This window comes from Miscanthus floridulus, chromosome 9, assembly GCF_019320115.1.
Source record: "Miscanthus floridulus cultivar M001 chromosome 9, ASM1932011v1, whole genome shotgun sequence".
Lineage (NCBI taxonomy): Eukaryota > Viridiplantae > Streptophyta > Magnoliopsida > Poales > Poaceae > Miscanthus > Miscanthus floridulus.
Genome location: NC_089588.1, coordinates 6,801,128 through 6,873,216, shown reverse-complemented (window position 1 = coordinate 6,873,216; position 72,089 = coordinate 6,801,128). Strand labels below are relative to the sequence as shown.

Sequence of the window (72,089 nt, the reverse complement as noted above, 5' to 3'; positions counted from 1 at the left end):
TCGACGCTCCTCATCACGCCCGCGCTCACCTCGGCTTCGACCCTGCCTCATTCGTTCCACCCGCGCGTGTCTGAGCCGCTGAGACGCCACCGCCATCGCCTGTTGCTCCGCTGAGGTCGCAAGCGCTCACCGCCGCGCCTCGCCCAGCACCCTCTCGCTCTGTGCTCTGCTAGCCTCCCACGGATCTCGTCTACATCCTCTCTAAGTCTTACGAACCCTTGGTAAGCAGCCTTGCCGGCTCCATGCACCGCCACGCCATGGCCGTCGTGGCCGCGCCGGTGACCTCATCGTGGCCGGCACGGCACCATTCCCCTCCTCCTCTCTTAGTTCGCGTTTAGTCGTCTCCATCACGTGTAGATGCTTGAGTGTAACGGCCACCACCAGTGCCGGTCCAACCGCGCCGGGACACGGCCGAGCGCCGCCGTGCGCCATGGCCGAGTCGCCGTGCGCCGTGGCCGGAGCACTTAAGGACCGCTAGAGCTTCGGATGTGTAGGACAATCGGCGCGTGGGGACTTGGGGAGAACTTACGGGCTTATCTCCAATGTAGATACACTTAATAACATAATGGTTCGGAAATGATGATATGATGATGACAGCCTTATTATACCTGCTATGGTTAATATTGTTTGCTCCTAATATGTGAGTGCTCTAGTACAGGTGCTAATCTAGTGGACAAGTAAATAATGATAAGCTCGATGCTAAGTTTAAATTAGTTACTATAATCATAAGCTCTTTTATGCAGATGTGTCAAGCTAGCCCACCTGAAAAGCCTTGTATGATCCTTGGTGTCTTTTATTTCTGGTTTTGACGGGTAAGTCTAGCTGAGTACCTTCTCGTACTCAGGGTTTATCTCCCACCTGTTGCAGATGACCAGTTCTACTTTGGTTGCTGCAAGTACTGCCTTCTCCTAGCTGGGGATGAAGACTAAACCGTTGGGCGCGGTCTCTACTAGTTCTCGTACCTGATAATGCTTTTGTGGGACATGACTCAGACTTGGCAATGTAATCGAAAACTATGATGTTTTGTATCAAACTATGTTGCTTCCGCACACTCAAACTTGGTTTGTAATATTCTATTTAAACTCTGATGGATGTAATCCGAATGCTACTTATGAAATGTTGTAACGAATGATGTGTTGTGTTGAATCACTACGATCTTGGTTTGTATGTCGAGAGTTGGTTGAAATCCTTCGTGATTTCCGGACTACCGGGATTATGGGAGCTTAAGTACAGGAATTTGATCGCTTCGGTGATTGTTTTTGTACTTACGTTCTTATGATTTGGTCGGTTCTGTTACACAAAGAGTGATGAAGTAGTTTGGTTGGAATCAAAATTTCCCTCTACAGCACAAGTCGACAACCCGTTAGTTGCATGAGTAAGATGGACTTTGCATTTATCATGACTCACCATTGCATGCATCGTACAAGGCCTCAAAATGTAACATGTGTCATCCTTGCAGGATTTCGAGGAGGAAAAGGTTCAGCGGCAACGACTGGCTTCTGAAGCATCAAAAGTACGTGCAAGAGTGGGAAGCTAGAGAGAGGGTGGAACCGTATAATGGGGCTCACTATGTGACCAACGACTACCGTGCATACCTAGCATGGCTTCATAGGTCCATAAGAATCAGTGTGCATCCATAGCTGTCCAGCATTCCAATAGATGAAGAAGGTAGCGATGACGACGACCCCTATGATGTCATGACAAGGATGAGCGTGCAGCTGGAGAGAGCGCCACTTGAGAACTACATGGTAAGCATTTCATTTGAACTATGCCTTGACGCAGCTTCACTTGAAAAGTACGTGGTAATGATGATTATGAATGTACTCTAGGCAAATCAGCTAGCTCACCTTTGCAATGAGGCCGGAGTTCACCTTGGACGTGCAGGAGGGATCGAGAATTCATACCTTGAAGAATTTGCCAAGGTAATACCCCTATGCCTTCAACTATAACCGGAACGATATGTAACCACTTCTCATTTCACATGACCGTGGTTGTAGAAGGTGTTGATATCCTGTCGACGGATGGCTCGCAAGTTGAGTTGCATGCGAGCCGAAGATGTACAAGTGCCAGCTCCCGCATCCCAAGGACGACAAACCCGTACAAGGCAAAGGGCAGCGATTAACAGAGCGGAGAGCTCCCGTGCAAGATGTAGGGATGACGAAGACGAAGATGATGGAGATGATGACATCAATGATCCAACGTATGACCAAGACGAGCTGACGGGTTCTCAACTTGCTGATGCTCCTCAGGGTACACAAACTCAGGTGCGTGTGTCATTACCAAGTAGTACATGAGGCTGCTATAAGGGTGTGGATTCAATAGTTCAACTATGCCCTTGAAATAAAGTTGGTCATGTGTTTGTTTATCTGCTAGTAGTATGTTAAGTTGCTAGAAGTATGTTAAGCAGTACAAATGGTAATCCACTTGGTCATAAAGTGCTTATTGTGTAATCTTACACTAACCCATGAGTGTTCATGATAGTGGATGGCCAACATCATTTATATTTTATGAAAATGACCGCCACTTTACTATTTCCACATGTTACTTGTTTGACATGTATGTTGTATATGTTTTGTGTAGAGTTTGTCCCAACGCCCACGACGAGGTCAAGGACGAAACGTGCGAGGACGTGCCCGTGACCGCTCTGATGTCGGCACTCCTAATCTCTAATTAACACATCTAGGCCACCTACATCGTCCTCGAGAGCCCTTCACACCTAACTAATTCATCTCAAGCATGCTTTGTGAACTATGTCAACTATGTGCTCATTTGGACTTTGTCGATGACTTGTGAACTGGACTTTGTCAATGGCTTGTGAACAATGTGGACTTTGTGAACTATCGTCGTGTATGAACTATGTGGACTTGATGTTATATGCTATGTTGGTCATTTGTGAACTTATCACCCATGTTGGGCATCTATGAACTGTTATATGCTATGTATATGTCTCAATTGTACTTATGTGTTAAGAAGTGTGGAAGAAATGGAAAAACAAATCTGTTTCCAGGCCTGTCGCGCCAGCAAGGGTGGCACAACAGCCATCACGGAATACTGTGCAAACGACTATCGCACCAGCCAAAGAGGCGGGACATGGCTATCGTGTCGGAGTCGCTGGCGCGACAAGCCTGTCGCGCCACCCATGCCGGCGCGACAACGACTGACAGGCCAAGCCAGACCTCTCTAGTCTCGATGGCTGGCTGGCGCGACAGTGTCACGCCAGCGTAGGTGGCGTGACAGAGCGACGCCAGTCGGGCTGGCATGACACTGTCACGCCACCATCATTAGCGCGATACTGTCGCGCCAGCCAGCCATCGAAACTAGATGCATTGACTGCTTCACAAATGCCGGTAATCCACAGTAACACAACGGTGTTGGCTCTGCTGGTAGAAAAAAACCGATAGCACCATGATCCTTCGGATGGTGCACGAATTGGTTGTCATTTGGAACGGCCATTGAACCTATTACAAAGTAGTTCAACAATGTAAAGATATGAACCAATACTAATACACAGTTCAACAACAATTTTCATCTCAGTCATCTCTATAATCATGTAAACCCATGAAGCCAAACCCTAAAACAAACTTATTGAATGTAAATAATGTCTATACATACATAGTCCAACTCATCTATACATCTAATCAACACAAAAATACTTGAAATCACACACTTCTAAAAAGGTTTACCAACAACACTCCAACCCATACTGCTGTCGAAACCAGTGCAGTCAAACCCTAATGCAGTGCCAACCAAAACCAATCAGAAAAATCATACAAGTTCAACAAGTACATCATGAACCATAATATATTAAACGTGATTAGCCAAAGGAACTTTAATTAAACCAAACGAAAGCCAGTATTGCATAAAGCAGTGTAAACCAGAGCAGTATAAAAACATCAACTAAACAAAAAAATAACAACGGAGGTGAGGGAGTCAAACCTCATGCACGGGATCGATCAAACCTGAAATACAAATGCAAACTTCATCAAAGACAAATAGAGGATGGGAGGAAGCGAAGAGAGAGAACACTGCTACATCATGTCACCTTGAGCTCGCCCAGCAGGAAGGGAGATAGAAGAGGAGGAAAAACGAGTTGGGCCGCGGCCTTTATATGGGCCTGTCGTGCCAGCCTGCCTGACGCGGCAGCTCTGTCGCGCCTGAGTCGCTGGCGCGACAGAGCGGGGCCCACGGTACGCCACGCCAGCATCGGTCAAACGTGATTGCCACGGTGGCTCGGCTTGTCGCGCCATCGCATGTGACGCGACAACGTGGTACAGACGCGTTGCCACGACTAAAAGGGTCATATTTGCAAATATTTTTTTAGCATTAGTATCAAAATATTATTTAAAAAATGATTAAAAATTTTAAAAAAAATCCCCCTTCCGGTTGGAGTCGCTGCTGCACAGCATTAGGAGAGGACCTGCTTTTTTTTTTTTTTGACAACAAGAGAGGACCTGCGTTGGGTTGGGTGGTCGTATACAGGGAGTTCATTCGCTGCATCAGGAGCCGTCGCTGTTGGGTTCGATTCGACGACCACCTGCACGGTTGGCTAGCTGCAGCAGCAAAAGTCGTCGCGTTGCGTTGCGCGTCCACGTCCACCACCGCTTCACTGTGTGCCTGCCTGCCTCTGCGCGTGTGACCATCCATCCATCCGTAAACTGTCCCGGAACGCAGTTGTTGTTGCAGCAGCTGCAATGCAAACATTGAAGCTGCCGGATGGATAATTGTAGCAGCAGTTGGAAACTTGGGACATCATACAGCAGCTGGCTGCAGCACATCCCAAAGTAGCAGAAGCGATCGCAACCAATTTGCAATGAAAACTTATATTACTCTTACATCACCAAAAAAAAAAAAGAGTCACGAACGAACAAGAGCACGCATGTTACGCGCGCGCGCGCATATATATATATATATATATATATATGGAGAGTATATTCATTAGCCAGCTATAAAATAAGTTATTCTGTAGTCACCTCTATTTACGATAATTTTATATACCAATTTACGATAATGTTAATACATATTTACGATAGTTGGGTTACTATAACACATGAGAATATTTACCATAACGTTATAGTAAACCACTTAGTAAGGAGTTATTATAATCTCGTAAATTAACATAGTGATTATCGCAACTCAAAGTAGTTACAGAATAAGTTATTTTGTAGCCAGCTATAGAGTAGTAGTTATATATATATATATATATATATATATATATATATATATATATATATATATATATATATATATATATATATATATATATATATATAGACGTACCGTTCTATAGCCGGCCGCAGAATAAGTTATTCTACGGCCACTTTGAGTTACGATAATTACTATACTAATTTACGAGATTATGATAACTCCCTCATAAGTGATTTATTATAGCATTATGGTAAGTATCATCTTGAATTATAGTAACCCGTATATCGTAAATGTGTATTGTCATTATCGTAAATTGGTACAAACATTATCGTAAATCAAGGTGGCCACATAATAAGTTATTCTGTGGCCAGCAGTAGAATAGTCTTACCGTATAAATATAGACGTATTGTTCTATAGCCCGCCGCGGAATAAGTTATTCTGTGGCCACTTTGAGTTACGATAATTACTATACTAATTTGCGAGATTATGGTAACTCACTCATAAGTGATTTACTATAGCATTATGGTACGTATCATCTTGAATTATAGTAACCCATATATCGTAAATGTGTATTGTTATTATCGTAAATTGGTACAAACATTATCGTAAATTAAGGTGGTCATAGAATAAGTTATTCTGTGGCCAGCTGTAGAATAGCCTTACCGTATATATATATATATATATATATATATATATATATATATATATATATATATATATATATATATATATATATATATATATATGGAAATTATTTCCTACTCACAGGGAGTAGTTATTTCCATGTGTATATCTCTAGATTTAGGGAATATATGGCCCGACGAAGTGTATATAAATGGAGTATATGATCATACTAGACCATTTAGGATACCATGCATGACAAGTATGTTTGTATACTTAGAGCATATGGTTATACTTATTTTATATGGTACTATCATATTATTATATAATATATTAAAAAATATATGCTCTTTTGAGAGAAAAAATCACATAGTAAAGATCTGGAATATCTTAATATTAGTATATCAACATACTCAAACTGATAAATGAGTATGTACACATATGCAACGTGATTTATTGATTATGAGAGTAACTACTTCCGGGAGTATATAAAATGCACCATATATATATATATATATATATATATATATATATATGGAAATTATTTCCTACTCACAGGAAGTAGTTATTTCCATGTGTATATCTCTAAATTTAGGGAATATATGGCCCGACGAAGTGTATATAAATGAAGTATATGATCATACTAGACCATTTAGGATACCATGCATGACAAGTATGTTTGTATACTTAGAGCATATGGTTATACTTATTTTATATGGTACTATCATAGTATTATATAATATATTAAAAAATATATGCGCTTTTGAGAGAAAAAATCACATAGTAAAGATCTGGAATATCTTAATATTAGTATATCAACATACTCAAACTGATAAATGAGTATGTACATATATGCAACGTGATTTATTGATTATGAGAATAACTACTTCTGGAAGTATATAAAATGCACCATATATATATATATATATATATATATATATATATATATATATATATATATATATATATATATATATATATATATATCCGGTACGCGTTTGATATGTCGTGGATGTGTATCTGAGAATGTATCGCCTCTGATGTATACGCGTATCGGACGCGGCTGCCAGCATCGAATACAATACAACCTCAAGGCGTCTGGACTCCCGGCATGCGCTGGCCGCATTTGCCTCTCTAGGGCTATCAATAAGGTAGGTAATTTATTTTTAAAAAAAACTATATTAAATCTTTCATCATATACTATACTATAGTACTTAACGAACAAGTATTTGGCATATTATTTGCAAAACATCGCATTCATCTCCTATAACTAAAAAGAACAAAGCGTGGATATTTTTTGGTGTGACATTTGTTTTGGTTCGTCCGTCTGCCCACGTCTACGATCCCATGACATTTCCCGCATGTTACAGGTTAATCTTAATTACTGATTGATCGTGTCATTCTCCTTGATTGAATATTGTCTGTCATGTGATAGAGGAATCACGGTAAAATAGAAAGTAAAAAATTATTGTGCTATCCATATACACATTGCATGTTTGCATGCACCAGCATACATGGCAACGAGCAAAAGAAAAGAGAATACAACTAAAAAGAACAAAGTGTGGATATTTTTTTGTACGACATTTATTTTGGTTCGTCCGTCTGCCCACGCCTGCGATCCCACGACACCTCCCACATGTTACATGTTAATCTTAATTACTGATTAATCGTGCCATTCTACTTGATTGAATATTGTCTGTCATGTGATACAGGAATCACGGTAAAATAGGAAGTAGAAAATTATTGTGTTATCCATATACACATTGCATGTTTGCATGCACCAGCATACATGGCAACGAGCAAAAGGAAAGAGAATACAACTAAAAAGAACAAAGTGTGGATATTTTTTTGTACGACATTTATTTTGGTTCGTCCGTCTGCCTACGTCTGCGATCCCACGACATCCCCACATGTTACAGGTTAATTTTAATTACTGATTAATCGTGCCATTCTCCTTGATTGAATATTTCCTGTCATGTGATAGAGGAATCACGGCAAAATAGAAAGTAGAAAATTATTGTGTTATCCATATACACATTGCATGTTTGCATGCACCAGCATATATGGCACCGAGCAAAAAGAAAGAGAATTAACACAGAAGGAAAGAGAATCTTCTACAATAAAAAAGAACAAAGTGCAGATATTTTTTTGTGCGACATTTATTTTGGTTCGTCCGTCTGCCCACGTCTGCGATCCCACGACATCTCCCGCATGTTACAGGTTAATCTTAATTACTGATTGATCATGCCATTCTCCTTGATTGAATATTGCCTATCATGTGATAGAGGAATCATGGCAAAATAGAAAGTAGAAAATTATTATGCTATCCATATACACATTGCATGTTTGCATGCACCAGCATACATGGCAATAAACAAAAGAAAAGAGAATTAACACAGAAGGAAAGAGAATTAAGACAAAAGAAACCTCTTTGCACCTCTTGACTATCTGAGTAAGGACAAGTTAGCACTGCAAATGCTCAGAAAAGTTGTTGGGAAGGCCAAGGTTGAGTTTTTCTTCACTAGGCATACTAAAACCTATGTCCCCGTTTATCATTGTCGATGCTTTTGATGCAAAGCAATTCAACATTAACATGATCAGATATAAGTTTAAGTCTCTTGTGAGCAATCTCATAGAGGGACTCTCATCCTTTATGTGATCTGCCTCAAGGATATTGGTAGGACAATAGACCCATATTGGAATGTCGCACCAAAAAGTATCCATAATTTATTTTCCATGAATACATACGGGTACTATGATAACACTAACTACACCAAATGAAAGATTAGAGAGAATTTGCATTGCCTCCAGAAGAATTTATTTATTAAGTTCTTTGGACTCTACAGGTAGTTTTGAAATATCTGTTTGCATGTCTTACCTCGTATCCTAATTCAAAATTTTGTAGTTTAATTAGAATATTTAGGTGATTGTATATATATAATATTCAATACAAGAATAATCTATGCATGATCTTTTTGAAAGATTTCTGCAGTGTAAAGACATCTTCGTTTTTCATGCATGCCCGTGCTAACGCTACGGTAAAAATAAAACTCATGCTCAAAGTCAAAGAGATAAATTATGGATGCTTGAATTTTGTCATCCATTATCTATCGGCGTGCCTATAAAATAGACTGAATAAACAATTAAACATAGATAGAAAACTAAATTAATGAAAGGATCATTGCAAGACATCAATCATCTCATAGCTTCGAACAATATCGCAAAGCTACTAAAACCTGTAACCGTGCCCTCACCTCAAACATTGTCCAGATAAATGGATTACAATGAAAGAAATGGATATCGGAGATTTCTTTCTGCCAATATAAAGTATTATCTTAGCCGCATCACGGAAAGGTCTATAAAGTAGAGTTTGTGAGCCTGCGACGCCGCGCACTCCGTGACTGTGTTAAATTCATAAACTTTGCTTTTTGGATTAAATGTCACTTTAACGCTGGTATTTAATTTTTACAGTATTGTTATCTTATCGTGTGATCCATATGTTTTTAGTATAAATTGTTAGTTATCTCGTAGCAACGCACGAGCATGCTACCTAGTAAATAATAAATTATGTTATAGGTTGAAGGACACCATGCAGTACAAATGGCAATTCTAATTTCAGACTTCCACCAAATCATTTGACAAGAACGTCTCCATTTTTATCTCCAGCACGAGCGGGAATGTTGTGCATTAATAGGTTATTAAGTAAACTTAGTTATACGTAGAATGGAATCGTATCAATCTGACATATATAAATGGAATCGTATCAATCTGCTCCTTGCCTCGTATACTCCTCTCATACCCTACGGTGACACGTTTTTCTTTTTTCTATAGTTAGTGCTACTCTTTTTTTCATTGATCGTTAAATATTTTCTCTCTCCGAAATCATTTTTTTCTTTTCATTTACATCTTTTTTTTAATTACATCTTTTTTAACGATATAGTGCCGGTGACTGTTTGTTTGTGTAGCACAAATTACAAGCAGTTTATTTATTATTATTATGTGAGCATGTGAGGCTACATATGTAGGAAACAGAAAAGAAAAAATGACACCAACAACGGCATTCGGTGCTGGCGGTGCTGGTTCACGTCACTTGGACGCGGTGCCAGTGCCACCTGTGTTTTTTTTACAACAACATCATTTAATATTTAATATATATAGCGATAAAGTACTTTACAAGAGCGTGGGAAAACAATTCCCGGATTACAGAGGACAAACAAGGAAAAGCAACTACAGTTCTTCTTCTGTAGCCACAGGTGATGTTTCCGTCTGGGGCGCAAAACCCAACATCAAGGGTCTTTTTTCTCGCACTCTGATAGCACAACCGACGCTCCCCTCGACTATCTGATCGGCCTGTTTCTTTGAGGAAAAAAAAAGTCTTTGAGCCGTACAGGATAAGAAGTCTTGAGACGGAGGCTTCACCGAACAAAGAAAATGACTCCACCGTCATCAGTCGTCAGTGTCGAATACCTGCGTCAACAGCTGTTGACAGTCAACCCGAACGGACTTGTTCGGCAGCACTGAAAAATACTGTTTCGGCTGATTGTTGTGAGAAAAAAATACTATTCTGACAGAACGTGAATAGTGATTTTGTGAGATGGCCGGCCAGCCGGCAGTCAGCCAGCCAGCCAGCCGAACACGGCCAAAATAGCCACTGCTTTGCCACTTCTACGGCTCCCAAAATGAAAGGTGTAGAGAGGGAACGTGTCTGTCCTGGATGCCGCATGCCACCGAGAGGGAGAGGACACCGCATGCGCCTGCATGCGAGCCACGTTGTAGAGGCGGGCCCCATTGCGCAGGACATGGGCCCCATGGTGCAGCGCAGGAACACCGACGGGGACGGGAATCTCGGGCGAGGGCGAAGCATCGCACCTTGCTCGGAGAACCGCCTGCCGTCGTCCAGATCTCAGGCCTGGCGTTGTCCTTCCTTCCTCTTCCTCTAGATTCGACTCCAGCTCGGAGAGCACGACCACGCGGGGCCGCTCCGCGACCATAGAAGTTGGGCGAGTGGCCGCCGCCACCGCCCGGAACTCCCGCGCTGGCCGCGTCGGAGGTCCTCCCGCGCCGCTCCGGCTGCGCCGTGCGAGCCGGAACCGCACTGCGAGCGTGCGGTATTCCCCAGATGGACTGAGGACGCGGAAGAGGGAACTCGTCGGCACCAACACCTTGACGACCCGGGCGCTCGTCGCTCGGTGATCGGCCGCCGAAGTCGACATAGGTGACCTTGGCGCCACTGTTGTTGTCGCTGTTGACCGTGCTGGTCCCTCGGCTTTATTGAGATACTCACATCATCGATTTGGAGGAGACCTCCGGTGGCCACCATGACCGCGAGAAGCTTGCCCACCACCAAAACAACGAAGGTGAGGAGGACTGAGGTCCTCGAAACACCCATCCGGGCGCCTTATTCCACTAAGAGAACTATTAGAGGAGAGGGGGACCGGCCCACCTACCCTCGTCGCCGGCGAGCTCGCCGGGGAGAAGAAGGGTAGGGGGCCGGAGGAAGGCCACTAGGGGCACTCGCTCCCCAGTGCCACCCGTGTTGGTTGGTTCCCGGATCAGTGCGTCTTCTGTGTGCCTGCCTGCCTGCCTGCAACTCGAGCGCGTGGCCCTCTCTGGGGTGCCTGGTGGTGCGGCTGGCTGGGCGTGCTGCCATCTCCCTTGCGTTCCACGCTCGCTCGTCCACGTACGTACACAGGGACGGCTCCAGTACCAAGGTCTTGTTTAGTTGGCAAAAAAAATTTGAAAAATGGTACGGTAGCACTTTAGTTATTATTGGGTAATTAGTGTCCAATCATAGTCTAATTAGACTTAAAAGATTCGTCTCGTGAATTTCGTCTAAACTGTGTAATTAGTTTTATTTTTTATTTATATTTAATGCTTCATGCATGCGTCAAAGATTCGATGTGACGGAGAATCTAGAAAAATTTTGCAAAATGAAGTGGAACTAAACGGTACCCAATTACATTTCGAAAATGATTCTCTATGGGCGTCTGTCCCGTGATTTTCGCCTGGACGCGGCCTGACCTGCGTAGAATCGGCTCCCATCTTAAAAAAAACACTCCCACTCATCCTCCAGCTCTTTTCTCTCACTGTGGCTTCCATTCCTCGGACACGACGCGCCTCTACCCAAGCAGCGTCTCTACCCAAGCAGCGCCCCTACCCCCGCACACGCTGCGCCTTTGCCCAAGCCGCGCGCTCCATCCCTCGCCGTGCCTGCATTCACTATCGCGCCCACTCCGACATCCGTAGCTACGAGATCCGGAGCAGCGAGATCCGAGCACCTCCATCCTTCTCCGGCGCCAGCTCGTGCAAGGCCGGCGGCCTTCCATCCACTGTCGCCCCCACCTCGAGATCTGGAGCGCACGAGACCTAGAGCGGCGAGATCCAAGCACCTGTATCCTTTCTCTGGCGCCAGCTCGTGCAAGACTGTTGTCCTTCCATCCAATGTCGCGTCGCACTCCGAGATCTGGAGCGGCGAGACTCGGAGTGGCGAGATCCGAGCGTGTCCATCCTTCTCTGACTCCAGCTCGTGCAAGACCGGTGGCCTTCCCCCCCTCTCTTCATTTCGACGAGCCTCCATTCTCCTAAGTAGGAAGAAGATGTTGCGCTGATTTAGCATGTTGCAATGGTATGTTTCAAGTGTTTCATACGCATGTCGCAAGTGTCATCTGGACGTTGCAAATGTTTCATACGCATGTTGTAAGTGTTTCATGTGTTTCATATGCATGCTGCAGGTGTTTCATATGGATGTTGCAAGTGTTTTATTTGAATATTGCAAAAGTATATCGAAGGATGTTGCATGTGTTGCAATGGATACACGTATGTTGTAAGTGTTTGTTCGAAGTGTTTCAGCTATTCCAAACGGATATTGCAACTGTTTTATTTGGATGTTGCAAAGTAGATCTGGATGTTCCATGTGTTACAATGACTCCACATGTATGTTGCAAATTTATGTTCCAAATATTTTATTTCTTTCCAAACGTATTCTCACTAAACGTTGCAAAAGTTAATTCTAGAGGTTGCATAAGTACACCTGCTTTTCCCGCGTGCGCGTGTAAAACAAAGCTAGCGGAGCCGGAGCCGGTGCGTGCTTGCAAACGAGCGGGCAGGACGGTCCCACAGGGCCCGCGCACGTGCAATGAAGCGGTCGGGGCGGGGTGGATCTGCCGTGAGTCCGTGCAGGGGCCGTTCCGTCCGCACGGACGCTAGGCGAGCCGATTACATATGGCTTCCATGGAAGCATGGACCATGGGCAACGACCACCCGCAGTCCCCGCCGAGTCCGCAGGCTGCAGCAGCAGCAAAAGTCGCCGAGTTTCCGTTGCGCGTCCACGTCCAACACTTGGATTCTCCTGCTTTCTGTTCTGCCGCCTGACTCTGACTCTGAGCGCGTGGCCCCTCCGTCCGTAACCATCCATCCTGGACTGCAGTGGAGTTGCTGCTGCAGCTGCACACGTTCAAGCTAGTAGGCAGTAGCAGCAGTTTTTCTGAATCATGCAAAATGATTTGGCGTCTATTTATCAAGGTAGAATTTTTTTTAATACAATACGTCTTAACGACATCCTATGGGATCAAAAGAGTTTGAGGGGTATTTAGATTCACCTCCTAAACTTTAGTCGCTGTCTCATCGGATGTTTAACACATGAATAAAGTATTAAATATAGACTAATTATGTAACTAAATGCACAGATTGAAACTGTTTTGCTAGACGAAATTTTTAAACCTAATTAGTCTATAATTTGACAATATGACGCTACAGTAAACATGTACTAATGACGGATTAATTAGGCTTGATAAATTCGTCTCGCGGATTACTGACGGATTCTGTAATTTATTTTTTTATTAATATCCGAACACCCATGCGACATCCCTATGTAACACCTTCTAAACGTTAGTCCCTGAATCCAAACACCCTCTTATATAGACGCTCAGACCAAAACTAGTGTACTGAAATTTGCAGTAGCAGCAGTTGGAAACTTATACAGCCCAGCCCAAAATAGCAGAAGCGCAAATTTTGTTTTACTGTATCCACGCGCTGGCAGATTATTACGTTGGTGGGCTGAATATACCAATGGGTCACTTCATAACTGATGATTACAAACCATTCCTTTATTTCTCGTGCATGCAGGCATGCAAGAATCCAAAATTTACTGACTTCTTTCGAAGTTTTAGAAAAATGATATATTTGTCGAACCCAGATTCTAAATTAATTTCCAATTGCACTATTATATTTCTTATAATAAAATCGTCACAACAAGATCTCATTTAGGACTTATTTAGATGCATGTGTATCCACCTCAATCCATATGTATTGGAGTACAATGGAATGGAATTTAGTTCAATTTCACTCCAATCCACTTCAACACATGTTGATTGAGATGAATACATGCGCACCCAAACAAGCTCTTAGGTATGTTTAGATCCGTCGGCGCTGCAGATGCCATAAGATGACGACAGATTGGGGGGGAAGGAAGTTGTGTTGGGGAAGTTGTGCAGTTAAAACAATGGCAACTATGGACCGTGCAGACACATCAGGGTTTGTCAGTGGTGCTTTGGTACTACACTTCTGCTGATATTCTTCCATTTCGTCTACTCTACAATCCGTGTGTGAAAGATCACCAGGAACCCTTGAGCTACTTGGGCAGAATGAAAGATCATCAAGCCCCCTGTTCTTTGAGCTAGCTCTCTAGTGTTTGATCTCTCATTTTCTCTCCCACCATCATGTCTTAACTCGGATGGATAACAGCTTCATGAACCCATGAATGACCCCTTTGTGTTGGGATGCTCAGCACCAAGCTGAGAACATGGGCCAAACCACATTCTGTATGGACGATCTGAGCCCCCAACAATGGCTAATTGTAGCCATTTCAATGGAAATGTGCAGATAATGAATGACATATATAGCAGTGAGAGATGATGTGCTTAACTAATTGCAGACCCTCCTTGTCCTTAACTAATCACCGACGAAATCCATCAGTTGTGCTCTTGTGCACCGTCCACCTGATTCCTGATTCCTGATTCCTGAAGCCTGAATTGGTCTGCAGCAAAGTTCCTGCTCTGTAATAAAAAAAAGGGGTCCCTCTTCTGAATGGCGACTACACTCACGTATAGTACGTATAGTCCTCGCTACCAGTAGTGTCATGTCACTGTTACCGTGTTCATGCAGCAAATGCAGTAAAAACTAAGCCCGGAGCAGTAAAAATGTTGAGCAGGGCAGGTCAGGGCGCGGCCGCCCTTTACTCTTTGGGAAGCCTGAAGCACCAACCAGTGCCCCGCCACATCGATCACACACGCACACCCAGACCCAGCGCGCGCGTGCAGCCACAGGCAGAGGCCGCAGTTACCACTTACCACCGGCGGCGAAGATCGCAGAGCCCGGAGAGGAAAGTAGTACACCAGCCAGCAGCCACTGCCCGCCTGTCCGTGTCCGTCCTGGACTCCTGGTTGTTCAATGTTCAGAGTTCGATCAGAGACTTCAGATAAGTTCAGTTCAGTTCGGACTTCGTTCAGAGCTCAGAGGCAGAAAAGCAAAATGATCCTATATATATATATATATATATATATATATATATATATATATATATATATATATATATATATATATATAACTACTACCTTGTAACTAGCCACTTTGAGTTACGATAATTATTATGTTAATTTACGAGTTTATAGTAACTCCTTACTAAGTGATTTACTATAACGTTATGGTAAATATCCCCATGTGTTATAGTAACACAACTATCGTAAATATGTATTGACATTATCGTAAATTAGTATATAAAATTATCGTAAATAGAGGTGGCTACAGAATAACTTATTTTGTAGCTGGCTACTGAATATACTCTCCATATATATATATATATATATATATATATATATATATATACATGTTTCATTTTGATTGAATTTGGTAATCACCAAGGATTGATTGAACAAAACCAAACTCGTACCATTTGGCGAATTTGGCCAAGAGGTACGGTGTCGGAATCACATGATTAGCATCATCTCGGAATCACACGATGAGATTGAACGAAAAGTAAGCCCTTGTTTAGTTCACGAAAAGTTTTCCTAAAAAGTGCTACAGTACACAGCACATCGAATCTTGCGATACGTGCATGGAGCATTAAATGTAGACGAAAAAAAAACTAATTGCACAGTTTGGTTGGAAATTGCGAGACGAACGTTCTGAGCCTAATTAGTCCATGATTGAACACTAATTGTCAAATAAAAACGAAAGTGCTACAGTAGCCAAATTTTCAACTTTTCACTAACTAAACACGGGCTAAGGCCTCGTTTAGATTGCGAAAAAATTTCAACCCGATGAATAGTACCACTTTCGTCTTATTTGACAAATATTGTTCAATCGTGGACCAACTAGGCTCAAAAGATTCATCTCGTGATTTCCAACTAAACTGTGTAATTAATTATTTTTTTTACCTACATTTAATACTCCATACAAACAGCTAAAAATTGATGTGATGGAGAGAGAGTGAAAAAACTTGGAATTTGGATGGCATCTAAACAAGGCCTAAGGCGAAAAGCGAATAACTCGAGCCATAAACCATTAGGCGACCCGACCTCTCGAAGAGAATGTGTGCAGCGCAGACTTGTAGGGTTCTTTGTTAGTTGAGCTTTAGCTGCAGGTCCCAACAGTTTTTGAGATATATGTAGCTCCAGTGGGAAAAAAATATCTAGCTTGCTGCCCTAGAACAATTGCTGGTTTATTATAGAGTTCTGTTGAACAAAATATTTTCACAATTAACCAAAGTCAGTGAACTAGAGGCAGATCCGAACCGAAGAGATGTACCATTCATCTGCATATGCAGGTTAGCTGCATCTCAGATCTCTGAGCCAAAAGATGGAACGTGGTAACACGTGCCATGAATAATGTGACAAAGTAAACGATGATCGTGCAAATAAGCTGAGACTAGCCGCCAAAAACTACGAGGAGATCTCAGAACGTGGTATCCTTTTGTTTGTTTAAGACCATTTAATTTGGAGCAGAAACCAGAGAATATGAGCTCATCATCAGGTTAATTTGGGAAGAGATAATAATACATGCTATGGAGATGATACCGTATGCCTATCCTTGATTTGATGTTTGCAACATCAATCATTCGGACGTGGAAGACCATACCAAAGAATATCCAGAAGGATACTATCTGTGTGCGATGGAGGACAGCGCACAAGGAATATACAGTCACTCTACTGTAGCCAGGACAATTATTCTCCGTCCAGCTGTCCAGGCAACAGTAAAGGATGATAATTGAAGACGTCGGCCGCTTCCTTAAGCACGAAGGCTCCTCAATTAAATAATTGAAGACTTCGCCTCGAAGGAACTCCAGAAGATAAGCGCGAAGTACGCTCCCTCCATGCTATAAAGCGGGACGCCGGGCGCATTCATTCATCATCGAAGAAACGAGCCGAAGAAGCATCACACCAAAGCCTCAGACACCCACTCTCATCCACCACCCACTCCACCAACTCTCCACCCACACACATACACATGAAGACATGATCTCAGAAGCTCTCTGAGAATCATCCACCACGAATAGTAATACTCCACTACCGTTGTATTATTCCACCATTAGCTGTAAATTAGAATAAAGGAGGTCCCCGTGATCATCCTGAGCTTGTAAGGTAATCCCTAAGGTTTGTGCTAAGTGCTTGGGGTTTCCCGAAAGGGAAAGCCGTATGTAAGCTTGCTCTGTGGAAATGAATTAAGCTTTCCTGTTTAAATCCCTGCCTTCCTTTAAGCTCGTTCATATGGGGCGATGTCTCTATGCTAGGGACCCTAGAGGAGAAACCTCTGCGTGTGTTGTTCTCGTGTTAGCCCTGGTAGCGGCGTTTGTAGAGAACCCTGTGTGCGCAGAGAAGTGTTCCCCTTGGGTGGAACTGCCTGGGGAGACGATAGAGCTTGAGTCCTGTGTGTTCGTGGCTGGGGATAGCAAGGGAGTAGACCGGGTTAGTCTAGTTCTGAAGCAAGTTAGTGATGCATACGGTGAGTACCGAGTAGGACTGTCACAAGCATAGTACGCACGACCGGTTGAATTTTTGGTCTCGCCAGCCTGCAGAAGATCCTTAGAAATAATCCGCATAAGCATATTCACTAAGCACCAGATTAGCTAATCGCGAAAGTGACATATCAATATTTATATTCACTAATCACGCGCTCGCTCATCCAGCGTGCATAAAATATTTGAGATTGAAAGCGACACTTACCTTGAATAGTGAAGTGGTTGAGCCACTCCCGGTGAGTGCTCGGGCACTGTTCATATCCCGAATTTGAATAGTAGCCGCGAATTTGAATAGTAAATCTGAATTTGAATAGTGTTGTGAATAGTAACTCAAGAATTTTAAAATTCGAATTTTGAGTTCCGAGTTCGATTTCTCGTTAGAAGGTACCCCTTTTCGCTTTGGTATCAGAGCCTGGTTATTATATTTTGAATTTAAGGGATTTACTTATATTGTCAAGTTTATCAGTACAACCTTAGTTAAATACTTGACTAATAATGGAATATTTAGACAGTCAGATTCAATATTATGAGAAAAAATTAAGTATGATTCATGATGAATATAAAACCTCTATGACATGCAAATGGTCTGCCATAAGAGAAAAAGAATTATTCTTTAGACGAGAAATATGTAGACTTGATAATATCAAGAAAGATATAGAACTAAAGAATAAATATTTTACAACACCTGTTGTGATAAAGAAACAGGAAGATGAGTTAAAAACTAAAGACAAAGAGACTCATGAAGTTAAAGAAGTGGTGCAGACAAATAATATTGAATACATTATCAGTGAAGATGAGCAATGGGAGATTAATAATAAGTTTTTATTAGAAAGTTATGAAGAAGAAGAAAATAATACTGAGAGTTACCAAGATTTTATAAACTCTTTAGATGATGAAGAGTTACTCAATCTTGATAATGCTATGGAAGGGTTAGATATAATATCTGAAGATATTTCAAAAGAAACAAAAATAGAATTAATGAATCAAGAAGACTGTGAACATGATTGGATAAAAGGAAGAGGTGATTATAATATAAAATGTACTTTTTGTATATTCTACCCTAGTCAAGAAAATAGACTTACATGTATTAAATGTTTAAAGCAAGCATGTGCTTCATGTCTACGAACCAATAACCAAAAATGGAGACAAGAAGTAGAACTAGAATCAGAGGATAAATTATTAGCAAGTAGAGTCAGAAATTTAGAGAATAGAATAAATAGCTTAGAAGCAGAATTAGAAGAGCTAAAGAGTAAAATAGAACTCAACGAAGCTAATAAGATAGAAGATAATTATAAAGGTCTTACCGAGTCAAAGGATCAAGCAATGGTAAATAAAAATAATAATAAAGCGTTACAACTAAAAGAAGCCATAATAAACTATGGTAGCAAATATATAGTAAGATTACCATTTAAAGAAATTATAGGAATAAGAATACCTGTAAAAGTAAAATTAACGCCTAATATCTCTTATAAAATATTAGCGCTAGTAGACACCGATTGTACAAAAAATATTATACATGATAAATATTTTGTAAAGTGTCCAGAAATAGTTCATACAATAGATCAAGATAAAGCAGAAATATCTACTGATATGTCTGGGATAAAAAAAGTTCATAATCAACTAGCTTATAATGTTGAAGTACAAATAAATAACACAAAATATATAATGGATGAAATTACAATAAGAGATCTATCTATGATACATGATGATATGATATTAGGATTAAGATTTCTACAGTTCTCTTTACAAACAACAATCATACATGAGCAAGGAATAACATTTGTCCCTTATCAAGACAATGTTCCATATATAACAGAAGTAAGAAAGACTATAAATTCTAATCCAGGAAAGACCAATTTAGAACTCCAAGGATCTGATAAAAATGTTCCTGATAATTATATAGATGAAGAGCTAGGTGAATTTATAGAAGAATTTCATATAGCAAACTCATGCATAGAATGTATCAGTTTGCAATCATTAGCACCAAATTGGTATAGAGATATAAAATTTAAAAAGAATATAGATAAAATTGTAACAAGATTAGAAGATATTCAGATAATAGGAGAAATACCAATAAAGCATTGGGACAAGAATGGTATATTATGTAAAATTAACATAATAAATCCTGACCATATAATTAAGACAAGTCCTATAGAAGCAACACCTAAAGATATAGAAGAATTTAAGATGCATATTGAAGAATTACTAAAATTAGGAGCTATAAGAGATAGCCGAAGTCCTCATAGATCAGCTTCGTTTATAGTTAGAAATCATGCTGAAATAGCCAGAGGAAAGTCAAGAATGGTTATCAATTATAAAAGACTAAATGATAATACCATAGATGATGCTTATAATATTCCAAATAAGCAAGAATGGATAAATAGAATACAAGGTAGTAAATATTTCTCAAAATTTGATTTAAAAGCTGGGTTTTGGCAAGTAAAAATGGCAGAAGAATCAATAGAATGGACTGCTTTCACATGTCCTCAAGGTCATTTCGAATGGCTAGTAATGCCCTTAGGATTAAAAAATGCCCCTGCTTTATTTCAAAGAAAAATGCAAAATATTTTTAATGAAAATCAAGAATTCATATTGGTTTATATTGATGACTTATTAGTATTCTCAAAATCCTATAAAGAACATATAGCTCATCTGGAAACCTTCTTTAGAAAGGTAGAACAGCATGGGTTAATATTGTCTAAAAGGAAAATGGAGATATGTAAGGAAAAGATAAACTTTTTAGGTCATGAAATAGGAGAGGGAAAAATCTATTTACAAGATCATATTGCAAAGAAAATTTTAGAATTTCCAGATGTCATGAATGATAAGAAAACCCTACAGCAATTCTTAGGAATAGTCAATTATGCTAGAAATTATATTGAAAATTTAGCTAAGTTAGCTGGTCCATTGTATGCAAAATTAAGAAAAAATGGGCAAAAACATTTTAATTCTGAAGATATAAAGTTAGTAAGAACTATTAAAGAAAGAGTCAAAGGTTTAAAACCCCTAGAGTTACCTTTAGATGATAACTATTTCATTATAGAGACAGATGCATCCAAGTTAGGATGGGGTGCAATATTAAAGCAAAAACCACACAAATATTCTCCAAAGTTAGAAGAACAAATATATAGGTATGCTTCAGGAAAATATAAGTTAAAAGCAATAAACAATACGGATAGAGAAATTTTGGATGTTATAAATACAATAAATGCTTTTAGACTATATCTAGGATTTAAAGAGGTCACAGTTAGGACAGACTGTGAAGCTATATGTAGATACTATAATAAAGTAAATAGTAAGAAAAGTTCAACTAGGAGATGGGTTTTATTTGAAGATATTATTACTGGAAATGGATATAAAGTAATATTTAAGCATATAAAAGGCAAAGATAATACATTGCCTGATATATTTTCACGATCTTCTATTTTGTAGGAATGAAGAGAGGAACAAGCCCTATTGGGGGTGAATATTTCAATTTCGGAACTAAAAATAAGTTAAGAATATTTCCGCCTAATACTTATAAATTCAAACCTAGAGACCATATTGTTCTAGATGATATACAAAAATGCATTCTAGACAATTTTTGGTTCCAATATAATAATAAAAGAGAAGATAAAGGATATATGCTAGCAATATTAAATAGTTTGGCTGAATATTTTCATATGATCAATGGAAAGATACAACCGAAAGAATCATCTATCAATATAGAGAAAAGACCCATATATGTTATATATAGGGGAAAGACCAGGAATATATGTAACATTTGAATCAATTATAGCTCAACAGGTAGAAAGAGAAAATGATGGAGGTATATCATGGAAAAAATATTCAGATATTGATCAAGCTCTCTCATATGCAAGAAGCATTTTGGGAGTAAATTATTTCATAGAACCAGCAGCAAAAGATTATATTCAAAAATATAAAAGGGCAAAAGATGTGAAGATAAATTTGCCAGGTGTTAATATAAGAGAAGAAGGATCTTCAAGGGTATCCACATATAAAGATGTTGTGAAAAGAGACACAGAATCATTGAATGAAGTTCTTGAGAAAAAAATAAAAGAAAGACTTGAAGCAAGAATTTCTTTATTGAAGAAAGATATAAAAGAAGAAGTCTTACAAGAAGTAAGACATGAAATAAATGAAAAATTTGAAAATATAAGGAAAGACTATGAAGAAAATATTAAGAAAGATTATGACTCAAAAATGAATATACAGATATCTGATGATGATGATAATGATGATGAGATGTTGGATATCCGTGGTCATGGACAAAGACCAGAATATTAGATTTTAATATGATGAAAAGAATATCGTGAATTGTTGTCCTGGTATGAAATATGGCAACCTGAAGAAGTGAACAACGAAGAAAATATTGAAGAGTCAATATAGACTCAGTTCAATATCAATATATTCATACAAGAAATATACTTTTATGTTGATAAGGTTTATCAACAATTTGTCCGGGGAAGAGATAAATGCCATGGAGATAATACCGCATGCCTATTCTTGATTTGATGTTTGCAACATCAATCATTCGGGCGTGGAAGACCATACCAAAGAATATCCAGAAGGATACTATCTGTGTGCAACGAAAGACAGCGCAAAAGCAATATACAGTCACTCTACTGTAGCCAGAACAATTATTCTCTGTCCAGCTGTCCAGGCAACAGTAAAGTATGATAATTGAAGACGTCAGCCGCTTCCTTAAGCACGAAGGCTCCTCAATTAAATAATTGAAGACTTCGCCTCGAAGACTTCTTCAGAAGATAAGACTCGCTCCTTCAGACGATAAGAAGGAAGGACACTCTCTCCATGCTATAAAGGAGGACGCCAGGCTCATTCATTCATCATCGAATGCTGAAGCAGAAGACAAACACCGAAGCCTCAGACACGCACTCTCATCCACCACCCACTCCACCAACTCCACACCCACACACATACACATGAAGACATGATCTCAGAAGCTCTCTGAGAATCATCCACCATTAGTAGTAATCACCCACTACCATTGTATCACTCCACCTTTGTAAATTAGAGAATAAAGGAGGTTCCCGTGATCATCCTAAGTTTGTAAGGTAATCCCTAAGGTTTGTGCTAAGTGCTTGGGGTTTCCCGAAAGGGAAAGCCGTATGTAAGCTTGCTCTATGGAAATGAATTAAGCTTTCCTGTTTGAATCCCTGCCTTCCTTTAAGCTCGTTCATATGGGGCGATGTCTCTATGCTAGGGACCCTAGAGGAGAAACCTCTGCGTGTGTTGTTCTCGTGTTAGCCCTGATAGTGACGTTTGTAGAGAACCCTGTGTGCGCAGAGAAGTGTTCCCCTTAGGTGGAACTGCCTGGGGAGACGATAGAGCCTGAGTCCTGTGTGTTCGTGGCTGGGGATAGCAAGGGAGTAGACCGGGTTAGTTTAGTTCTGAAGCAAGTTAGTGATGCATACGGTGAGTACCGAGTAGGACTGTCACAAGCATAGTATGCACGACCGGCTGAACTTTTGGTCTCGCCAGCCTGCAGAAGATCCTTAGAAATAATCCGCATAAAAATATTCACTAAGCACAAGATTAGCTAATCGCGAAAGCGACATATCAATATTTATATTCGCTAATCACTCGCTCGCTCAGCCAGAGTCAATAAAATATTCACGCGCGAAAGCGACATATCAATATTTATATTCACTAATTGAGCGCTCGCTCATCCAGCGTGCATAAAATATTTAAGATTGAAAGCGACACTTGCCTTGAATAGTGAAGTGGTTGAGCCACTCCCGGTGAGTGCTCGAGCACTGTTCATATCCCGAATTTAAATAGTAGCCGCGAATTTGAATAGTAAACATTGAATTTGAATAGTGCTGTAAATAGTAACTCGAGAATTTTAAATTCGAATTTTGAGTTTCGAGTTCGCTTCTCGTTAGAAAGTACCCCCGATCACTTTGGTATATATATATATATATATATATATATATATATATATATATATATATATATATATATATATATATATATAGACACACACACACACATCCATCCATCCGCGAGCGAGTAGTCGTCCCAGCTGCGCGCGCCACATCTCCTCTCCTCTCTGTAACGTGCACCCTTCCTAAGCTAGTGTGTGCGATCGCGAGCAGCTTTGGCAGCAATGGCGAGAGCTGAGTTGGTCCTCCCTGCTGCTCTACTGCTGTGCCTGTGCCTTGCATTGGCCGACCGTGCCGATGCTGCGAGGAAGACGGTTGGGGTCTACGAGCTCAAGAACAAGAAGGGGGGTTTCTCCTTCAAGGTCACCAACTGGGGAGCCACCCTAATGTCTGTCATCGTTCCTGACTCCAAAGGTATGGTTTCCGACCTTAGCTTCCAAGAGTCCTTTTTGCGTAATCCTTTGTGACTGCATGCATACCGCTGAATTTCTTGCTGCCCGCAGGGAACTTGGCTGATGTCGTCCTTGGGTATGACACTATTGCTGAGTATGTGGTAAGATCACAGATCTCTCTGTTCTCACACTCGATCTAGAGCTTGCAGTGTGCATCATTCCTCTTCCTCCGGTGTTCAAACAGAACGGCTCTTCTTACTTCGGGGCGCTGGTCGGCCGCGTGGCCAACAGAGTCGCCAAGGGCCGCTTCGTGCTCGACGGCAAAGCCTACCGCCTCTACATCAACAACGGCAAGAACGCACTCCACGGTACGCTCTCCATCGTTCTCAGGCCGATCACTCTCGTGCATGCATGGATCACGTAGCTTAGTCTCGCCATCCGTCGTTGTTCATCGATCAGGTGGCCACAGGGGCACTACTACTAGAGAACAGACTTTAGAACGATGTCTCAATTTAGCATTAGCCTCGGTATTTTTTGCCCCCGAGACTAAAGGACCATTAGTCCCGGTTAATAATACCAACCGGGACTAAATGTTCCTTTATTCCCGGTTGGAGTCACCAACCGGGACTAAAAAGTCCTCCAACCTTTAGTCCCGGTTGGTAATACCAACTCAGACTAAAGATAGACCCTTTAGTCCCGGTTGGTAACACCAACCGGGACTAAAGGTCATCCGATGGGTTAGTTCAAAAGGAAAACATTCCATCCATTGTAAGATGTGTTGTGTAGGTGGGGTGGTAAGCTTCGCGCGAGGCAGTGCATGAGGGTCTTAGGTTCGAATCTCAGGGGGCGCAGCGGTGGGAGGCATTATTTTTTTTAAAGCCGGGAGGATCTTTAGTCTCGGTTGTGGCAAACCGGGACTAAAGAACAACACTTTAGTCTCGGATCGCTAGTCCCGGCAACCGGGACTAAAACCAATTCCCAACCGGGACAAGATATCAAATCTGTAGTAGTGGGGTTTCAGCAAGGTCATCTGGAAGGTGAAGGAGTACGTGCCTGACTGCGACTCCCCTTACATCACCTTCTACTACCACAGCTTCGACGGAGAGCAAGGATTCCCCGGCGACCTGGACGTGTACGACGTGACGTACCAGCTGTCCAGCCCCTACGACCTGAGCCTGCAGTCCTGCACATGAACGCGACGGCGCTCAACAAGGCGACGCCGGTGAACCACGCGTACTGGAACCTGCGCCGGCTCACCCCCGTGGGCGCCCGCGTCAGCCTCGTCTCCGGCGGCGGCGCGGTGGGTTACGACCTCAACTACGTGGTGGCGGTGCACGGGGGGCAGGGGTTCAAGCAGGTGGCGTTCGTCCGGGACCCGGTGTCCGGGCGGGCGTTCGAGCTGTGGGCGAACCAGCCCAGGGTGCAGCTCTCTACACCAGCAACTGGCTCAAGGACGAGAAGGGCAAGGGCGGCAAGGTGTACCAGAAGTACGGCGCGCTGTGCCTGGAGACGCAGGCGTTCCCCGACGCCGTGAACCACCCCAACTTCCCGTCGAAAATCGTCAGGCCCGGCGGCACGACATGCTCTTCAAGTTCTCCTCCTAAATTGTTACTAGTCCGTGCCTTCGTGGCACCTGTAATTTCGCGATCGAGTAGGTGTGTGTCGTAGGAATATAAGGTCGTCAGCGTGCCAAAATGCAGTGATGTACGTACAACAAGAGGTGGCTCCTGCTATCTAGCAGTACGTGATTGTGCAATGAAGAAACTTGTGTGGCGCGTGGACAATCTTGTGCTGAATTTCTTTTAGCTGTGTCCCGTCCAATCCGTCGTCGTTGCTGGTCTGGTCTGAACCAGCCAGCCAGCTGATCCCTCTCTCATTTTACTGTTCACCAAATCAGCCAACAGTGTTTTTCTCTCACAATAATTCAGCCGGAACAGTGTTTTTCAGCCAAGTTTCAGACCAACGAACGGGGCCAAAGGCTGTTGATCTCGATTTTTTTTTTCTGTGTCTGCCTTTGTGGCAGGCGCTACGATGAAATAGTGGGAGGCACAGTGTGCCGTACGTATATACCTGCAGGGAGGTTTTGCGTCGCTTACCATGTTAGATTGTCCATATAAAGAGGACAAGTTGAATTAATACGTGCAAAGAGTAAAGTGTATTTCTTCCACGGCAGACACTGTAACTATGTTTGTTTCACTGGCTATCCCCTAACTAGTCTTTCTAAAGCCAACTTAGCCTGTTTGGTTGGCTGAACAAGCCTCTTAGTTAGGCCCATCATGCCACCTAGGGGGTCTTAGCTTGGCTCCAAAAAAAACACAGAGCCAAGCTCTGGGTAGCCTCGCACTAAGTCGCCTCACCTCTATTCGGTGAGATCCGTCGGTGCTCCTCCTCCGCCGGTGCTCCTGCCCACCGGTGCTCCTCCCCTCATGGAGCTCGCGCGCATGACGCCTCCCCAAGAATCACACGTGGCTATGGCTCGGCACCTTCGACACCGCTGAGGACGCGGCGCTCGCCTACGACAAGGCCGCCTTCCGCCTTCGCGGCGACATGGCGCGCCTGAACTTCCCGTCCCTTCGCCGCGACGGTCCCCCGCCGGACTCCCCCAAGTGGTCAACGTCGACGGAGGTGGAGGAGGAGTCATGGAGCTCGCGCGCGCATCTTGGGAGCATGCGGTGTCAGTCGGAGACGGGCGGTGTGCAGTGAGAGGTGTCGCTAACCACGTGTTGGATGAATTTCCTCAAAGGCGGTGAAATTATCTACACAGCCAACCAAACAAACTAGTTGCTAGTCAGGCTTAGATAGTGTAGGTAACCAAACAAGTTCATCTTGGTTTGCTAGAGGCAGGCTTGGACTGTCAAGCTTAGATTCTAGGTACGCTATAAGTAAGCCAGGGACCAAACACACCCTATTAGGCCTCCTCTAAATGATGTATAGGAGCTAGCTCATGCTTGAATTAATGGGCTCGGCCCATATATCAATTTTGGAAATTTTAAGTAAATCTCAAAGGTCCATTTGCGTTGGAGGTGGTACACAATCTATTACTCCTGTATTGCTAATGTACCCAATAAATAGGAACTACCCCTCTCACTACAGCCTATTATTATACGGGAAGGCACCTAGTTTGGGAATTCATAAGAGAGTCTACACGAGTAAGGTTTCGCCTCTTCTTCGTTGTTGCGCCGCCATTGTAGTCTTCTCCATTTCCGCTGCGTTGGCGAACGGGGGAGTAGGTCTTCGAAACCTTCATCCCTGTGATCCTGCATCGGGAGAGGGTGAATAAGATTTTTGCGAAGCGCTCCGCGCGATTGCTCAAGGTCTTTGCCACGACTCGTCCTCCGTCCAAGTTGGGCGCCGTCGCGGCATAACATCATCTTCAACGCCGTATGCTGCACTCCGTCTGCGACATCGTTGTTGTCCTGTCTACACCGCTCATCACGTATGGCTTCCTCGTCTGCACCCCCTTTAGCACGTACATCGTGATCTGATCTGCTATTTCATCATGTTTACTGAGATCATAATACTGTGCTTGATGCTTACTAGCATGCTAGAGAATTGCATACTAGTTTCTGATTTTTGTCATGCTCTATCTATTTCGGAATTTAATCGGTGATTGTCTAATTATGGATCGGTTCAAATAATATTTTCTCATATTTTAATAGGAGAGAAGATATATCTCTCTTGGTCATGGGATAGTCTTATACACATACACACACTTCAAGATTAATCCCTCCGCCCCAAAAAAACACCATCATTTTAGTAATTTTTTAGATAGATAAATATGAAGGTAAAATGACGATGGTTACCCCTGTTTATTAGCCATATTCAGTGCTAATTGACTAATGCAGGTCTGCATGCGCTTATGCACATACCAAATGGGGTAAAATGACCTGTTTTTAGGTAAATTTTGAACCCTAGAATGATAGTTTTTTTTGGGACGGAGAGAGAGTATGGGGGGATGAATGTGGTCTATGGGGTCATTCATACTAGGAGTTAGTTATGTGCTAAAAGTTAGATCATTACTAGAAGAGTTGCCTCTAGAGTACTTAGAGCTAGGTACTAGCTCTTGGAGGAGGCCTTAGATATGTTAAGGTCATGTTTGGATCCACCCTGGATAAATTTTAGCCAGCTAATTTGACTAGCTAAAGTTTAGCTAGGGTTGTTTGGATCCTCTAGCTAATGGGTGAATATTGACTTTATTGTCCCTTTCTTTCTTCCTCCCTCCATCCCCATTGCCCCCACTATGCCAAGCCATCCTCGCACCCCATCCACACCACCAGTAGCTTCCTCCGCGTGCGTGGCCAAAGGCTAGCGGACCACGTTGGAGCAAGCCACGAGCATCAGCGGGCCCGTGCGAGCCCCGTTGTGCCCTAGCTCCACCATTCGCCGCGGGCGGCCATCGTGTCATCGGCGAGCCGAGGCAGCAGCCCTCGCTTTCCCCATCTGGATCTCACAGAGGAGGCGACAGGCTCCCCACCAGCGGCGACGACCCTCCCTTCCTCCCACCAGCACGACGACCCTACTCCACTCTGACGGCGGCTGTGGTGACCGTCCCTGACCCCGACAGCGGCACTTCCTCCTCCCCTATGGATTCTACCGTGATTCCCTCCCTTTCTCCTCAGTGGTGGAGATGGCAACAAGCCACCCCTCTCCCACCGATGGTTGCCCCGGTGCCCTCCCTTCCTCCCACCGATGGCACAAAGATTGTGGTGGGGAAAAGAGTCACGCTCGGATGCGGATGTGCGGAAGGGAAGAAGTGGGCGGTGGGACGTTGATGCGGAAATAATTGATGAGAAATTTGGTCATTAGCCAGTTTTAGCTACCATTAGCTGGGTTGGAACAGCTAATGTGATTAGTTGGGTTTAGCGGTGGCCTGTAGCCAACTAAAATTTAGCTGGTGGATCCAAAAAAGAGTCAAAATCAAACGTATACGAAGAGTGGTAAATACCCCTAGCCCCTAGAAAGAACACAATGACCACAAAGGTGAAACGTAAGAAATCTGTTAAAAAGAACCGGTGTCAACCAAGACTTTGGAGGGTATGCCTCTCTCACCTTATGATCTTTTTTTTCTCCCCCCCTGTTCTCCCTACGTCTCTCACAAGCCAAACAAATATTATAAGATAAGACCAAATAAATATAGTTCGTTCAGCACATGTAACAATTATCCAAATAAATATTACACCATCTTAATGGACCTCTTTGTGTTTCATGTACCCTATGGGTAACCATAGGTAAGATTTGATACCAGTATCCTATCCGCCTTAGTTTGAGTACCCGGCCCGATCTTGCCCGCGGACAATATCTTGCCCCACCCCCCTTTTGGACCGTCTAAAGTGCTAGTGCTAAAGTTTAGCACTTATTAGCACCAATCCCTCAATTAATGTATTTGAGTCTTAGCTAAAGTTTAGTACCACTCATTGGCACTCCTATTTGGATGTGTAGCTAAAGCTTAGCACTTAGATTCAAACATACTCTTTATACCCATACGTTTACTCATCCATAAGGGTCCGTGGGACCCCATCCCCACGTGTAGGATTGCCATCCCTTGCGGCTTAGGTGCATGCGTAGCTAGAGAGGAGGGGGAGGAAAAAAAAAGGAAGGGGTCCTATTCTAAAGATGAGATTTGATGTTTCTAGAAGGGCTTGGATATAATGTCGCAAAGAGTAAGGGCCTGTTTGGTTCACCTAGTAGCTCCTAAATTTAGTAGCTTTTAGTTCCTTTATTAACGTTTTTGCCAAACACTATGACTGAATGTGATTAAAATGGCTTTAATCATCTCTAGTAACTCTGGAGTTACTAAAAGTGACTAAACCATTTAGTAGCTCCTAAAGTTGAGTAGCCCAAACAAACATGCCCTAAATCCAGCCAGCTTTTTTTCATCCCTCGGGAGATTCGACGACCGAGACTAGCCACATTGTGCTAATGCTCCAAAATATCATGTCACAACCGATGCTTCACTCTCATCTAAGCCACAGTGTGAAGTGTGCCAATGCCTCAAAATAGCAAGACAAACATCATTTTATTTCTCTCCCCTCGTAACTTTTGTCAGATCGCCATGTCACTTACAGATGGGACCACATATTCCCTTTCAAAGCAAACATCGATGCATCTACTTTCCTCGATGCCAAAGTTTTCGATGACTGAATTCTCTCCTGCAGTGGGCAAGCATGGAGGCTTAGATGGGAAAAAAAACAAGTTTCAAGCATAGGTATTTCACCACGTGTATTTAGATAATATAGGGGAGTGAGGGGATAATAATAAATAAACCGATTAAAAAAGGAATTAGGCAATACGCAGGCAGCCATCCAGGAGCCTGTTGGGGTTTCACCGGTTCACCTCTCTGGCCCATTCCCCTTCCCGTTCACCTCACTCTCTTCTCCGTCTCTCATGTTCTTTTTTTCCCTTTTTTTTTTCCTAACCTTGCTCGACCCTTGGCCCGCCGTCTGGACTCGTCTCGCCCGCCGCCGTTCTCCTCCATCCGCTCGCCGCGCCGCAACCCCGGAGAGGAGACTGCGCTCGGTCGAGCACCACCTGGGGCCCAGCGTCCTCGCGACCATCTCCGTCACGGCGTCCGCCCTCTGCAGCCCCGGTGTCCCTGCGACCGTCGCTGCTGTCCTACTTCGCCACTCGCCACTTTGGCCGGCGACGAGCACCACCAGGACACTAGGTATTCCCTCCCCTTGGTCCTCTCCCTTCCTGCTGTGCGAAGCCGTGTGCCCAAACCTTAACGTAATTCATAGGTAAAACCGTGCGCCCAAACCCTAACATACCGTTCGTAATCGGATCTGAATCTAATTACAGGTGTATATGCATGTATTATGCCTACTAACTTCGATTGCTTTGCAAAAATTATTGGGTGTACATGTGTACACCCATGTCCTTTACTGGGTCCGCCCCTGCTGGTTGTAACTTGTAAGCTTCGCAATTTAGGTAATATTTGTTTCCTTTTGGGCAGGGTTCTGAAACTTCTTGCACTCCGAGGACCGAAATTCTGTGAATCAATTGCAAAAAGTGTGGTTATTTGTGCTTTCCGAGGTGTGAAGAAATGGAATGCAACAGGGATGAGGCCCAACGGGCAAAGGATATTGCAAAGAAGAAGTTTGAAGCGAGGGACCTGCAGGGTGCCAAGAAATTCGCTCTCAAAGCTCAAACACTCTTTCCTGATCTTGACGGCATTGCTCAGATGGTTGCCACCTTTGATATCTATCTTGCTTCGGAGGTGAAGGTTGCTGGGGACAAGGACTGGTACTCTATCCTTTGTGTTGCCACGACAGCAGATGACGAAACCATCAAGAAACGGTACAGGAAGCTGGTTCTTCAGCTCCACCCTGACAAGAACAAGCAAGTCGGTGCTGAGGGTGCTTTCCAGATGGTCCAAGAGGCGTATACGGTGCTAAGCGACAAAACTAAGAGAGCAGTATATGACCAAAAGAGGAATGTAAGGGTATTCCAACAGAGGACAGCTCAATCAAGTAAGGCAAGTGCTCCTCCTGGTGCGTCTGATGGCTTCTATAATTTCGCAGCTAATGCTGCTGCTGCCTCCAAACCGACAGTAAACAAGCGAACAGCAGGACCGGCAGCACCTGCCGTGCGCCCGCGCCCACCTCAACCTCCACCACCATCTGGACCCACTCCTGCAGCTTCCTCTGCTACCCCTGCACCTGGGGCAAAACCTCCTACATTTTGGACCTCTTGTAACAAATGCAAGATGAACTATGAGTACCTTAGGGTGTATCTGGGTCAGCATCTTCGTTGCCCTAGCTGCCGTGAGCCGTTCCTAGCAAAAGAGGCACCAATACCACCTACTGGGACTGTGATACAGGATTCAAAGATCAGTGGTGTAAATCAAAATGCAAGCACTAACAGAAATAAGCAGTGGGGTCCATTTTCAAGGGCTGCTGGTGCAGCTAGTGCCACTGCATCATCTGCTGCTGCTGCTCAAGCTGCTAATGTGGTTCATCAGACGTATGAAAAAGTTAGGAGGGAGAGGGAGGAGGCACAAGCAGCAGCAAGAAAGGAAGAGGCTCTTTGGCGGAAGTACAATCCTCTAAAAAGGCATGCAAGCATGTCAGATGTCTTTAATCCTGGAACAGGTGATCTTGCATCTGGAAAGAAGTTGAAGACTATGGTTAAAGATGCTGGAGTTGGTTCTTCATCTTTCATACCAGGTCCTGGAGCAAATTGTTTTAGAGTGCCCGGTGTGAATATATCTTTTTCAACCAACATTGGGGCCTATGAGTTTCAAGGCGTCAATGGTGGACCCAATTGGAAACCCAGGCCTCCAATCCACATAAGCTTAGCCAAGACCACCTCTCAGTTGGATGTTAGGGGTCTTCTGCTGGAAAAAGCGAAAAGTGGGCTGAGAAACAAGCTAACAGAAATTAAAAGTAAAACATCTCAAGTTGCTGCTAGTGGAAAAGCGACCAAGAAACATGTGGTTAATGAAAATGGAAGGGATAATGAAGCTCTCGCACCAGATGATCCTACTACCAATAAAGATGTTCATGTTGATCCAAAAGAAATTGGTTCTAATACTAGCTCAGATGCTGAAAATGAAGATGATGACCCCTTGTCTTATAATGTTCCTGATCCTGATTTCCATGATTTTGACAAGGATCGCACTGAGGAATGTTTTCAAATTGATCAAATTTGGGCTACATATGATGACGAAGATGGTATGCCTCGTTATTATGCGTTTATTCAGAAAATTTTCTCCTTGAAACCATTCAAGCTCAGAATAAGCTATCTTGAGTCAAGGACAAATAGTGAATTTGGGCCTTTGAATTGGGTTTCTTCTGGCTTCACAAAGTCATGTGGGCATTTCAGGACTGGTAAATATGAAACATGTGATATAGTCAACATGTTTTCACACCAAATGAAATGGGAGAAAGGGCTGCGTGGGGTAATCAAAATTTATCCACAGAAAGGTGACATCTGGGCTATTTATCGGAATTGGTCCCCTGACTGGGATGAAGATACTCCAGATAATGTGCTCCATGCTTACGATGTGGTTGAGGTACTAGATAATTATGATGAAGATCATGGCATCTCTGTTATTCCCTTAGCTAAAGTTGCCGGGTTTCGAACAATATTTGAACGCCATCAGGATCTGAATGGTACCATGAAGATTCCCAAAGAAGAGATGTTTCGGTTTTCACATCAAGTGCCTTTCTACAGGATGTCAGGCGAAGAAGCTCCAAATGTCCCCAAAGATAGCTATGAGCTTGACCCAGCTGCTATTTCTAAGGAACTTCTTCAAGGGACCACAGAAACAGTGGAGGCAAATGTAACTTCCTAATGTTGATTTAAGACAGTTGATGATGGTCTGCCTTAGTTGACCTGCCATTTTGAAGCAATCAAGCAAAAGTTGTTGACGCTAAGTTTTATAGTTTTCCTTCTACAGCTTTTGACAATTACCTTTGCATAGAAGGGTTAGAATGGGGCCAGTCATTGCTTCTGGTGTAATTAGGGTGCTCTGACATGAATTTTGTCGTGATACTATACTTAGTAACTCTAAATGTGGGTGGAGTACTAACATGAAGCTCATGTAGCAGTTTTTAATGCTGGTGTTCTTGAATGGATCTAATGTTTACTTTTTGGGAAATCAAAACGCCAATCAAACTATTATGTCATTTCCATTTGTTGGCTCTACTATATTAAAAGCACCCACATATTGTACATGATAACTAGCACGGCTTCGTTCCATAGTTGGTAAGTCCCTGCCTGCCGTGCTGGTCTGTGCGGCCACCGGCCAACGCATCAGTGTGTGGGTCTTTTGTGATAGCTTATGCTCTTTTTCGAAAGGAAAGGTCAAGTTGAGGTTCCAAAGTACACCTGTTATCCTTTTCTCTTCTTTCCTTAATTCAGAACTGTTCCTTAAAATATCAGGCTAAGTTAACCTGTGTTATTTTGCAGCAGAAGGCCATCAACATCATCCTCATACTGCATATCACCATCTCAAGGCCATCAAGGTACAAGAAATCAGTGCATTTCTGTCATGTTTTTGCTTCAGTTATGCATTTCATACCTACTCACCCTGCAAATTTCACGGATGTTTTTAGGCATTGAACCAGCTATTGTCATGTGGTCTGAAAACGAGCCCAGCAGGTTAGACTTTCTTTATTTCTTTCCTTTTTTACAGTATTTTTAGAGCTATTTTTTGTGTAAAAAGTGTGATAGATTGAGGGATTAAAAAGGGAAACCTGCCTTTGCTATGAATGCCTGCTGCATGTTTAGGCAGTAATAGATGGGTTAAAGCCCCTAAAAGTCTCACTGTGATTACTAGGGATGAAATTGGTCGGAAACGATCGAAAATGTTCATTATCATTTCCTACCATATTTTTTTCTCTCGGAAACAATTTTAACAACCAACACTCTACTACTCAATCGTACGAACATAGAAAGAATTTATGATTCCTGATTTACCATTGAAAAAGTTATAATGCCTCTTTGCCATCCCTAATGTAATTTTGTATTTCATTTTATGTCCTTCTCAGAAGCCTAAAGGGCCTCCACGTGCTTTCTATCTCTATTAGGGGCAATACCGTAAAATAGCAAGATATTTGCGTCTTGTGTACTCTCTCTCACGTTGACTCAGTTTTTCCTCTCTCTATCCCATGAGCATGCCTCTCCGATGCAGCATTCCAGCAGCACGCGCGCGCAGTTGATAGCAGGCTGGTAGCATGTGGCGGGGTAAGCGGTGCAGGTCGCCTATAATATTCATCCCTAGTGATTACAGTGCTTCAGTAAATATTCATCCTCTGCCTGTAGTCCTGTACCCGCCTTTTTGTGTCAACACCGACATTTATATATGGCTCAACGTTTTCATCTTACAGTCCAATTAGAATGCAACTGTCAGTCTACCAGATGGCTTGATGATGGAATACTTGAAATTCGGTTGGTTCTTGTGTGGTGTTGCCTTCAGTGGATATCATTCAGGACCCGGGAGTTTCTTTGCTGTTGGTTTGTTCAAAAATGTTACATCAGTTGCATACTCAGAGTAAACTCAGCAGCATTCACGTACGCACATTGAGCATTCGAGCAGAACAAGGAGAAGAGTGAATTTCTCAGAAATTGAAGAACCCAAGAAATGGGCGTGCTGTTTTCCTGGCGCTGTATCACTAGTTTAGGCTCCGTTCGCTTCGCTGAAAAAAATAAGCCAAAATAATGTTCCGGTTGATTTGTTGTGAGAGAAAAATATTGTTCCGGCTGAAAAAACTAGCTGAAAAAAAACGGATTATAAGAGAAGCGAACAGGGGCTTACAAAAAAAAGACATCTCTGTTTTTTGTGTTGTACTGCACACCCATCCTATGGACTGAGTACCAAAGGAAACCACTGCCTAGTGAAAACTGAAAAACATGACTTGGAGATACTACTCCAGACACATTTGACAAGATGACTTCTGCTTTACCGTTGCATAAAGAGAAAAAGTTATAGGCAGCAGCATGATTGTCTTTACCGTTGCATATGCCTTTTGCTATGAAAGGGCATAATCATCTCAATCGGCGCATAGTCACAGCTCTCAGTACGACGGCTGACATGGACATATTGGTCACAAACTCACAACAAAATGCAAACTGAACCAAGAAATGGTGATAGCCTCGCTCTCTTCATAATCATACCTGACAAACCACACATAAGGCAGTCCATAATGATAATACGATAATTTATTCACATGACGAAACAAGTCATAAATTAGGCACCCCAAAAGAAAACAAAGAACTGCACCAACAGGCTACATGATTGTGTAACCTTTAAATCTTAACAATTTGAAGAACCAATGTGAACAGAAACTGTGAGCAGCAAGCTTCAGAGCATGAAGCATCCCCTCAACTCCTGGAAGAAACCGAGACAGAGCTCTCGAATGCAGACCCCATGTGGCTAATGACAAACCCATAGATCTTGCGCTTCAAGCACTCGATCTTCTCCTTGGTCCTCTCCTCCTCTGCAATCTTCCCTACTTGGTCCAACCAGTCGCTGATCATCTTGAACTGTGAGAGGACCATCGTTATGTGGCTGCTGTGCTTTCCCTTGCTAGCGACATTCTGATCTTCGAACAGGTGGAAGCCCACATCCAGTGCCTCGTCCACAAAAGTCAGGAACCACGTATGCATCTCACACCACAAGGACTTGGCAAGCTCAGCTGTCTCACTCATGCTCTCGGTGTTACTCCATGTGCACCTCAGTGGAGAGCTTGGTGCAACCTTAGACTGCACTTTTGCTGAAGCTCCATGTGTTGGCTTCTTCGACAGGCTTGTTCTTGGTGGTTCCACTGAAGATGCATTTGGCTTGTTGGTGCTCCTCGTCCGAGAGAAGGATCCAGTAGCACCGTTCAGCAGCTTGAGGACCTCAAGATCAGTGGCTAATGCAGCGCCAACCCAATGCTTAGTTGATTTCTCGAAGAATTCCTCTTCAGCCCCATTGGTCACCATAGACTCAGAGATGGTCTTCCATTTGAGAGTATCCTCGTAGACAACCAGGAAAAGATCGACTGTTGGAAATGGATTGGAGACCTTTGACGAAGCGCAGATTTCAGAGAACTTGCTGTAGGCAGAAATAAACAAGTTATTATCACACCACTTTTCTGCTGAACAATAGGCAGAAATAAACAAGATATTATCGCACCACTTTTCTGCTGAACAAATGCACTGGTTTTGTTTTTAGACAGGGAAAATATATGTGTCCAAATACCTTATATTCCTGATTACAGATTCAGAGACCAATGCCTCTTGCAGGGCGCTAGCTGCAGCAGTTGCTGCTAAATCTCTCCGTTCAAAAGCTTCCTGAAATTCAGTAGAGATTATATTAGAAACTCAAGTCAAGTCAGGAACACTAAATGGAGACTGAGCCAATAAAATAGAGTTGCTTACCTTTCCAATTTTTGAGAGTTTATCAGGAATTGCATCCAATGGAATGCTGCCGTCAGTCCATTTAGGATCGTGAAGTATAATTTTTGGAGCTGTGGTTTTTGCCTTTACTGAGGTAGATTCTATCTTCTTACGAGGCTTTGGCCTCTCATCAACAGATGAATCGTCATTACTGGATTGTTCCGTTGTAGCATCACTTTGTCGCCTCGACATTGCTTCCTGATGATAGAGACAAAGAAGAAATGTTTAATGCACAGGCACAAAACATTCTACTATACACTACAAGGACACGGCTTTCTGTTGTACACAGGCAAAACGGGTTTATCCAACCATGCTACCTAATGATATGCAGAAAAAAAAAATCAGACTCTGAACCTGAAAATGACCAATACACCATTCTCTCTCTCTCTCTCTTTCTCTCTCTCTCTCTCTCTCTCTCTCTCTCTCTCTCTCTCTCTCTATATATATATATATATATATATATATATATATATTTATTTGAAATTCCAAACTAACTGTAACAGTTATGATCGTCGCACCATGTGCTTGGAATTTTCTTTCAACTAATTTGTAGTCATAGCACCAATTTTGCAAATTAAGCAAACATGCGACAGAACTGTTCACAGTACATATCTATTTGAAAATGGTTATTACTGAAAGGATCATAGTTAACCACGGTTATGATTTTCTGAGCCAACGATTAAGGTTATACAGTCACTTCATACTTCAGTTTTTTTCCCAACAATGTTTCTTTGTCTACTATCCTATCCATATCCAACACCATCTAGCTATGTCAGATCTTAATTTGCATAACCAAATCTGACCAAGGCTATGATCCTATGAATCAAGTATGCCGTTCAATGTTCATGGTTAAGTCATACTTTGGGTTTTCCCTAGCATGAATTTGGCAGTCATCCGTTTATAATCCCATCTGAGTGTACCTTGGAAGATCTTTCGTTTGAACGACAATACAACACACCCAAATGGTATACCTTCAAGTTCAAGATCATTTTCAATTAATACGGTTATAACGCTTCAGAAAGAGTTATTTACTACTACTATTCCAGTCACAATGCAGGCAGTGATAGAATTATATTCCTCAAATTATCAGATGGTTATCTTGACAGTCTCGACAAGTACGATGTCCCAAATGTAACACAATAATGTAGTAACAGAGGATCCAGACCTGAGTCCTGAGGATGGAATCCTTGTCCACCTTGGCCTTAGACTTCATCACGGATCCTGGCGCCGCCGTCCCAAGCGAAACCGTGGGGTCGTCCCAGCTCTTCCTCCCGGGCTTCGCAGCCGACCCACTCCCCAAATCCGACATCTTGGAGATCCCAGCCACCAGCACCCCAACCTTCTTCTTGCCGGTGCCTTCCCCAGACAGCCGGCGCGAGCAAGGCGACAGGGAGGTCCGCCTCCCGCCGCCGACGGCCGGAGACGCGGCGCCCCTCCTCCCTCCCGCGGGCGACGGCTGGCGGTACCTCGACGGCACAAGGATCGCCGGCTCCCTCACCACCCTCCGGTTCTCCTCCCTGGCGGCGACCAGGCTCGGCACCACGCACTTGGACGGCGCCGGCGACGTGGCCCGCGGCGTGCCCCTGACCGCGGGCGAGGACGCCCGCGAGGCGCTTTTGCCGACGGAGGGAGACGACGCCCGCGAGACCGCGGGCTTGGCGGCGGGCGACGGATCTCGCTGCTTGGACGGCGGCGCCGGGGACGAGAACCTGCGCTTGACGGGCTGCTGCGGCGCGGGGTCGGCGACGGCGTTCTTCGGACCCAGGACGGTCCGCTTGACGGCGGCGGTCTCGCTGGCGTCGGGAGCGGCGGAGGGGTTGGAGGAGGAAGGCATGAGGGGAGGCGCGGCGTCGGCGGCGGACGCGGCGGGCTGGATGACGTAGCCGCGGGCGCAGGATGCGGGGCGCGCGACGAGCGGCTCGGGCTTGCCGACGCAGGGGAGGGGGCGGGAGGACGGGACGGTGCGGAGTCCAACCGCGCGCGGCACGGGGCGCGCGAAGCGGAGGCGGTCGAGGTGGACGAGGTGGCCCACGAGCTGCGGGCGGGCCGCGGCCAGCAGCGCGTCGGCGTCGGCGGGCGGGACCTGGACGTAGGTGCAGTGGAGGCCGTCGGAGAGGTTGAGGAGGACGCCGTTGGAGGGCGGCGCGGCGAGGAGCGGGGAGTCGGAGGTGGAGGCTGTCAGCGCCGGCACGACGGCCGTCACCTGCAGCACCGGCGAGCGGTGCTCCCCCGCCACGCGCTCCTCCGTGTGCATCGCCTGCAGCAGCCGCAGCAGCACCCCCTGCGTGACCGTCGCCATGGCGGGTGGAGATGGGATCGAGGGATTTGGGGGGAGGAGCCGAGGAGGTGGAGAGAGAGAGAGAGAGATTCGGGGGCCGTAACTGCCGTGCTGTGCCTCAAATTTCAAACGCCCCCTGAGCGGCGGGACGGACAGGACAGGGGGGGGGCCGAGGAGGTCTTGATAAGGTCAAGGTGGCAGTGTGTGACATTCTCGTTGGGCCATGATGTATAAAAATGGGCTTAAAGTGGCCCCTTGCTGCGTTTACTTCTGAAGAAACGATTTCGGGGCCCACAACGGAATCGATGGACTCCGCCAAACTGGATCAAGGCGAGGCATAAGATCAACAGTTGTATAAGTAACTTAACCCGAGTGTCCGGACTGGCCAAATGGGCGAATGGCCATGGTGAGTTGGTGGCAGGGACGAAAACGGTATGGATATTTTCCGACCGTATTCGAAACTGAATTCGTTTAGAGGGGTCGAGATCTGTCCGTATCCGAGTCCGGATATTCAACATCCGATACCGTATCCGTATCCGAATACTCAAATCGCATATTTATGACGTCGATATCCAATCGTATCCTATCCGACATAGTTGATACTATCCGTATTCGAATCCGAATCCGGACAGAAATATAAAAACAAATATAACATCGGTGAAGACGAGAGGGACGGCGAGGAAGGCAGGGTGGTGATGCTGACGTGGTGACTGACTGACCCGCGTAGTCATGCATGCTGCCCAAGTGCCCGCAGGAGAATTGAAGTGAATGGAGAAAGCACTGTACTGCAGTAATGCAGAAATTTCCACGACCTGTCAGCCTGACCGTGACAAAGGAAGGAGATTTTTTAGGAAGTACTCGGAGATAATCAACGTTTGATATGAAAGGATGCCTTGAACAGCAAAGGATGTTCATTTTTTTAATACATCCTAGAGATAAAATATCTACGTAGATATAGTACCGAATTAAACTTAAACTTAATTACTCCAGCGAAATAAATTGCACAAACATACTATCAAGCTCATATATACTATAAAAAAATAATAAAATTTGGTTATCGATGGTGCTCATACAGTTAGCCATGTGTAACGAACATCTTGTAATGGCGCTTTGTTCTCTCTGTGGTATTTAAGGAAACAAATAATCTGTATGTATGGCAACCAAGGAAATAAGGCTTGTTCATATAACGGTAATGGCAACAAAAAGATAAAAAAAAATTCTAAATAAGTGACTTCCAATGCTCACACAGTCAGTCTGACTCTGCATAGTCTAGGGTGTGTTTAGTTACCCCAAAATCTAAACTTTGGCACTATGCAAAAAGAAGATTCTCCGTCACATCAAACTTACGGTACATGCATGGAGTACTAAATGTTGACGAAATCAAAAATTAATTGCACAATTTGGTTGTACTTTGTGAGACAAACGTTTTGAGTCTAATTAGTTAATGGTTAGACAATTATTATCAAATACAAACGAAATGCTACGGTAATACGAAAAATTCGGCGGCGTCAAATCCGGCCGAACTAAACAAGGGCCTAGTCTAGAAACGGTCGGCTGGCCTGGCTGTGGTTGCCTCGAGAGCATGCAGCAAAGGTCCGTGAGGTCAACAAAGAGCATCGCACGTGTCCTGCTTCTACAGTCCATGTAAAGCCTTTGCTACCGTCACGCACCCAAAATGTTATCTGTATGTAGTAGTATGAAATGAAAAAGGTCAAGTATGTAGTAGCTATAGGGAAGCTCAAATCCAAATAGGCCCTTGTTTAGTTCGCGAAAAGTTTTCCAAAAAGTGCTACAGTACCCGTCACATCGAATCTTGTGGTACGTGCATGGAGCATTAAATGTAGACGAAAATAAAAACTAATTGCACAGTTTAGTTAGAAATTGCGAGACGAACGTTTTGAGCCTAATTAGTCCATGATTGAACACTAATTGCCAAATAAAAACGAAATTGCTATAGTAGCCAAATTTCGCACTTTTCGCGAACTAAACGCACGCTAAGAAAGGAAAATCGTGTTCGAGGTGCCACGCAACCAACTGCTTTTTGTTTGCCGCCATACATTCCCCTGTGGCTTTTAATTCAGTCAAGAAAACATTAAACATGGATGGCTGCTTTCACCTTTCTCTCGAGTCTCGGATCTCTGCTGACGCGTGTATGGAGCCATGGAAATGCCGGAACGCACTTGGATTCTCTGACTGATGAGCAGCCGTCCTTCCTTTCCCTAATTGCTTACCATCATCGTAGGAGCTATAGCTAGCTAGGGTTGGAATCCCCTTCAATAATCCGGCCACTCCACTTTTTTTTACTTTCTTTTTGGCCGTGTTTTCGTATTACCTGTTGATCAACAAGGAACCGTGCATGGAGAAAGGCCTATCTGGCTATCTGGATATATCTGCTGCACTATTATATAGCCTATCATAAACAAAAAATATCATCAATCCATTCGTGTTTGAACCGTTTCCACTTTCCACTCCATTATCGGTCCGTACCGTACCAATGTTGCGTTTTTAATAGATGTTCTAGTATATGTCTAATTTGCTGCTAAAATGAGTATTTTATATATGATGTACAGGGCATGCTATATGCATCTCAAGTGAAATAAGTACTAACCGAGAGTCGGGTTTCTTGCGTTAGATAGGTTTGAGTTCTCTCGACTTGACATGAGTGTATTTTTTATAGTTATTTTGGGATTAACAGTGTTGTTCTTTTGGTAGTAGATGATATGTCCGACACGTATCACCTATGAGATCTGTAGCGAGGTGATCAAGTGTAGGGAGTACTAGGTGGGCAGGCGCGCTTCGCTGCGCCCGTAGTGACTCCGAAGTCTGGGCTTCAGAAACAGTAATGCATTCAGTGGAACGAAGTACGTACTCCGTAGATGGCAAGCGTTCACACATTTATTAATTTGCATAGGTATAATGAAATGAAGCGGCGCTCACTCAGCTGTACATTAGTTAGATAACACAAATGTATTCTTGTAAAGGAATAGAGCATAGTTGTAAAGATCATGGTAAGAGAGAGGTCTTATGTCGATGACATTATGTTCATTTCACTTTGACATAGAAAAAATCAATATTATTGGTAGAGAAAATTACAACTGCGACACATTGTGTGGATTAAAGGAAAACATAAGCCGAATGACGCTGGCACTGACATCTTGACTCGTAAGTAGTGCAGCAAGAATCGAACAGCAGGTACTGCATCATTTGTATTGAGTGTTCTCCATCATCTGTAATCTTCGTTTTTCCAGCTGCATAGTAATTAATCCACAATTCATATCAGGACATTATTACAGCTAATCAATCATTTCTTGGACAACAAAAGTTTGGTATGTGCTGCTTAAGCTTGTTACTTTGTTAGCAATAATTGCAACATCCGTCGATAGGGAGAAAGTAAAAATCATCTTTATATTGGAGACATAAAGTTCAGGTGTCACATGAAAAGCTGATCTATCATCTATGGAACATATGGGCCTGTAACCTGATTTCAATGAACTTAAGTGAAGCTACACCAATACGGCAAATTTGTTAACCAAAACAAATTTACAGACCTTTACTGTCACATGGAAAAAAAGGCGCAAATACCATAGACAGATTGTACATACCAACTGACTATGTTTGTCAAAATCCTAGAGTTGATAAATGGCATATTTGTGACTATTGCTGTTCTAAACAATTTGATGGTACATTAGCTATGTTTGTCAAAATCCTAGAAGGTTTTCCTTCAAATAACCAAAAGATCACAATTTGTAGGATTAGTTTTATTTGGAAACAATAGGATTCGCTAGTCAATAACATGAATACTCACTCGTCTCGTGGCAAGGAAACTAATTTGTTTTCTGCCTGAGAATCAGAGACTATGCATATGGCTATCTGGTACGGTCAACTGCAGTGAGATGTAAAATGCAAAAAAGAAGAAATGAAACGGAAAAATAAGATGTAAAATAATGAAAAGCACTAAGCAGCCTCCCGTTTACCCAAGAAACCAAGGACAAGAAGCAAGTATACCTAGATGATTCATATGTTTACTTCTTAGTTGTACGATTCATTCTTAACTTGGTTTCACAAAATGTTATAGAAGAATTAGCACCACAAACAGATAACAAAAAAACAGTTAGCCTCCGTTGGAGTACCTTGGAACATGCAAACTGCATTCTTCTGTAGACAAAGGAAATTTGACACATCGTTGCAACTTATAAGGACAGCTAGAGAGGAAGCAACGACATATGGACCAGATCTTTGTTAATATATCGATCAGTGCATGAAGCAGGTGAAGGCAACACCGAGGGGAATGACAAGACATCAATTTGAACCCCTCCTGCAAGCCCCAGATTTCCATAATTCTCAGTGGGCTTCGAGTTTAGAAATCCCAATGTATTGTTACGTGTAACATGCGATTGACAATTTGGAGCTCCTATTACATATATGAGATATCCATTAAGAAACATAGCTCGAAGAAGACATGGATTTTCTCTGTTCATGGATAATGTAAAAAAAGCTCGTGGAACATTTTTGAAATGTGGAAATAAATATGTAGAGAGGGGACATGATGTACATGTACCTGGTTTGGGGATGTTCGATTGAGCGCATAGTCAGGAATGACATGGCCACATGAAAAAAAATCCAAATAGCCTTTCTAATTTCAGTAAGTTCAGTATAATTTTATAAATCTACAACAGGTACAAAGGGGATATGCTGGCAATTTTCACAGCTTCCTCATGTCATGAACCCTTTAATTTGAAGTCACTATTCAGATTCAAAGGGGATATGCTGGCAATTTTCACAGATTCCTCAATCTTGGTGCAGGATATATGGGTAGCCTGTTTGAAAATAGAGATCTTTAGTTTCATATTAAACCTGCACTTCCAGATTTTGAAGCCACAACACAAGCGGCATGGGGGAAATTGGCTAAAGGGAGAGTGTGGCGACGAACCTGTCACTGCACCAGGCTGTGGATTCCTATTTGTCAAGCACATTAAATGAAACCCCTTAGATTAGCACAAAGCGATGACAACGCCTCATTCCAAATACACGCTGAGACCAACCTTTTGCATACTTGCATGTTAGTAGTGTGTATTCATGAGGAAGTCAATGGAGGAGCTGACAGTGCCAGATCAGCCGATACATAGAGAAAAAAAAAACTGAAGCAGATGTACACGTGCTTTCTTTTGAGATCACACATGCTGCCGACCATGTTCACAACAAAATAATGACGGGGGAGGAGAAGATTCTGTGATGAACTCACCAGATCTGGGCAGCGTGGATGGAGATGAAGATCAGTAGCATCTCAGGTCCACCACCATGTCGTCGTCGCACCGGTCGCTAGCAGGGGGCAACTGCGGCTGTGGATCGCTATGGAGCAGGTTGGGGAGGCTGATGGAGTGGAGCCTGAGGTCGACCAAGACGACGGCTACGGCTCTATGGTGGCCGCGGGGGCAGGAAGTAAGGACGCGATGACGGCGCAGATGGCGGAGGGAGGAGGCAGCGGCTGTGCGGAAGGCAATCGCGAGGTGCCGCGGCAACCGCATTTCACGCCGCCGCCACCGCCGTCGATGTCATCCTGGCGGCGGGGATTGATTGGAGGCGAGGAAGCGGAGGAAGGGATCTGGCCCAGGAGGCCAGGACGAAACCTCCGAGGTCGAAACTCAGGCCCGGACACGCACGCGCATTGCAGCTGAGCACAGGAAGGGCGACCTCGTCAGATCCGTAAACCGTCCGCGCCGGTAGCACGGTACCGGGAGATCGGGAACAGAAACGCGGCATGGCCACGCGACAGACGACGGCTGGGCGGCCCGTGTGTGAACAGTAACCAAAGCCCTGAGAGAGCGCGGAATCTAGGAGCTTTATGGAGTTGTATATATGTAAATTCATATGGACGAGCATGTGTGCACATGTATGATTGCCTCTGTGAAAACCAGTGAAGTCCCTAAATTCACTACTACAGAAAACCTTACCGAAACGGGCAAAAATGATTTACCGATGCGGGCATCGCAAACGCCTTGGACAAAAGGTCACGGCCTTTTTCGAGGCGGTTGGATGCCCGCCTCGGTAAATCGAATAAAAAAACAAAAAAAAAGAAAAACCTGTGGATAAGCCCGGCAAGCCCATCCACGTGCCGCCGCCGCAGCTGCTCGCCGGTGTGAGCATCCTCGTCGGACCGCGCACCAAACCGGGATCCGCCCGCCCGCCGCCAGATCCGCTGCATCCTCGCCGGAGACGCAAGTTGGAGACGCCAGATCCACTGCAACCACGCCGAATCCGTTGCATCCTCGCTGGAGACGCGGGTCGGAGACGCCGGGAGAGGAAGAGGAGAGACCCGGGCGCGAGATCCACGCCGTCGCCATAGGGTGCGAGATTCGCGGCGCCCTGGCCGCTGCCGAGCCAGATCTGCATGCGCCGCCTCCTCTCCTCGTTGGATCAGCATGCCCTGCCCCTAGATCCGCGTCGTCTCCTCGAGGAGAAGCGCTCCCTGGTTGCCGCTAGGAGGGACCCTGGGAGCGCGCCGCCACCGTAGTCGAAGCCGCGTGCCTGGATCCGCCGGAGGCCCCGCGTTGCAGTCAGAGCGCCGCACCGCCGGAGGACCCGTCAGAGGAGAAGCTTGCCACCGCCACCGCTAGGCTGCCGCGTGGGGGAGAGGAGGGGAGGGGCGTGGTAGGAGGGAGAGGGGCGCCTAGGAGGAAGATGGAGAGGGGAGGGAGTACGGCGCCTGGGAGGGAGACGGAGAGAGTGAGAGAGTGGCGGGCCTAGGATAGAGTGAGGGAGACGGAAAGGGGCGCACGACTCGCGACTTCGCGAGGGAGGGGCGCGAGAGAGACGGAGGAGGACGGGTTGTTGCTGCTGGGTTGGGAGAGAGGGGGTGAGGGTGAGGAGTGAAAACCCTAACTATGTTATTTATATAAGCCCGAGAGGAGGGGTTGTTATGGGGTTTGGCTGGGCCTCGGCCACAGAGGCCTGCCTCCGAAAATGCAGGTATTTTGAAGCTCGCCTCGGTTAATAGATTTTAGGAAGCAGTTATTTTTCAACCGCCTCCGTAAATCAATTTTGCGAGGCGGTTGACTGTAATCGGTTAATAAAAAATGACCGCCTCGGTTAATCCGAGGCATTAACCGAGGCAATTGAAATACCTGCCCGCGTCTGAGGCCCATTCCCAAATGCCTTGCAAAAGATTTTTATAGTAGTGATTGCAACTCATGAACATTATCACAAGATATTATTCAAAAGACTAGGAATGCTAGTCTCAGTTAAGTTGATTTGGTCTGTGCTTCCAAATGTGTGCAGTTGTCATGAGGCATATATTATAAAATCTGGTTGATGGTGCTCGCTGCATTTTCATTTTTCGGGGGGATATCCAACAACTCAAAGGCATGTTCGCTTGAACTTATCAGTCGGCTTATCAGCTAGAATCTATAGTATTTTTCTCTCACAATAAAACAGCTTCAGCTGGCTTTAATACCAACCGAACGGGCCCCTAAGACGTTGGCACGGTATGAATTGCACGTAAGAAGAGAAAGGATGTTGTACACTTCCTCTATCTTGCTCGATCGATCATTGCTTGTGTTTTATGCATGCTCCATGATTAACTGGTGGGCCCCTCAAAATTCTAGCTTCTTCCTTCTCTGCATATGGATGAGCATGTCGATCGATCTTATCCGGCACTAGAAAAATTTGAGCAATAAGGATGCAACTTGGATAGAAATCCCTTGCTAGCTCAGGGTATGCACAGTGATCATGATTTTTGTTTTCTCCTACCTACTTCTGTCTGTTGTTTTCGTTTATTGTTTTATTTACACGATCATGATTTTTGTTAGGTTGGATGGGTTCCACTTTAATAAGTTCATCTGTTCACAACCAAAGTTTCCTCTCCCAACTTGCATGATCTAGCTGCAAATAGATCCTAGCTCAAGACGATGCTGCACTACAACAATTTGGACTTGAGATGGAACAAATTAAATGCCCCATCGATTGGCTTCCGCTAGCGTATACTGATTCAGATCAGTACAAAACAAGCAAGGAGGCACATCCTTTGTGGAGACATCCTTTGGAGAGTGAATAGATCTTTGAAGATGCCTACATGTGTTATATAGGTCCCCAAAGTTTCAAAATGTATTTTTTCCCCTAAAGTTACTTCGGGTCTCATCCACGTCAAAAATGGACGTTTACCCGACCCAGTAGCTAACATGCATAACCCACGTGTCAGCGGCAAGGCTCAATTTTAAAAAATAGTATATTTTTCATACGACTTCGGATGAAGATGATACTTATACGAAAATTGTAGCCCTCTATCAGACTATAACTTTCTAGTTTTGAGTTTTTCCATTTGAGATAGTTAAGATGCTGAAAAAAATATTATAAAATTTCAGCATTATATTAATCACGTAACAAACTTGTTGTCTTAAAAATCATATCTTTCTTGTATGGCGTCGGATAAAAATTGTTTGTATATAAAAATTATAAGTCTTGATGAGATCTATAAATTCATAATTTTGAATTTTATCATTTGAGTTATTAAGATGATTAAAAAGTAATATAAAGTTTCAATAGCATATTAATCATGTACCGGGATTTGTAGAAGTAATATTTTTCTTATATGCGGTTGGATAAAGATAGTTTTTATATGAAAGTTATAGTTTTTATACGAAAGTTGTAGCGTTTGATGAGATCTACCACTTTCAAGTTTTGGATTTTTCTTTTGAAATTGTTTACAATTTCTTTAAAAAATTAATACAAACAACTTCAAATAAAAAACTCAAAACTAGAAAGTTGTATGTTTCATCAAAAGGTACAACTTTTATATAAAATAATATTTTTATTCGACATCATACGAGAAAGATATGATTTTTTTAGCAGCCCTAGTAGCCGATTAATATGCTGCTGAAACTTTATATTATTTTTCTAACCATCTTAGCGACTTTAAATGACAAAATTTAACTATGAGTTTATAGATCTCATTAAGAGCTGTAATTTTTATATATAAAAATTTAGAAAAAGAGAGGAACACTTTCGTCTTTAACCATGCTTTACCTTAGTTGAAAAATCTAAAGGAATTGTGTACTTTTTAGGCTCCAGCTAAAGTTTAGCCGAGTTTTAGAGCCTGTTCGTTTGGCTGTGGCTTGTCGTAAACGATCGTAAATTTCTAGCCGGAACAATATTTTTCTTTTACATAAACCAGTCAGTAGTACTTCTTCACGAACCAGCAATGATATGAACCAGCCAACCGAACAGGCTGTTAGTTGCACTGGTTTGCATCCCTGACAACTAAATTTTAGTGGATCCAGACATGGCCATGCGCACTCGCTGCAATAAGACGAGCCTGCACACCACAAGAGTCTCGTGCATGGGTCAACGCTTACTTCACCCCAATGCATTATAGAAACAGAAATGCTATAAACACGTATGTGTTTTAGAGAAAAAAAAACATATGGATTTTTTTTAAGCGAGGAGCTAGCGCCCGACGGTAGGAACGAATTGGTTGGTGCGGCAGAGTAAACGCTGACTTGACATTGCCTCGAGACGAGAGCTCCGGTATAGGCGCGCTCGTCTTGCGGGAAAGGCGTGAGCCCTTAGTTTCAGCAATTTGCGTAAACGATTGTAAATTTCCAGCTAAGAACAATGTTTTTCTCTTACACTAAACCAGCCAGCAGTAAATAATCCACGATACGATACGGCCTCCCGAACATGCTATTGGATTTTGGGGCTACTGTAGCACGTTCATTTTTATTTGGCAAATAGTGTTCAAACATGGACTAATTAGGCTCAAAACGTTTGTCTCGCAATTTCCCACCAAACTGTGCAATTAGTTTTTCTTTTCGTCTACATTTAATGCTCCATGCACGAGCCGCAAACATTCGATGTAACAGGTACTGTAGCAACTTTTTGAAAGTTAGGGTAAAACTAAACAAAGGCCGAATGAGAGCGGTTTGGGAGCTATGCAAGTCCTTGCCTCGCTTCCCGTTTCTCGAGCATCACTAAAAGTTAGCACCATAGGCTGCAGTAACAAGAGCGATTCCTATAGTTTCTCTCTTTTCTAAGCATCACTGAGGCCACACATTGCATAAGGCCTTAGTGGAAACCTGACACAGCATATGCACTACCGTGAAGATGGACAAATTAATTCGTTGACTACCAGCCTGTTCGTTTGACCGTGGCTTATCATAAATTATCATAAAATTTTAGTCGAAATAGTATTTTTCTCTCACATAAATCAGTCAGCAGTACTTTTTCACGAACCAGCAACGAAACGAACCAGCCTACGGAACAGGCTGTAAGGCCTTGTTTAGTTCGCAAAAACTTTTCCCAAAAAGTGCTATAGTAGCCATCACATCGAATCTTGCGATACGTGCATGGAGCATTAAATGTAGACGAAAAAAAACTAATTGCACAGTTTAGTTGAAAATCGCGAGACGAACGTTTTGAGCCTAATTAGTCCATGATTGAACACTAATTACCAAGTTAAAAACGAAAGTGTTACAGTAACCCAAATTCTCGAAATTCACGAACTCAACAAGGCCTAAGAAAGACAAGAGAATAGGTGGAGGAGGGGTTAGTCTTTTTTGAGTAGAACCAAGCCCAGAACAATCTAAAACAAAAGCCCACAACCACATAACAAGAAGGGTGCTCTTTTATGATTACCGCTATATATATCTTATGTTTCATTGTTACACAATCAAATAACGATGTAATTTCCATATAATTTGTTCACTGGACTCTGCTGTGTGGGCACCAACCCTTCTGCAAAGCTAGGGTGTACAACAACCGGTCAACTAACTTTCCCATTCATTAGATCAGCATCTAGAAGTCATGATCGGTAATTTTTAAGTTTAATAGGTTGATTGATTTGTACATGATATATTGCCTTGATTATCTGAATTGAAAAATCTGGTACCTATAATACAGAGAATATATATACTTGGGTTAGCCCTGTCGCTGCTGCAGCCTGCATTCTAAACTCTGCTGTCGCCGACAACTGGGCCCAGGTTCTTTGTAACAGTACCCATACAACGGAGCCACTCCCTGACATGTGGGCTCCACTCCATCCCTTGCCTTATAGCTACTCGCAGTGGCGGATGTGGGATGCGGGATAAGGGGGGGCTAAAACAACAGAGATGTTGATTTGCACGAAGATTTAACGGTGAAATCAAGTTTTTGCTACAGTAATTAGCATTGAAATCAAGAAATTAGGGGGGCTGGAGCCCCCCTAGCCCCCTTTGGATCCGCCACTGGCTACTCGTAAAGAACTACTACTAGCAGTAATGAAAGTACTACACCGACAAGGTCCTGTGCAGCAGCGACCGCGCCGACCAGCCGCCGGCGCCGGTACCACTGCCCCGGAACATGTCGTCGAGGGCGATGACGAGCGCCATGGCGAGCGGCGCGCCGAGGCGTGGCCCCGCCACAACGAGGCGGAACACGTCGTCGCCGACGGCCTCCTTCCTCTGCACCTCGGCCACGACAGCGCCCCCGCGCGCGGCGTCGCGCACCGTGCAGGCACGCCGCCCGTAGGAGCCCTCCACCACGTACGCCGAAGCCGCCGAGGCCACGGCGCCCGGTGTGGCGACGCGCGCCAGCGTCTTGGAGGCGCTGGTGGCGCCGAGGAGGCGGCCGGCGGCGTGGCGGCGGACGGAGAGCAGCGGCGTGGCCCTCTTGTCGGCGTCGGCGTCCGCGTCCGCGTCGCCGTCGTAGATGACCCAGCAGCGCTCGGCCAGCCCGAGGCGCGTCTTGCGGCGGACCGTGAGGAGCGGCTTCCCCCTGGCGTCCATGAGCACGACGTCGGCGGCGCGGCGGCTCCAGCCGGCGTAGCAGTCGACGCGGAAGGCGAGGTCGCCGCGGGCGTCGAAGACGGTGAAGCCGTCGCAGTTGAGGAGCAGCGACTTGCGCCACACCGTCAGCACCGTGGGCGGCTCATCTCCCTCGGCCGCCGCCAGGGCCGGGCCACCGGTGGCGCCGCCGGGCTCTGGTGGAGACACGGCGTTGGGGTGGACCTTGGCCATGATTCCTCCTCTGTTTGTTTCTCTCGATCTTTCAGGTGTCCTCCTCTGCTTCGGTCTAGCTTGCATGGAGGTGAAGAGGAGTTGCGGGGAGAGGCGTGGGGAATTTATTATACCCGAGGGCCGGCCGGCGGCCGCGTGAAGAAGACGGCGATCGCATGTGACCATCTTCTCTGCTCTGGGGACCTCCCCTGCTCTTGGTGACAACTGACCATCTCGCTGATCTCACCATCCCAGTATTACAGTACCGGAAAGTTGGCGGCGAATATTTCCCACCTTTATTTCTTCCGATTTTTCAACTGAACAAATATTTCTATATCTATTTTTGCCGTGGGAGAGAGGAGGAGGAGGAGGAACCTGATTCTTCGCCGCCCACATCGACTCTTTCAGTTCATCCACTCCATTTTCTGGTTCTATCAGGTCTCGACATGCTTGCGCCAAAGTTATTCTCTATGACGCGGAAGTAGTGGTCGGCGACGAAAAGAACCAAAATCTTGGGAGAACGGCGTAACGGAATGGCTACTGGCTTGCCGGCCAGTAGATTGATTAAAAAAGAAAGAAACAAAACTTAACAGCCAAGGTCCTCTTAACGACTTCATCATGCACCATAGAGCAGATAAAGTCACTATTTTTTTTTACTTCACCAGCTTTGACTCCTCGTAAACAAGATGAATCCACTTCTTTTTTTTTTTACTTCACCAGCTTTGACGACTCTGCGTAAACCAATCTAAGCTGGTGAAGAAAATTTCTAAACCCAGGCTTTTGCTTTTCTAGTCGCATAAAGGCAAAATAGCCATTTTCATCCCTAAACTATCGTCTAAGGCTCAGTTTGGTCCCTAAACTTTAAAAGTGTCCACTTTTGTCCTCAAACAATGGATTTGCAGGTCAATCTCGTCCATCCCCCTTCATGGCTTGCCACGTGGCCAACCATACATGCGAAATAACGTTCCTGCCCCTTGCTCCCTCCTTTACCTATCGACTAGAGGCTCACGGCGTTTCCCTCTCAGTTTCCCCCCTCTTGATGTTCTTCAAGCAATGTTTCAAGCTACAATAAATTGACAACTTTTGATCAAAAAACAAATGAATCCCTGTTGCAATCAAAATTTAGTATAGTCCACTCATTAACCCTAGCTCCAATAGCTTTGTACTCACCTCCACAACGCGGGCAGCTTCATGAGCGCTAGAACTCGATGCCCTAGGATCCGGCGGTACTCCTCTTCTTGGCGTCGACCTTCTCCCTTTCCCTCTCCCCTCACAGGATCCATGCGCCATGGAGACACCGGACATAGGCACAACGGCAGCGGTGGCCTCTGCAAAGGAGCGACCGAACCAGAGGGAAAGACGAGATGGGGGAGACAGGGGAGAGGAATCAGAGGAAGCAGATGGGGGAGAGGAAACTAGGGTGTTGATGCAAAAGTGGATCTGCAAACACAAAGGGCTAATACCCGAATCGATATCCAAAGCGTGCCAGTCGATTTGACCTGTTAATCGACAAGGATGAAGATACGAGCACTTTGGTCCTGACAACAGCGATACGCCCGGAAGTCACGGCCAAGAGGTACTCACGCGAAACTCGAGAATCGCCGAAGGTCGCACTGAAGCGATGCAACTCGCCGAATCAATGAGAACTCGTAAAAAGAAAAAAAAATATGCAAATTGACGAAGTCGCCGAAAAGTAAGTAGATGCAAATAGGAGTAAAAATTGGTTTTGATATTGATTGATATATATTACATTGCCCCTCAATCTATATTTATACCCTGATCTAAAGAGACATAACCAAATACGACTAGGACACCAAGTCCATATCTAAGGAAACACGTGACTCTTACATGAATCATACTCTAACAAATATAGAAAAGGAAATCAACTCCTATCTATTTCCCTGTCCGCCTCAATTACGATGGAATTCTCACCGACCTCCTTTCCATCGGCATACTTCCTGTTTCATCGGCAGTAGTTTTCAAGCCTTCCTTCATCGGCATCGACAATAACATCTCCAACCTTATCGGCAACGCCCGAGTCTAAATCAACCTTTCCATCGATCACCACCATTCATCGGCAACCATCTTTATAAGCTGATTTTCATCGGCTGTCAGCGTATACAGTAACTTTCCTCCTGCCGATTAGCCCACTCTGATCATTTTGACACGTGCAAAAAACGGTGTCAACACATGCCCCCCAATTTCGGAGTATAAAACCATTAATGCTCCGAAATTTACTCCAGATAACGTTTGCCTTCGCCCAATTACTGTAACTCATCCTCCAAGCCAAAACTTGATCTATTATCAAATCTAATCAAATCTAGTCCTGATTCACGCACCTCAGTAAATATCGCACAATTTCCAACCACTCTTGCCCTGATTATGGTTAAGATACCGAAACAATAATCCATCGGCAAGATCCTAACATAATAATGCCGCCATTTTCAGAATTAAATATCCTGTACCGAGATCTCTTCCAAGTCATGATTACTTGCCATCAAATCATCTGTACAATCCCTTGATTATCGTGCGAACAGTTACCATATCCATCTGAACCACCTCGACCCACATGCGCGCGGCATAGAGATAAGTCCAGAATACCCCTACTCCAAGCGGCTTATAAATAGATTTCTCCGAAACGCTCGTCTTCTACCCTCAGACTCCAATCTTTGGCATTCTCTCTTTCCGACGGCGACTCCGACGAACAACTGTGCGACCTCAACCAACAAGAACTTTTCTCCAGCGTCAACCTCGAGTCTCCAACTCGTGCCCCCATCTACCTCAAGATAATGGCAATCAACTTCGACGTCCCTGCGGTTCGTTCCACTTCCGTTACCTTTTACCTCGATTCCTCTGGTCTTTGCGAGTTCATACAGTTGGTAATTTTTTCTCTTTTTCTTTGTTCTTCGGATCCTCTAAACTTAGGAACTTCGCAACAAATCAGTTATTCCAACCGATCAGCCGCATTTCCAATGCCTAGGACCAATGGGCAACCCAGATCCAACTGATCTGATTAATGCAGAGGTTAACAGAATCCCTTTTAGAGCCCAAAATTTCTCTCTGAATTTATGGAAAGATACATTCCGATCTTGGCCCAAAACCACCAAAGGGTGGAAAGATTGGTACTTGAGGGTCAACAGGTCGATGCAAGTACACTGGGCAGAACGGAAGCTAGACCAATGCATTAGGCTATCCATTGCTGATATACAAAAGAACGAGTCAATGATGATTGCAGCTGCTTACTTCTGGTCAGACACAACAAACACTTTTATGTTTGGACATGGCCCAGCTACTCCCACACTTGCCGATGTCTACATGCTCACTGGCTTGGACATTTCAACTGCCGATGAAGGCTCCATCTATGGCAGAAAATCTGAATATAGGGTGAATACCCGCAACATCGGCGGTTGGACAGGATATATTCAAGAATGCTAGAGGATCGGGACAGTTAACCAGACAGAACATGCCATATTCTTGAATATGTGGTTAGAAAATTTTATCTTCTGTGGTCGATCAGTAGGACCAACCAATGCCTTCCTCCCCGCGGCTGAACTCTTAGCCAATGGTGTAAGGTTCCCTCTTGGTCGATACCTTCTGAGCTCCACTTATCATCTTCTTCATCAAGTGTCTTAGAAACTTTCGCTTGGCGAACCCATCGGCAACTTAGGAGGCCCGTGGTGGTTTATCAACATGTGACTAAATGCCCATATGCACAAACATTTGCAATGAGACTTCTTTGCCCAACAATTCCCACGAGAAATTGCTGAAGACCACATGCTTGGGGATGAGGAATCGGCAACACACTCACCCCTCAATTTTGGTGAAGCCATAATTGTCCTCCCTGGAACAGAGGCCAATGAAGACCAGATCGGCAGATTCTTCCAAAGCTTCTACAATGGTCTTTCTCATGATCATAGGGCCTGGGTACCTTATATTGACGAAGAAAATAGATTCCCCCTTCTTTTCAACTTTGCCGATGACACTCTGAATCAGGATAATGAACTCATGATGGCCATCATTACTCCCAGGGCAATCCCAGTAAACACATTCGGTAGCGGGAAAAACACCAATATCACGTATGAATTTTACAATCCATCGGCAGTATCTCGTCAATTGGCTTTTGGGCAACTGCCAATCCAACTTTGTTTTGCCGATGTGATCAAACCCAGAGAAACAATCACCTGCGGAACAGATTGGAGCAGGGTAGTGCGACTCTCCCCCGATGCCGATACTACAGATGTCAATATATTCATCTGGACGCTAGCATCTTTCATCACCGAATCATATAAGCAATGGTGGCGAGAGTGGAGGGAACAACTGTTTGCAACATCTGCTCACACATATCGACACATGATCGACCCTGAATACGCCATTCCCGATGACACAGTAAGTTTCTTTTAACTCCCTTCTGCTTTTTCCTTTCATATATCGGTAACTAACTTTCTCGTGATAGGTTAACAACCCAGCACCATCTATGAGCAAAAGTGGGAAACCCTTCGATCTTCGGCCTGTTTCCCCGATATCACCGATCGGCTACAACGCCCCCACCTTAGCTGCTTTGACTCACCAGAAGACCCGTGCCAAGACCATCACCTCCAAGTCCAAATTGGCTACAGCTAGGGCCACTCCATTGGCTGCTGCTACAACCCTGATCAAGGCATTCAAGGTAACAACCCTGTTTATTTCTACTCATGCCGATCACAAACTGTATTAACATTAATCATCAGGGTGTAAGAGCCGCTGCTGGATCGTCATCGGCAATTCCTCCGACATCAAGCACCACTACCTCTGACAAACCTTCAGAGGTATTCCTTTGATTTTTACATTTTATCTGTTAAATATCATACCTTACACTTGTTTTGCAGCAACAAATGGGTACATCGGCAAGCGTACCAGATGTTCAAGCTCCACAACCAACAAGTGCCGATGCCCCCTAGCCAACCGTTGCTGAGGCCCAAGCAAAGCGCAAAGCCTTAACAGATGCCGAGGCACAGCCAAAACGACAGAAGTCCATGCCGATCCCCACATCTGCCCCAACGTCTGCAAGTCGTCCAGAATCAGTCGATGTAACTGAGCAAGCAGTTAATCCTCCTGTACAGGACATACCATCGATCATCATACCCCAAGGGCCAACCACCGATGAGGCCACAGAGGATATCCCATCGGCAAGCTCAGCCGATCCTCCACACGGCATACTCCAGGCTGCTTCCTCCAGCCAAGTACAGGAAATTGCCTTGAAACAGGTAAGCCGATTGACCTAGTCGATTTATAATATTCATACTTATCCTTAACTGGCCTCTTTTTCTTTTTCTCAGGAACAAGACTCCCCAAACAGCCTATTTTCCTTTGCCATTGACGTTTCTGACGATGATGGAGAGGAAACAAGTTCTTCCCTTGCACTGGGAACAATATCGGCAGAAATTAAGTCCAAGTTGGAAGCTCTCCTGGACTTGTTACAGCAGGATACCGCCCAACTGGTAGATGACTCGGACCCCGCAAAGGCAATTTTCAAAACAATCCGTGGCCAAGTCCCTACCGATGTTGAAGAAGCACTCTTCCCAGCAGCCCATTTAGAAAGCCGCCAACTGCAATATCAACGGGCTGCTCAACGCATTGCTGATAGAGCAGCTCAGACTCAACTCAAAGAAGAGATGCTACAACTGAAACAGATTGCCGATGAGAAGCACAAGGGCATCGGCAACTTGCAGACTTCGGGCGCTGAACTTAAGCAGAAAATCTTAGATTTATCGGCAAAGAGGATGGCTCTATTGGCTGAATTGAAAGAAGTCGAGGCAGCCTTAACTCATGCCCAACAAGAAGAAAGCCAGCTACCCGATGCCATCAAGGCCCTTCATCAAGAAAGAGACATCCAGGCTCGCAAAGCCTTGGCCATGAAGAAAAAACTCAAGCCTGTGGAGGGTGCTGCCGATGAAGACATCAAAGAAATGAAGGAAGCCGACCAGATTCGCCTGCGTGCGATATTGGCTATCCAATCCTTGTTAAACTTGTAAATCTTGTCTATTGCATCGGCACTTTATGAGACATTGACATCCTTGTATAATTTTAGCCGATAGGACTGTTATCGGCACTTATACTTTTATGCATCCATCCAGATACTAGGGTAATATTTCTTTAAATATTTTTCATTTAATGCTCTAGGAAACACAACCCCTTCGAGGGTTTCTAGAATATATGCGTTACCAGGAACAGACTGATTTATCCGATATGAACCTTCCCAATTAGGAGACCACTTTCCAAACTTTGAACTTTTAGTCCCAATCGGTAAAATCAATTTCCAGACCAGATCTCCATCGGCAAACTCCTTTACCTTCACCTTCTTGTCATACCATCTGGCTACTCTTTTCTTATTTTCTTCGATGCTAACTAAAGCCCTTAACCGATGACCCGCCACATCTTCCAACTCATCCTTCATAAGAGTATCATAATCATCGGCTGTCAGCTGATTTTGAGAACGTATTCGCCTAGAGCCAGTTTTAATTTCCTAAGGCAATACTGCGTTGTGTCCATATACTAATTGATAAGGCGTTACTTTGGTTGTACCATGACATGACATCCGATATGACCACAAGGCTTCATTTAATACTATATGCCACCTCTTAGTATTTTCTTTAATTTTGCGCTTAATGAGTTTGATGATCCCTTTGTTAGAAGCCTCAGCCTGACCATTAGCTTGAGCATAATATGGAGAAGAATTTAAAACTTTAATTCCCATACCTACAGCAAACTCATCAAATTCTCCCGATGTAAACATAGTACCCTGATCGGTAGTGATAGTTTGAGGAATACCAAATCGGTAAACAATATGCTCTTTCACAAAATCGATCATATTAGCCGATGTCACTTTTTTTAAAGGAATTGCCTCAACCCATTTTATGAAATAATCGGTAGCAACCAGAATAAATTTATGTCCTTTGCTCGATGGCGGATAAATCTGACCGATGAGATCGATAGCCCATCCCCGGAACGGCCAAGGTTTAATTATAGGGTTCATAGCCGATGCAGGCGCTCTTTGAATATTACCAAACTTTTGACACCCCTGACATCCTTTAAAATATTTAAAACAATCTTCAAGAATAGTCGGCCAATAGTATCTATTCCTTCTGATCATCCACTTCATCTTGAAAGCCGATTGATGCGCTCCACACACTCCTTCATGAATTTCACCCATCAAACTTTTCGATTCATCACTGCTAACACATTTGAGTAAAACTCCATCTATAGTTTGATAATATAATTCATCATCGAGGAGCACATACTTGGTAGCTTGGAACCTTATACGTCTTTCAACCTTTTTATATGGATCCTTTAAATAATCGACAATCTCCTTTCTCCAGTCATCGGTATCGACTGCCGATGTTAGCACTTCCTGAATAGGCTGATACCCTGAAGCATGCTGAGCTAGTCGATTAGCCTCCTCATTATGCAGTCGAGAAATATGTTCAAGACAAAAATCTCTAAACCCTTTCAACAATTGCAAACATCTTTCATAATACGAAATTAAAACTTCACTTCGGCATTCATAAATCCCAGCCAATTGATTTATAACTAGCATAGAATCACCAAAGATTTCAACAGCATCGACACGTATCTCCTTCAGCAATTCTAACCCTTTTATCAAGGCTTGGTATTCAGCCTGATTATTTGTCGATGTAGCAACAATCGGCAATGAAAACTCATACTTCCTTCCTTGAGGTGAAATCAACACAATGCCGATACCTGCTCCTTCACCACATGTGGACCCATCGAAGAAAAGTGTCCAAGGAGCAACCTCCAGAGAGTCCACTGTATTACAATGCTGAGTGACAAAATCAGCCATAACTTGCCCCTTAACTGCCTTAGTCGATTCGTAACGTAGTTCAAATTCTGATAATGCTAAAATCCACTTGCCGATTCTACCACTTATTATCGGCATCGACAGCATATACTTGACTACGTCGTCTTTGCATATGACCGTACATTCGGCAGATAACAAATAATGTCTTAATTTGACACAAGAAAAGTATAAACACAGACATAATTTTTCGATGGCCGAATACCTTGTCTCAGCATCCACTAATCTTCTGCTCAAATAATAAATAACACATTCTTTCCCTTCAAATTCTTGAATAAGAGCTGAACCGATAACGGTATTATCAGTTGACAAATACAACCTGAAAGGTTTCCCGTGTTGAGGTGGAACTAGCACTGGAGGATTTGTTAAATATTTCTTAATTTCATCTAGGGCTAACTGCTGCTCAGCTCCCCATACAAATTCCTGATTGGCTTTCAATTTAAGTAATGGACTGAAAGCCTTGATCTTACCCGATAGATTAGATATGAATCTTCTAATGAAATTAATCTTACCGATCAAAGATTGCAATTCAGTTTTATTGGCAGGAGCAACCACCTTGTTAATTGCATCAATAGACTTCCTACTGATTTCGATGCCCCGCTGATGCACCATAAAACCCAAGAATTGACCTGCCGATACACCAAATGCACATTTATTAGGATTCATCTTCAATCCATGCTTCCTTGTGCACTCCAATATCTTTCGCAGATCGGCTAGATGTTTTGTGATATCTCCAGACTTAATCACTACATCATCAATGTAGATCTCCACTAATGTGCCGATGTATTCATGAAAAATAAAGTTCATAGCTCTTTGATAAGTAGCGTCGGCATTTTTCAAACCAAACATCATGACTATCCACTCAAACAACCCTACATGACCTGGACATCTGAAAGCAGTCTTGGGAATATCTTCTTCAGCCATGAATATTTGATTGTAACCTGCATTACCATCCATGAAGCTGATAATTTGATGTCCGGCTGCAGCATCAATCAATAAATCAGCAATCGGCATTGGATAGCCATCCATCGGTGTGGCTTTGTTGAGATTCCTGAAATCAATACAAACACGAAGTTTTCCATTTTTCTTATAAACAGGAACCACATTAGAGATCCACTCTGCATATCGACACTGCCGAATAAACTTTGCCTCAATTAATTTAGTTATTTCGGCCTTAATGTCAGGAAGTATATTAGGGTTGCATCGGCGCGCTGGCTGCTGATGTGGCCGAAATCTAGATTTGATAGGTAACCGATGTTCAACTATCGATCAGTCTAATCTAGGCATCTCAGTATAATCCCAAGCAAAACAATCTTTATACTCTTTAACAAATCAGTTATTTGCTGCTTACACTTGGAATCTAACTTAGCACTAATAAAAGTAGGTCTTGGCCTATCGCCATCACCAATATCTACTTTTACTAAATCATCTGCCGATGTGAACCCTTGACCTAATTTTCCATCATCGGCAAACCTATCCATTAAAACTCTTCTTCAGAACCGACTGCTTGGATCGGTGGAATTTTATAATCAGCAACTCTAAAGAACTCTTTTTCCCAAACTTCTCCTGATATGCATTTAGTTCGCTCATAAGTATCTGATTCTGCCGATGCGATGATATAAGAAGAATCACCAGGGACAAACTCAATCTTGTCCCCAATCCACTGTACGAGGCATTGATGCATTGTAGAAGGAACACAACAATTAGCATGAATCCAATCCCTCCCTAGAAGCAGATTATATGCACCCTTGCCATTAATAACAAAGAACGTCGTCGGCAAGGTTTTGCTGCCGATGGTCAATTCAACGCATACTGCCCCTTTAGCCGGTGACACATTGCCTTCAAAATCCTTCAGCATCATATCGGTTTTGGTCAAGTCTTGATCTCCCTTACCAAGTTTCCGATACATCACATAAGGCATAATATTAATCGTAGCCCCTCCGTCGATAAGTATCTTAGATACATGCTGCCCATCAACTCTACCTTTCACAAACAAAGCCTTAAGATGCTGTCTCTCGTCATCAGTAGGTTTCTCAAAATAGCCATCATTGGATCTAGTGTCAACTGAGCTACTTGATCAGAGAGAACAACTTCTTCCTCATTATCAGATAGTGCCAAAAACTCCATCGGCAACATGAATACCATATTAACATCTGTCGATGGACCCTTATTTTTGTGTTTTACCTGCCACTGCTGATGACCAGACCTCTCATTGGAGGAATTTTCCTCTCGGTATAAATCCTCCTGATGCTCACGTTGCATCCTCCTTTTCTGTGTCTTTGTCAGACCCTCCGGGCACCATCGAGGAAACTTGGTTTTCCAAACCGGCTGATAACAGGTCCTAGTTGATTCTACACGGCGTATATTAGGGTCCCTGTAGAATATTTCTTCATCGGGAACTCTTGCATTTGCCATCTCCTCAAGCTCCTCTTGATTCCTTGGAAAATATCCAGCGCGTTTACCAAGCCTCTCATGTACACTAAGTCTGCCCCCCAGCCAATCATGCACTGATGCTCTGCCTCTGATCAGCTTATTGATAAATAAACCCTGATTGCCAGGTTGAAACCTCCTTTCTGACCGATTGACCCCATAATAACCATTGCACTCAGGGCAATTTTCAACAGTTGGCAATTTAATACCTTCTTCCCAGCAATGGATGAAAAACGGGCACCTCCAATGATCTTTATGCCGATACCATTCTTCCTGACGTCTCTCTTCTTGCTGTTGTCGATATCGGTCCTTACGCTGACGCCAACCCTCCTGCTGCCTTCGATGGGTAATCACAATGCCAGGTCGAGGAGGGTTTTTGGAACTACTGCTTTCTCCCAGCAAACCCTTACTTTTTGCATCATCGGTAGTTATCCGATGTTGGGGGTCCACTGATGCGTTTTTCTCAGCAGCCTCTGATGTCAATACCTTGGTCTTCCCTTTGGCCTCCAACATATTTGCTGGAAAAGGGTGTTGATCAATTTTCATCGGCTTCTAGGCCTTGGAAGTACCAAACTTAATTCTCCCAGATTCAATAGCCGATTGTAACTGTTGCCTAAACACCTTGCACTCATTTGTACTGTGTGAAGTTGCATTGTGCCATTTGCAGTACAAGATCTTCTTCAACTCTTCTACCGATGGGATCACATGATTAGGTGACAACTTAATTTGGCCCTCTTGAAGCAGAAGATCAAATATCTTGTCGGCCTTGGTGATATCAAAGGTAAACTTTTCTGGCTCTTTTTGACCAAAGGGACAAGATATCGGCTTTTTATTCTTAACCCACTCAGCTAAGCCGATAACTGGTTCTTCATCAGAATTAGAATCTCCTACTTCTTCAACAAATGATACTTTTTTACTCCAATTCTTTTTAGGTTCAAAAACCCTAGTATCTTGATCAAAGATCCTTTGCACAAGATGACTAAGGCTTTCAAACTCCTGAGAAGCATATCTGTCTTTAAGATGTGGCAATAACCCTTGGAAAGCCAGATTGGCAAGCTGCCGATCATCCAACACTAGGCTGTAGCACTTATTTTTTACATCTCGTAGCCTTTGCACAAAGCTTTCTACCGATTCATCATTACGCTGTCTCAATTTTACTAAATTGGTAAGCTTCTTTTCATGGATTCCAGCAAAGAAATACTTATGAAATTGTTTTTCTAGATCAGCCCAAGTAATAATAGAATTTGGTGGTAATGAAATGAACCATGTAAATGCCGATCCAGACAAAGATGATGAAAATAATCGAACTCTTAATTCATCTCTGCTAGCTGCCTCTCCACATTGAATAATGAAGCGATTGATGTGTTCCATTGTTGATGTATCATCTTGCCCAGAGAATTTAGTGAAATCTGGTACCTTGTACTGATTTGGGAGAGGAATTAAATCATATGCAGGAGGGTATGGAGTCCGATAAGAATAAGTATTGACCTTGGGCTTTATCCCAAACTGATTCTTCATAATTTCTGCTATCTTATCGGCCCAAAAAGCATCAGCCTCCTGCTGACGAACTGGCTGAATTTCTACAGGAGGTACCTGCTGATATCCCTCCACATATCTTTGTGGCCCATGATCTCCAGCAATCGGCATATTTGCCGTTACTTGTGGTCCATTAACCTGCTGGAAAGGATTCATCGGCTGAGCTGCCGATGCTTAATTCTGGAAACCAGCTTGCATATGACCTTGTTAAATCCCTATAACCTGCTGATTTTGCTGAACTGTATGTTGAACAGGTAACTGTCCTGACCAACCATTATTAGAACTCATCGGTACAAAACTTACCGATGGCTGGTAATTTGCTGACATTGTTGGATAATTATAACTAGCTTGAGACATGAACTGAACCCCAGTTTGACTCATAGCAGGGGCTTTCTGCTGCATCGGCAGTAAGCTTGCCGATGGACTTGAATTGGGTGTTTGAACCAAAGGCATCTGGAAACCTCCTAGAGTTGGTTGCACAGTAGTTGCTGTGGCATATTGAGGCACTTGAGCCATCGACAAAACAACCGATGGTATAGGAGCTTTTCCTACTGCATCAAACACTTGAGGTAACCCAGGATTGAAAGCAGATGACTCCGGAGGTATACCATATCCCCACCAATTAGCAGGAATCTGGCTATTCTGAGACACAGGGCCTGACATAGCTGATGCCGATAGATCTGTATTAAGCTAAACTCGTCCTCCTGGTAGTACCGGATCTGATCGTATCGGTGTAGATTGAATATTAGGTAAGCCTGCCGATACTGGAGGAGAAGTAACTTCTGTACCCACAACGGCCGAGGGAGCCGATGGCGTATTGACAGATGCTGGCTCTGGTTGGTGATAGGCAGGCCCAACATAATGTGGTGACGCTTGTCCTTCTTTGAGAGTTCGAACCACAGCATTATGAACAGTATTGGACAGCACATTGGAATGATTAATCAAAGCATGATTTACTGCAGAATTAACCATCTCTTGAAGTTTACCAGGATTGGAGTCAAAGGTAACCTACCGAGGCAACGGCAAATCTTGCTTCTGGATGACTTGTCCACTCTTGTTCAGGCTAAACGATCTCAGACAAAGCTGCCTGTATTCTTCTATAGCCTTTTCCATAGCCTGCCTCTGCTCTTCCTTAAGATCTTCTTCTGATACCGCGATAATGTTCCCTGAATCGATCTCGGGATTGAACATATTGATCGGATTGATTTGTCCCACCAAGCGTGCCAAAAGATGTGTTGATGCAAAAGTGGATCTACAAACACAAAGGGCTAATACCCGAATCGATATCCAAAGCGTGCTAGTCGATTTGACCTGTTAATCGACAAGGATGAAGATACGAGCACTTTGGTCCTGACAACAGCGATACGCCCAGAAGTCACGGCCAAGAGGTACTCACGCGGAACTCGAGAATCGCCGAAGGTCGCACTGAAGCGATGCAACTCGCCGAATCAATGAGAACTCGTAAAAAGGAAAAATATGCAAATTGACGAAGTCGCCGAAAAGTAAGTAGATGCAAATAGGAGTAAAAATTGGTTTTGATATTGATTGATATATATTACATTGCCCCTCAATCTATATTTATACCCTGATCTAAAGAGACATAACCAAATATGACTAGGACACCAAGTCCATATCTAAGGAAACACGTGACTCTTACATGAATCATACTCTAACAAATATAGAAAAGGAAATCAACTCCTATCTATTTCCCTGTCCGCCTCAATTACGATGGAATTCTCACCGACCTCCTTTCCATCAGCATACTTCTTGTTTCACCGGCAGTAGTTTTCAAGCCTTCCTTCATCGGCATCGACAATAACATCTCCAACCTTATCGGCAACGCCCGAGTCTAAATCAACCTTTCCATCGATCACCACCATTCATCGGCAACCATCTTTACAAGCTGATTTTCATCGGCTGTCAGCGTATACAGTAACTTTCCTCCTGCCGATTAGCCCACTCTGATCATTTTGACACGTGCAAAAAACGGTGTCAACATGGGGAAACCCACTGGCCAATCTCACGGCTCTTCGTCCCCGACGGAGACGATAAAAAGACAAGGAGAGGAAACAGGGACAAGAGGGAGGAAACGGGGGAGATGGAAACGTTCCCATCACAGCAAAATGTTGTTACACTTCTTTATGAGAGGCTAAAACAAGCCAGCCAGCAGAAAGGCATAATATCATGAACTAGCTGCTAAGAAGCCTGGGAAATAATATAATAGTAAGAAAGAAAAGAATGAACTATATATACAGTTTAAAGAACATAGTAAACCCCAACATGAATAGGCAATCTCGTCCATAGCCTTCATTCCCGTTCGATCTTTTCTTTTTCCATAAGGCAGCACATGTAACACACGCGAAGCTATCGAGTTCTAAAACCAAGGAACAACACTTGAATTACTCTGTATGGATCAAATAGAGCTCCCTCTTGTCAACTCTTAAACGCCCACATCCAAAAACAAGTATAAAGACAATGTGTTCAACGGTAGTAGGTAGTCAATCACAAAGCATATCAGATCGATGATCTATCTACCAATTGTCCACTAGCATTTGTGCCAATGCAAAATCGGCCATGATGAGTTGAATTTTACAACCCAATACCCATATAGTTGCAAATTAATAAGCATTTTCCATCTTCAACAAAAATAGACTACCCCAAGAGAACACAGTAGCATACTCCCTTGATCGACACCTAGCGATAACATATATACAAACACTCTCTACTCTTGAATCTATATATTATTAAATGAAGCGCGACCAGCAAAGAAGAACACACATGCTCAACTTATATATACCTGATGCTAAGTGACTAACTTGCTTGACATTATTGCATATAGCAGAGTACAGATTCAGAAACAAACATAAGTTTGTCTTCTCACTGGAATCTCAAATAGACATCAGATAGTACTAAACATAGACGCCAACGAACCCCCACCAAAGGAGAGCAATTTGTTAGTATCGTATATTACCTCTCTGTGTAACCGTAGAACCGGGTAGACCTTTGCTTCGGGTTCCTCTACACACCTTGACTGTAGCCTCGCGGACGCCGGTGCCGCGGTGTAGTAGGCCTCCAGCGCGGTGGAGATGAAGTCCAGTGGCGTTGGTGAAGACCATGGTGACCCTGCAGAGGAAACGGCGGTGTGGTGGATCGGCTTCCCATCGCTGGCAGCACTACTTTGATCGGTTTAGGTTTTCTATGGGTGGGATAGCGGCGGCTCCGTTGAACCTCATAGCACGAGCCCTGATCCCCACCTTACCTTTTATATGTGCTGCGCGACAGGGGCCCACCAACCGTATTAGGGTTGGGCTCCCCCGATCAGGGAGCAGAGACAAGGGCCCAATAGGCCGTTGGGCCTATTGGTGAAGATCAACTAACATTCTCCCCCTTGATCTCACTACCATCTTTCAATTTCATTTACTTTTGTTCATTCCATTATAGATTAGCGCATAGAGCATGTCTCATCGTCACGGTCCATTGCCGATAGACTTAACAGCTACAACACACTACTCTGTTTTGAAATAGATACTTATTTTTGGGCCTTCTTTTGTCCAGGAATTTTAGGCTTTCCCTTAAACCCATGCTAGCTACATGTTCTTTGAACACCATGTTCTCTGAACACGTTGGGTGGTAAGCCTTTTGTAAGTGGATCCACGAGCATCTTTTCTGTACTTATATGCTCAAGACTTATGACTTGATCCCGGACTTTATCTTTCACAACATAATACTCTATGTCAATGTGTTTGGCAGCACCACTTGACTTATGTTGTGAGCATACTGTACTGCTGGATTATTATCGCAGTATAACTTAAGTGGTCTATAGATGTCGTCAACCACGTTTAAACCGGGTATGAACTTCTTTAGTCAGTTCACCTACCCGTTGCCTCATAACACGCTACAAACTGTCACACATTGTGGACTATGTAGTGACGGTTTGCTTTGAGCTTTTCTATGAAATAGCTCCCCTTTTGCGAGAGTGAATACATATCCTTTCTTAATTTTCTATCATCTCTCGCATAATCAGAATCTGAATATCCCACTATGTGGAGTAAATCAGATCTTCTATATGTCATCATGAGGCCTTTCATTCCTTGCAAATAACGCAAGACTTTCTTTACTAATTTCAGTGTTCTATTCCAGAATTGCTCTGGAATCTGCCAAGTAACCTGGTAACAAATGCCAAGTCAGGGCGCATACATACTTGAGCATATTGCAAGCTTCCGACAACTGAAGTCTATGGAACCATTTTTCATTTGATCGATCTCATATTGGTTCCTGGGGCATTTAAAATCCCCATATTTGTCGCCCTTGACTATAGGAGCAGGTGAGGGACTATATTTGTGCATATAGAATTTCTTTAAGATCTTTTCCATGTATGCCTTTTGTGACAGTCCTAATACCCCTTTACTTCTATCTCGATGAATCTCGATCCCTAGAACAAACGAAGGTTCACCAAGATCTTTCATATCAAATTTTGAGAATAAAACTTCTTTGTCTCCAGTAGTAGACTGACATCACTACTAGCAAGTAAGATATCATCCACATATAGGACAAGGAAGATAAACTTCCCATTCTTAAACTTTGTATAGACACAATTGTCCTCTACATTTTCTTTAAACCCAAAATTCTTTATTGTCTGATCAAACTTCAAGTACCACTGTCTTGAAGCTTGTTTTAATCCATAAATGAATTTCTTTAGGCGGCATCTCATTCGTTCTTTTCCTTCAATGATAAAACCTTTCGGTTGTGCCATGTAAACATTTTCCTCCAAGTCCTCGTTGAGAAATGTCGTCTTTACATCCATCTGATGTAACTCTAAATCGTAACGTGCCATTAATGCCATTATGATTCTGAAGGAATCCTTACATGAGACTGGAGAAAATGTCTCATTATAATCAATCCCTTCGCTTTGCGTAAATCCTTTTGCCACAAGTCTCGCTTTATATCTCTCTATATTTCCTTGAGAGTCAAGTTTTGTTTTGTAGGCCCATTTATAGCCTACTGTTTTGGCTCCTTTAGGAATTATCTCCAAATCCCAAACTTTATTGGTATTCATAGATTTCATTTCATCTTCCATGGCCTCAAGCCACTTTGATGAATGATCACTTTTCGTGGCTTCTTCAAATGAGGTGGGATCATCCTCTATTTGAAATTTCTTAGTGTTGTACACTTCATAATCAGAAGAAATAACTGATTTTCTAACTCTTTGAGACCTTCTAGGGGCCTTCACATTTGGCACATGTTCTGTTTGAGGCTGTTGTTGCTCCCCCTCATGTGTGGCAATAGGTTCTATAGGATCCTGAAGAACAGGTTCCTCATCGTCATTCATTGTTGCCATAGGTGGGATAACAACAGGTGCTGGCACCATAGTGTCTTGCACTGTCGGTGCAGCAACAACAGGTAGTGAGAAAAATGGCTCATGAATCATTGGAGTGGGCGCATACACCCGATTCACTTCAAGGTCAATTTCTTGAGCTACCATGCTCCCCCTCATCAATTCATCCTCTAGGAAGATAGCGTGTCTCGTTTCTACAAACTTTGTATGTCTCTCTAGACAGTAGAAAACGAAAACCTTTTGACTTTTCTGGGTAGCCAAACAAATGGCAACTTACTATTTTGGGATCTAACTTCCCAATGTTTGGGTTAAAATACTTTAGCCTCAGCAGGGCTCCCCCCCCACACACAAGTGGTTTAGTGAGTGTACTCTTTCTGTTCACAACTCATACGGTATTTTGGACACCGACTTTCTTGATACTCTATTGAGAATATGAATGGCGATTTTAACGCCTTCATCCACAGGCTCAACTGTAAGGTGGAGTAACTTATCATACTGTCCACTATATCCATCAGGGTATGATTGATTCTTTTAGCTACTCTATTCTACTGAGGTTCGCCCGGTGTAGAATACTGGGCTACTATGCCATTCTTTTAGGGTATGCCGACCGTAATACTCCCCAACGGTCAGACCTGACTACAGTGGCGAAGCTACACGTAGTGTCGTGGATGTGGATGCACCCACAGAAATTTTGAATATCAGTGGATATGGTTAAGTTTTCACCATGGTGATGACTCAAATCTACGCATCTACATGACAGTCGCACCCCCCTCGAATTTGCTCTAGCTTCGCCACTGCCTGACTATCTTAATCTTTAATATCTTAAATTTATCCAATGCTTCTGTTTTTTCTTTGATTGGATAAATATAGCCATAATGGGAGTAATCATTTGTGAATGTTATGAACGAATCATAACCATCCACACTCTTTATAGGAAAATGACCACAGATGTCTGTGTGAATAATCTATAAAATTTCTATGCTTCGTTTGTCATCTTTCTTTACATACTTTCCTTTTATGCATTCTCTGCATTGTTCTAAATCTCTAAATCTGAGAGCTCTAATGGAGGAAAAATATCATTCTTAACTAGTCTTTTCTATTCCCCCCTCGAAATATGGCCTGAACAATAGTGCCATAATTTCGACGACGCATCTTGAGCTCTCTTATGCCATCATTTCCAGAGTAACTCTCTTTCACCAGCTGCTTTATCAGCTAGGTAGCATATATCTTTGAAGAGCCAGTGAACTGACTCTTTATTCTATCGAGGTACTTGGTGACCGTGTCACACTCTGGGATTGAGTCCACAATTGCAGGCTCAACGTGTTCTTTATCACAGCCAAACATTTCATATTGACAGTGACCCACTTCCTATGCTTAAAGTCATAGGACATCTTTTGTGATTCAAAATCCCTTTTTTAGTTGCCTAATTGGCATTATTCTCTTTTGTCTCACTCACCGATACCACATACTTAGTGGGACACAGTGAGGTGACTACACAGTCCACCTCAGCCAAGATGAAAATCAGGTCAACCCTTTTCTTAACATAAAAATAACACCATTTGCATGCCTTGATTCCAACGTTGGTCAAAATCAAAACATACAACTGTTCGTATACACTAATTCTACATCACCGTTGGACAGAAATAGAATTAACGTATAAAATCATTAAAATTCATAATTGTTCTTACACACTAATTCTACATCACCGTTGGGCAGAAATAGAATTAATTCATAAATCATTAAAATTTTACAACTGTTCTTATACACTAATTCCACATCACCGTTGGACAGGAGTAGAATTAATGCATAAATCATTAAAATTGTGATATTGTTATTAACAATGTTGGTCAGAAAATAACAACATCGTAATCATGTCAAAACTCTTTTTCTCCAATTAAATGTCACATTGGTTTAAATAACTGGAGAATAAACATTTTCTTTAGCAGCGGAAAAACTTTCTTTTTCTCCAATTAAATATCACGTTGGTACAATTAACTGGAGAATAAACAATTTCTTTAGCTGTGGAAAAACTCTCTTTTTCTCCAATTAAATATCACGTTGGTTCAATATAACCGGAGAATATACTTTTTCTTTAGCAACGGAAAAACTCTTACTCAATTTCTTGAATTTTACCCACAGGGAAAAATTACTTTTTTTTCTTTCTATTTTTTTCTTTTGAGCCAATTTGCATTTTCAATTTTCTAGGAAAAAGAAAAAAGAAAATACGGGCTCATTCTGCCTCTCTCGGCCCAAAACCAGCAAAAGCCGGCCTGACCCACCTCACCACGCGCGCGCAGGCTGCACCCAGGCCGCAACCTAGGCCTGGGCCGGCAAAGCTCCACGCGCCCGCCTGGGCCACGATGCGGCCCGTGCTTCCATCGCCGTCAGATCTCATCCGACGGCCATCCGTTCATTTTGGCTGAATAAAAGCCTTCTCCGGCCGCGGTCCTCAAACCCTAGAGGCCATTTGGTTCTTTCCTTTCTCTCTCTTCGCTTTCTCTCTTCTCTCCTCACACAGCAGCGATGCGAGCGCAACCGAGAGCGACTCGAAGGCGGTGGAGCGGGCGATCCATGGCGCCATCGTCGGCCCCCTCGTCGGCGCGCATGCTCCCCAACGGGTGAGCACGCCGCCGTCGAGCAGCCTAGCCGCGGCGCCCCCTTGGCTGAGCCTGGCGAGCAACTGCCCCTCGGTTCGGCCCTTCTTCTCCCGCGCCGGCGAAGGGCCATCCCGACACACGGCAGGGTTTGTCTCCTTTTCCCCTTCTCCGATTTGAGTTGTATCTGCTTTCTTTTCTTTTCGCTTGTTCACCCGAAAAGGAGATCTAGGGTTAGGGTTCGGTTGAACCCGATTCGTGTTTTCTTTTGGTTTGATTCGAGATCAGCGAGATTATCCCCTCTTCCCTTTCTTTTCTTTTGAATCTACTTCTTTCTACGGATTCAACCGATTGGGGTTAGGGTTTCGAGATTTGCACTTTTCTTTTGATTTATTTTTCTTTTTGGAGTTCATCCGAATGGCTTTTGCCTTTTCCCTTTCTCCATGCGAGTTAGGGTTAGGGTTCGGTTGAACCGATTTGTTTTGAATCGAGATCGAGATGCTAGGGTTCACTGTTCTTCCCCAAGACTGATTCCTTCCCATTCTTTCCCCTTCCCATTTTTCTTTTGGGATTAACCCGATTTAGGATGGGGTTAAAATTAGGGTTAGGTCTTAGGGTTCGGCCAAATCCGAACCCACTCTTCTTCTTGATTCTACTGTTTCTCTTCCCGTTGAAGGCTTTTACGGGTTTAGGGTTAGCGAACCCCTTCTCTGTTCAGATCCGTAAGGAACTCTTTTCTTTTCTTGCCGCACCGGCACTTTTCCCCGCGAGGTGGCGGTGGTGACCGGGGTTCCAGTGACGTCCGCCACCCCTGGTCCCTTTTCTATTTCTTTTACCCGATTAGGGTTAGGGTTACACACTGGCAACCTGGCTCCGGTACCAATGTTAGTATCGTAGATTACCTCTCTGTGTAACCGTAGAACCGAGTAGACCTCTGCTTCGGGTTCCTCTGCACACCTTGACTGTAGCCTCGCGAACGCCGGTGCCGCGGTGTAGTAGGCCTCCAGCGTGGTGGAGATGAAGTCCAGTGGCGCTGGTGAAGACCGTGGTGACCCTACAGAGGAAACGACGGTGTGGTGGATCGGCTTCCCATTGCTGGCAGCACTACTTTGATCGGTTTAGGTTTTCTGTGGGTGGGA

General features: G+C 43.7%; 3 protein-coding genes and 1 pseudogene across 4 annotated transcripts; 2 read left to right on the top strand and 2 right to left on the bottom strand.

The window, feature by feature from the left end:
* The first annotated feature begins 17,176 nt into the window (after nt 1–17,176).
* On the top strand, nt 17,177–25,681 carry LOC136479150 (uncharacterized; annotated as a pseudogene).
* A 4,752-nt stretch (nt 25,682–30,433) lies between these two features.
* LOC136483349 (uncharacterized) lies at nt 30,434–35,242 on the top strand. 2 transcript variants are annotated; one of them, XM_066480375.1, is made up of 5 exons: nt 30,434–30,741; nt 31,030–33,902; nt 33,990–34,045; nt 34,136–34,766; nt 34,910–35,242. In XM_066480375.1, the coding sequence occupies exon 2, from the start codon at nt 31,120–31,122 to the stop codon at nt 33,370–33,372; it is 2,253 nt and encodes a 750-aa protein (XP_066336472.1). In that variant the 5' UTR covers nt 30,434–30,741; nt 31,030–31,119; the 3' UTR covers nt 33,373–33,902; nt 33,990–34,045; nt 34,136–34,766; nt 34,910–35,242. The 2 variants fall into 2 exon arrangements, with proteins under 2 accessions (XP_066336472.1, XP_066336470.1); XM_066480373.1 differs by lacking the exon at nt 34,910–35,242 and having other exon boundaries at nt 34,136–34,886.
* A 490-nt stretch (nt 35,243–35,732) lies between these two features.
* Nucleotides 35,733–39,331, bottom strand: LOC136481263 (endochitinase A-like). The gene is made up of 4 exons (XM_066478626.1): nt 38,128–39,331; nt 36,945–37,160; nt 36,766–36,857; nt 35,733–36,618 (listed from the first exon to the last, which is right to left on the bottom strand). The coding sequence occupies exons 1-4, from the start codon at nt 39,259–39,261 to the stop codon at nt 35,904–35,906; spliced, it is 2,157 nt and encodes a 718-aa protein (XP_066334723.1). The 5' UTR covers nt 39,262–39,331; the 3' UTR covers nt 35,733–35,903.
* A 10,749-nt stretch (nt 39,332–50,080) lies between these two features.
* Nucleotides 50,081–51,717, bottom strand: LOC136481262 (protein LURP-one-related 8-like). The gene is made up of 2 exons (XM_066478625.1): nt 51,579–51,717; nt 50,081–51,440 (listed from the first exon to the last, which is right to left on the bottom strand). The coding sequence occupies exons 1-2, from the start codon at nt 51,597–51,599 to the stop codon at nt 50,496–50,498; spliced, it is 966 nt and encodes a 321-aa protein (XP_066334722.1). The 5' UTR covers nt 51,600–51,717; the 3' UTR covers nt 50,081–50,495.
* Nucleotides 51,718–72,089: the final 20,372 nt, after the last annotated feature.

Excerpts from the sequence above, each read along its gene's own strand:
- LOC136483349 (XM_066480375.1), top strand. The coding sequence starts at position 31,120 with ATGGAATGCAACAGGGATGAGGCCCAACGGGCAAAGGATATTGCAAAG.
- LOC136481263 (XM_066478626.1), bottom strand. The coding sequence starts at position 39,261 with ATGGCGACGGTCACGCAGGGGGTGCTGCTGCGGCTGCTGCAGGCGATG. Across the intron at positions 37,161-38,127 it reads ATTCCATCCTCAGGACTCAG|GAAGCAATGTCGAGGCGACA; the intron begins GTCTGGATCCTC and ends CTCTATCATCAG. Across the intron at positions 36,619-36,765 it reads TCTGTAATCAGGAATATAAG|CAAGTTCTCTGAAATCTGCG; the intron begins GTATTTGGACAC and ends TTCTGCCTACAG.
- LOC136481262 (XM_066478625.1), bottom strand. The coding sequence starts at position 51,599 with ATGTGGGCGGCGAAGAATCAG. Across the intron at positions 51,441-51,578 it reads TGTGGGCGGCGAAGAATCAG|CGAGATGGTCAGTTGTCACC; the intron begins GTTCCTCCTCCT and ends TGGTGAGATCAG.